This window comes from Lactuca virosa, chromosome 3 (assembly GCF_052849685.1).
Source record: "Lactuca virosa cultivar CGN04683 chromosome 3, Lactuca_virosa_CGN04683_v6, whole genome shotgun sequence".
NCBI lineage: Eukaryota > Viridiplantae > Streptophyta > Magnoliopsida > Asterales > Asteraceae > Lactuca > Lactuca virosa.
The window spans coordinates 349,220,536-349,292,624 of record NC_136428.1 but is presented as its reverse complement, the minus strand read 5'-3'; the positions used below and the strand labels follow the sequence as shown (position 1 = coordinate 349,292,624).

Genomic DNA, 72,089 nt, shown 5'->3' with positions numbered 1-72,089 from the left:
GTTAGACATCAGAGTATTCCCAGAATCAATCATGAAAATATGAGGAGGTGCACGATCACGCCTTCACCTTCCCGCAATCATCAGAAGTGCCTGAAACAAAATCAACAACTGTAAGCCCGAAGCTTAGTGAGTTTCCCCAAAATAACAACGCCATACAAACATAACCATATCATATAACCAATACAGAACCGCATGCATAATGAGTCATTAGCCTGACTGGACCGCCTCACATGCCTTCAGTCTATCTGGACTGCTCTTCGAGCCTTCGGCACCTCTGGACCGCCACGCAGGGCCTACAGCCTATCTGGACCGCTCGTCGGGTATGTTGGCCTACAGCACAAAGCAGGACTGCCTCAACCCAACCCCCAATCATACAAACATGTGCACATAAATATCATACGTTAGCTCATTTCATATAACAGTCAAACCGATCTAACAGATCACCAATCATAGCAACATCCCAATAACCGGGATACAGACCTAACCGGTCACTAACATAGCATCATCCTATAACCAGGACAATCATGTGCACATAGACATCATATAACACTAGCATGTATATATATAACAGTCAAACCAATCTAACAGATCTAAAAGCATAGCAACAATCCTATAACCAGGATATCGACCTAACAGGTCACTAACATAACATCATCCTATATGCCAGGTTACCGACCCAACCGGGTCACTAAAGCATAGCATATCACCATCCTAACTACCAGGATATAAATCAGTAAGCATAACATGCAATAATCCGAATACAATCCATAAAGGGCCGGCCTTGGTGCCTTAGACCCTATTGATATAGTGAGGAGAACTCACCTGACACTACTGAAGTCTCGCCGATAAAACTCCAGCTGCTGGTTGATAGATTCCCGAACTGTCAACATCAAACAACACCCAATTAATAATTGGGTTCCAAGCCCAAAGTCCAACTCACACACTAAAGGCTCAATAGTCAAGTAATGGGCCAAAGCCCAACATATGGCCCAATTTTCCAAATTGGGCCCACTCCCTCATATGGGCCTTACCCTAAGCCCATCAACATATTCTAGTCCATATGATTATTCTTGGATGACCCATTAATAATCCGATTACCAAAGCCCAAAGGAAAGGCCCAACACAAAGCGTAAGTGAAATTAGGGTTTCATATAAAATGACAATTAGGGTTAAGTGTTTCTCACTTAACCCATTAAGGACTTAATCCATTAAGTCTCTCACTTTACTAAATAAGTCATATGGTGTGATTGGGCTTAATACACAATTCCATTCCAATGACCCAAATGTGGGTCCCGATAAGTCCAAGCCCCTAATCCCAAAATTAGGGTTTCCACATGAAATGATGATTAGGGTTAAGTGTTTCTTACTTAACCCATTAAGGACTTAATCCATTAAGTCCATTATTGCCTTAAGCTAGTTTGTCAATGATTATTAATTATTATTTTAGGTTTAATAATTAATTTCTCGTGTGTGTCCCAAACGATTTCTGCAATTAGGGTTTTATGCCCTTAGGGTTTTCCAAACCCTAATTAGGGTTATCCAACCAATACTAGCCCATTAGTCCATTGGTTGGGCTTTTACGTCACATTGGGCCTTATTGGCCCATTAGGGTTTCTTTGGGCCCATTAGGGTTTCTTTGATCCCACATTGTCCAAACATCCATCAAACGAGGTCCGAACACAATCAAAGCACACCGCCACCCGACACGACGACCGGTGGTGGCAGGAGGCGGCAACCACCACCTAACGTTGGTGGTGACAGATTCTCTTTACTATTCCGATGGATTACACATTACAACACGATATTCCAATACACACACAAACACTAATAAACACACACAGCAACATACACACCCTCCATGGCGGTCTTGAGGCGGTTGCCACCATGGCCGGCGGACATGGTGGTTTTTCCTTGATTTTTCTCCGGCAGCAGCAACCCGAGACATCCAAGCTTGTGTGACATGCTGAAACTCACACACACACACACACACACCCATATTGCCTGGAAATAAACTCAACACCCACAACCATTTGCTCGGAAACACGCACATAACCACCCACCTTACGGTGGTGCACAGCGATAGCGAGATAGCGACCACCATGGCGGGCCACCATGGTGGTTCCCGTGATGTTTCTGGCCAGAAGAAGACATCCCCGTACAGTCAGCAACCCAAAACACACGCCATTGTGAAACACGGGCTGAGCATGCGCACAACAGCCACCCTTGAGGTGACGGATGTCGACTGAAGTAGAAGAAAGATCACACAGGCGGCAGCGATCGAGCTGGGACGTGCCACAGACGAAAACACAGCGAAACAGAAGGGGAATGGCAACATCGGTTTGGAGATTCCCGGCTTCCACAGCGGAGGGGCGGTGGTCCGGTGACTTCGCTGCAACAGAAGAACGGGGAGAAGAAAAGAGGGTTACGACCCCAACCGGCGAACTGCAACAATCACACCCGCAACCTTGCTTCAACCGACCAACTCCACCATCAAACGTTGGCTCTCGGTCCTCACTTGCGTCGGCAGCAGCGGCGGTGGTATCGACCTCGACGGAGGAGGTAGGGGGCTGGAACATGGCGGTGGCTGGAGAAGGAGGGTAGAGGGTGACGGCTGCATCTTCAGTGTGTAGGGTTAGGGTTTGACGGAAGACTGAAGACTATATACCCGGTTCTCCAAAATGCACCCCATAACAACAACATTAGCTCCTCCCCATCCTATTTCTTTCAAGGCAGGCCCAAATTTTACCATTTACACCCTAGCTTCAAGAATCTTTTTCAAATCCAATCCGTAATTTACACAAGAGCCCCTCACTCAACAAATCCTTTCAACACAGGTCCAAAATTTACTCTTTTAACCCCAGTCATTCAAGATCCTTTCAAATTAAGTCCAAGATCATTCTTTAACCCTCGAAACTAACATTCCAATAATTATTAATTGATCTTGGACTAAAATAGTATCAATAATCATAATAATTACTTCCCAGGGTTCCTACTTAAAATGGGATGTTACATCCGAAGGTACTTAGGAATACTCTTGACTGCGCTCCAATGTGCTTTGCCAGGGTTCCCTTGATATCTGTTGACCATGCTCAAAGCGAAGGCCACATCAGGGCGAGTACAAGTCATAGCATACATGATCGAGCCAACTGCGGAAGCGTAAGGTACTCGGTTCATCTTTACTATCTCGACTTCAGTACTCGGGCTTTGAGTCTTACTCAACTTGTCATTACTTTGGATTGGTAACTCCCCCTTCTTGGAATTCTCCATACTAAAACGTTTTAGTACCTTGTCCAAGTAAGTGTTCTGACTAAGTCCTATTAGTCTTTACTCCTGTTTCTCACTATCCTTATTCCCAGAATATAGGCAGCCTCTCCGAGGTCCTTCATAGTGAAACACTTCCCAAGCCAGGACTTAACTTCCTGCAGGTTCGGGATGTCGTTTCCTACGAGCAGTATGTCATCGACATACAATACGAGGAACCTAACTATACTCCCACTGGCTTTGACATATACACATGATTCATCCTCGCTTCGCAGGAAGCCAAACTCTTTGACTTTCTCGTCGAAACAACGATTCCATCTGCGAGACGCTTGTTTCAATCCATAAATGGATTTCTCAAGCTTACACACTCTATTAGGATGCTTTGCATTGACAAAACTCTCTGGCTGACTCATGTAAACATCCACAACCAACTTTCCATTAAGGAAAACGGTTTTGACGTCCATCTGCTATATTTCATAATCATGAAATGCAGTTATGGCTAGCATCACCCTAATAGACTTTATATTCGCAACTGGTGAGAAGGTCTCATCATAGTCAACTCCGGGAGTTTAAGTAAAGCCCTTCGCAACCAATCACGCCTTATAAGTGTGTACCTTCCCATCCATGTCGGTCTTCTTCTTGAAGATCCACTTGCACCCGACCGTCTTACGACCTGGCACATTGCCAACCAAATTCCAAACTTGGTTGTCATACATGGACTAAATCTCGCTGTCCATATCCTCTTTCCATTTTGCAGACTCTGGGCCTGCCATGGCTTGCTTGTAGCTATTAGGTTCATCCAAATTTATTAGTTTACTATCATTAATAAACGTATCACCCTCACTTGTTATATGAAAACCATACAACACAGGTGGAACACTAACTCTACTGGAACGTCTAAGAGGTAAGGACTCGTCAATCGGTTCAACAGGAGTTTCCTCCTCAAGTTGAGCGCCAATGTTAGAGGTTCCTTCATCGCTCGACTCCTGAATCTCTTTAAGATCGATTTGCCTCCCACTGTCTCCTTGGCTTATGAGTTCCCGCTCTCGGAAAACCCTTCTCCTCACAACGAAGACATCATTGTCACTCGGTCTATAGAAGAGATATCCAAAGGACTTCTGCGGGTAGCAGATGAAAATACACCGCTCACTACGAGGTTCGAGCTTGTCGTGAGTCTCTCGTCTTACGAAAGCCTCGCAACCCCAAACCTTGATGTTTGCTAACGATGGAACCTTCCCTCTCTACATATCGTGAGGTGTTTTGGCAACCTTTTTAGTTGGGACTAGATTAAGGATATGTGCGGCAGTCTATAAGGCATACCCCCAGAATGAGATAGGTAGCGAAGCACGACTCATCATGGAACGAACCATGTCTAGCAAGGTTCGATTACACCTATCAGCTACCCCATTCAACTGCAGTGTCCTAGACGGCGTCAATTGCGAAATGATTCCGCATTCCTTGAGGTAGTCGTGGAATTCAAGACTTAGGTACTCTCCTCCTCGATCGGATCGAAGCATCTTGATTTTGCTGCCCAACTGATTCTCCACTTCCTGCTTAAACTCTTTGAACTTTTCAAAGGTTTCTGACTTGTGCTTGATTAAGTAGATATACCCATATCTGCTATAATCGTCGGTGAAAGTCACATAGAAGCGACTCGCATCCCTAGTGGTGGATCTAAAGGGTCCACACACATCAGTGTGTATGAGATCCAATAAACCCTCACCCCTTTCATAAGTACCAGTGAAGGGTGACTTGGTCATCTTTCCAAGTAAACAAGACTCGCACACGTCATCGTCCCTAAGGTCGAATGACTCCAACACTCCATTATTTTGGAGTTGGACTATGCGTTTCTTGTTGACATGTCCAAGATGACAATGCCACAAGCATGCTTTATCCAAACTATTGGAAGAATCGATACACAACACATCATTTCCTAAATTGTCTACAACCATCACAGTTTCATATATTCCATTACAAGGAAATGCTTCAAAATAGAAAACACCATTAAGATAAGCATTAATAGAAGCATTTTCATTATCAAATGAATATCTAAATCCTTGTCTATACAAACAATGAAAGGAAATAATGTTTCTTGCCATTTCAGGCGAATAGCAACAATTATTCAAATCTAGTTCTAATCTTGTACTAAGCACTAAAGAGTAAACTCCAATCTTGGTGACAGGCGACGCTCTTCTATTCCCCATGATCAAGTTTATCTTTCCATGCTCCATAGGGGTGCAAACGAGCCGAGCCGAGCCCGATCCTGGTCAGGCTCGGCTCGGGCTCGTTTAAGTTATACGAGGCTCGAGCTCGAGCTCGGCTCGATTTGAGCTTTCTTTTACTGAGCTCGGATCGAGCTCGTAAAGAATTATACAAGCTCGGATCGGGCTCGGGCTCAGCTCGTTTTTCGTTTGATGTGCCTAAATAAGCTTAAGCTCGGCTCAAGCTCGTTAAGAAGCTCGTTTACTCTTACCCGAAATCCATAATTTCCCAATTATGTTTTTATTTTAATATATGAAAATAATAATAAATTATATTATATAAAGGCTTGTTTAGGCTCGCGAGCCTAATCGAGCTTAGTGACATAGGCTCGAGCTCGAGCTCGTTTAATAAACGAGCTTAATATTAAGCTCGAGCTCGGCTCGGGCTCGTTTAAAAACAGTTTCGAGTCGAGCTTTCCACATCCCTATTTCTTCTTAGGCCTTGCAAATCAGAACAAATGTGAAAACCACACCATATATCAAGAACCCAAGAAATAGCATGTGATGAATCATTAGATTGAATAGTGTAAATACTTGCGAAGGATGGCTTGATCTACCCATCCTTGATATCTTGCAGATACTTCGGGCAACTTCGTTTCCAATGCCCTATGTCGTGGTAGTGATAGCACTCTGCATCCTTGGGGCTCGAGGTGGGTGCAGCGGGAGCAGCCTTGGTTGTAACTCCCGTAGATCCGGGCTAGTCAATTTAGAGATAATAGGGGTCGAAAATGACATTTCGAAAAAAGATTGTTTAGAATAAATAATCTTAACCAAGTCGTAGAATATGTCTCAAGGGTTCCGTACATATAAAGAACGCCGAAATCCGAGTTATAACGAAGAAGTTATGACTCGTCGAAGTTTTACGGTAAAACCGGCACAACACCGGGAAGCGTAAATAGTGAATTTATGATAGAGCGACTTTTAGCCTTAGCGATCTAAACGAAAGTCGTAGAAAACGTTAAACCGAGAGCGTCCATAAAAAGAACGCCCAAATCTGACTTCGTATGAGGAAGTTATGATTTTTCGAAGTTTCGGCTTAGCAGTGTATAGCCCGAAGTTCGAATATTAGATCGAGCAATTTTTAGCCGACACAATTTAAATAAGAATCGAAGATCTCGTTAATAGTAGCATAACGATAAAAAGACAGACAAAAACGGACGTCGGATGAAGAAGTTATGAATTTTTAACGGACCAATCATGTCACGGCCTGTTAAAAATATAACTTTTAAAATAAAGTCAAAATTAGCCGACAGAGTCTAAACGAAAGTTGTAGAGTATGTTCCCGTCTACGCGCGGATATAAAGAACGTTGAAAACGGAGCTCGTATGCGAAAGTTATGAATTTTAGAAGTCGAAAAGGAAAATTGCGAGACTGATGCGAAATTGATGACGTGGCAGCATCTAGGCCGTCGCTTGCTGATCACGGCTCAGCCTTCGGATTCGGACACCTGGCTCGCAAACGCAGCGCATACAAGTAGAACGCCCAGTGTCCGAAGAACGCCTCGCGTCGGAAGGGAACAAGCCACGTCGACCCACCGAAGCCTCGACATCTGGCAGTCTTATCCGAGCTACGCTCCGCGTAGAGTTGCTGAACGCCCAACGTAAAGTCCAAACTTCGGCCTATAAAAGGGGGCCGAGGCTGCCATCTTTTTCACACCAAAATTCATTCTCTCTCTAACTTCTTTCTCTCTCTAGGGTTCCAAACCCCCTGTAACACCCATAAAATTTGAGCCAAATTAAAATATTTTAATCATTCAAAAACCATTACGTTCATACAACTCGTTTTCAAAATAGTTTAAACATCAGAGTATCCCCCAGAACCATATCATATAAATCATAAAACATGAGGAGCGGTACGATCACGCCTTCGCCTTGCCACGGTCTCCTGAAGTACCTGAAAGAATACACTGAAACTGTAAGCCCGGAAGCTTAGTGAGTTACCCCCACAATACCAACCACACATATCATACTCATAACATATCATAAATAGAACAGCCATGCACATCGGGTCTACTGTGTGACTGGTCCGCCCGCACCGGGCCTTCAGTCCACCTGGTCCACCCTCCGATTCTAGCCATGTACGTCGAGTCTACAGTGTGATTGGTCCGCCCGCACCGGGCCTTCAATCCACCTGGTCCACTCTCTGAGTCTACAGTATGACTGGTCCGCCCGCACCGGGCCTTCAGTCGGCCTGGTCCACTCTCCGAGCCTCGGCATGTCTGGTCCGCCCTCTTGGGGCCTTCAGCTTATCCGGACCGCTCGCTGGGCCTTCAGAACATCCGGTCTGCCCTGGGTATGTTGGCCTACAGCACAAAGCAAGACCCGCCTCAACCCAACCCCCGTCAAACAACCATGTGCACATACAACAATTAATCACATAAAAATCCTCAACCAGACAAACAGTCTAACAGATCACATAGCATATCAACATCCTAACCAGGATTCTGACCTAACCGGTCACTAGCATAACATTACCCTATATCCCGGGTACCGACCTTAACCATGTCACTAACATATCACCATCCTAAATACCAGGATGCAGATCTAGCAAAACAATAACATAACAAATAATACCCGGATTTCCATCCGATAAAGGGCCGGCCTTGGTGCCGTAGACCCTGTCGATATAGTGAGGATAACTCACCTTGCAACTACCGAAATCCTGCAAATCTCCGACCGCTGACTCACCGGGACTCCCAACTATCACATGATAATCACCAAGTTAGAGTCCAATCATGACTTTCTAGACCAAGGGCCCACAACACTCATTAAGTCCATCATCCTCTTATTGGGCCAAGACCCAAAACCAAATCCTCATGCAAAGCCCAATATTGGCCCAATTTACTAAATTGGGCCCACCTCACCAAATGGGCCTAGATCCAAGGTCCATAATAATTATTGGGTCTAAATTACTGCATCCATAATGTTCAGTCACGGCCCAAGCCTCACTAGCCCATAAACAACCCAATCACTTAAGGCCCAAAATAAAAAACCCAACAGAGGGAGTACGCTGGGCGTACCCCTCTTGGTACGCGGGGCGTACTCTCGCTGAACCAAAATTCCACATAAGTTCTTAATGGCTTAAGCTCTTAAGCCCAAACTTCAGATCCATCGACCAAACATGCCTAGGATTCATAAAGTCTCAAAATTTATTACTTGGGACGTCCATAAAGCTCTTAACTCAAGGTCTTAATCCATTAAGACCCACCTACATCACACATGAGACAATCAAAGCCTTTGGGACCTCATTTTTCTCACTCAAGATCTCTCCTAAGGTCTGAAAGGACAACTAATCTCAACCAACTCGCATCATGCATCACTTTGGGGTTTTTGGGACAAGAATTGGTGTCAAAACCTCATAACACCTAGATCTATACAAAATAGATGTCAAGCAAGAGACTTTATACCTCAAAAGGGCTCCAGAAGATGATGTTATTCCAGATCTATAAGCTCCAACTTCCCAAGTCCTTCTTTGACAACTTCCTCTTTTCCTCTTTCAAGCTTAAACCACCAAAATGAGCTTCCCAAGGTCAAGATCTCACAAAATGGAAGGATGAGTCGCTCTAGGGTATCTCTGAGGTTGGGGAGGCTGATAATGAGGCTAGGTTTTGAGCCATTATGTTCTTTATATAGTGGCTCACCCTCAAATTAGGGTTTAAGGACTCTGGGCGTACGCTGGGCGTACTGCCCTAGCACCCGCGATCATTTTGCCCTGCTACGCTGGGCGTACTCAGCTAAACATACGCGTGTATTACATGCATGCCAAGGGGCTGCCTTGCCAACTTTTCCATTAATGGACCATAAATGACAACAACTTCAAAATGTTATAACTCCTTCATCCTAAGTCCGTTTCCGACGAACTTTATATCCATGAAAAGGTGGCGAGAACCCCTATGCTTCTAACGACACACCCCGGTCCGAAACCTTCTCGAATGAAACCCATTGTCCACAAAAGACCGAAACGCCCTTACTCTTGATCTCAGATTTCATAAATAAGTACTTTTAGAACGAGGCGTTACAATTCTCCCCCACTTAAATTAGGCTTCGTCCTCGAAGCCTGCGGCAACACAAACTTCCAGATGATACTCCTACAATGCATCCACTGATCTCATACCGGCTCAGATTCCCTCAAACACAGGTATCGAATCTCTAAAATCCATCTCTTCCCTTGCAGGGTCCCGATCAACTGCTTCAAGCCGGCCACCGACTTCTTTTCTCTAATGACAACGCTTATCAACTGAGTGCCACCTGAAGACACTACCTTACTTCCGTCCCACACATTCATTCGCAACTTGCAAAAACTGGATACCCCAACACTCACCGAGCTCTTTCCAAGGCACTAATCCATCTTCTTTCTCCCAAAATTGGCGATAACCCTGATAACTTGCAACCTGGAACGAATCTTGTTCCATCCTCGGGTTCTATCCCTTACGCTCTGACAGGATACTACATCCCTCAGCACCGGTCCAGACTACTCTCGAGTCTGTTAACCTGCTGTCTCACCTTCCTCTGTCCCAATCTCCAATCGAGAATCCCTTTCCTTCTCCTCTTCCAAGGAGACCGAAGACATGCATGCGCATCATCCAACATTTCCACAACCTCAACGGGCATCCAACCCGTATGTGCTTCCATATATCTGGTACAATCCTAGTGCTTACTACCAATACCTGAAGCACTTTCGATCATCCATTTACTCCACTGCCTCTCCTTCAGAGGACCCATACTCCTTCCGGAGTTACATACCTTTCCTTTCCAGGAAGTCTACTCCACAACCATAACCGCACTTATAAGTGCCACTGAGCTAAACTCCACTCTACCGATCCACTAACACATACAGAGTCTTCAGCATGACTGGACCGCCCTTCTAGGCCTTCAGCCTATCTGGACCACTCTCAGAACCTTCAGCGTGTCTGGACCGCCCTCCTGGGCCTTCAACCTGTCTGGATCGTTCCCTGAACCTCTGACCGACTCCATCATCATGATCAATACTTGGGGCCAAGCCATATCGATTACTATTGCATGGTGACTTATTCACTCATTCTCCTCCTATCGATCCATGAACACATACAGAGTCTTCAGCATGACTGGACCGCCTTCCCAGGCTTTCAGCCTATCTGGACCACTCTCAGAACCTTCAGCATGTCTGGACCGCCCTCCTGGGCCTTCAGCCTCTCTGGACCGTTCCCCGAGCCTTCGGTGTAGCACCTGGTTCTTGGTACATATTTCTTTCTAAGTAATTTACATTTTTAGCCTTGGACTCGGCGAGTTGAGGGACCAACTCGCCGAGTAGAAGCGGGATGAGACGCGAGATTTAAGTGATGTACTCGGCGAGTCGGGTCCCGGACTCGGCGAGTAGACACTGTCTGGACAAAAACCCTAATCCAAGGGTTTGCACCCTATTTAAACGACCTTATGCAGCCTCCATCGCCCCTTTATGCTCCCAAACACCTCTCATTGAAACCCTAGCCGTTATTGAAGCAATCTAAGGCATTTGGTGTGATTTTCGTGCTTTTGTGATCCAAGGAAGGAAGGAAAAGCTTGAAGGATCAAGAGGAGGCTAGAAGGAACCGATCTTGAGCATCATTTGCAGCCTACAGAAGGTATAAAGTCTATACCTTGTTTGTTCTTTTGGTAGATCCCATTTTGTGGAGTTCGAGGGCTTTTCTAAGCCATTTTGGTCACCAACCATGATTGCAAGCATGGGTTGGGGTTGATGTTTCGGATCTAGGTCCTTAAAGGGGTTACAAGGCAGAAAGGAGTGGCTTTTGCACTCAACGAAGGCCCCATGCATTGTAAGAGCTTGTTTTAGGACCTTTTGAGCTCAAAGTCCCATGCAAGCACGTAAAGGTTGTAACTTTACGTGCTAGATCGATTGTAGAAGCATAGATCTACCTTTTGATCAAGGGTTGTACATCAGAAATCGAAGATGTAGTGAGAGAATGTGACCAACTCGACGAGTCCATTCTTGGACTCGGCAAGTCCAAGGCAATCTTCTTAGAACTCGACGAGTTGTTCATCAACTCGGCGAGTCGAGGATAGAACTTGTTCATCAGATGAAGGTAGACTCGACGAGTTGTTCATCAACTCGGCGAGTCGGATGAGTTTTAATGTGACGTTCATATGAGAGAAGAACTCGTCGAGTTGACGGCCCAACTCGATGAGTGGGGACATGGATGAGGACAAGTAAAGGGTGAGGGACTCGGCGAGTTGACGACCCAACTCGGCGAGTCCGGTCAACTAGAAGTTGACTTTGACTTGGACTTGGTTGGGGGTAAAATGGTCATTTTACCCTAAGAGTAGATATCAGTTTCTAACTGAGTGTTTTGTGGGGATTATAGCCGGAGGACTTCCGGAGCAGCAGCAGTAGCAGTCAGAGGATTCCCGCACAGATCAGCAGCTACTACGAGGTGAGTTACCTTCCAGTAGCGGTGGGTCTACGGCCACAATGCCGGCCCACCAGTAGGGATTGTATGATAGATGTTTGTCTTTGTGATATTCATCTGTGTTGCTACTACCTGATATGTTATATGCTAGCGTGGTATGATATGTGATAGTGATAGAGTTCGGTTGTTAGGACCGAAGGGTAGGTTAGGCACCCCAGATATGCCTAACAACATGTTATAATATGTTTAACTGCTAGCATAATACGTTATATGAGATAGAGGTAATAGGAAGGGGAAATAGTCCCTGCGATTCGGTTGTTAGGACCAAAGGGTAGGTCGGACACCCCAGATATGTCTGACAGTAAATTATGCTATAATGTATGTGATAGTAGTAGTAGGGGGTGAAATAGTCCCCGAGGTTCGGTTGTTAGGACCGAAGGGTAGTCAGCACCCCAGAATGGCTCGACATGGGTAGGTCAGCGCCCCAGAATGGCTTGACACGGGTAGGACGGCACCCCATAATGGCCGCATGGGTAGGTCGGCACCCCAGAATAGCCGTACGGGTAGGTCGGCACCCCAGAATGGCCGTACCGGGTAGGTCAGGCACCCCAGAAATGCCTGGCAGTATGTATGCTATATGATTGTATGGTATGTGGACGATGGGGGAACTCACTAAGCTTCGTGCTTACAGTTTATAGTTTTGGCTTCAGGTACCTCTTCAGCGAAGGGGAAGGAGCTGGCGCGGTAGCGGCACATCATACACACACTTGGTTTTCCGCACTATGAGTTATTCTGGGATTTGTACTCTGACATTATTATGTTTCTTACGATTCGGTTTTCAGACACTAGATATGTTTTTATGAAATGATATGATCGGTTGATATTATGTTACAAATGTTTTGCAAACCACTTAATCAAAAATGAAAATTTTGGATGTGAAAATTGGGTCGTTACAAGTTGGTATCAGAGCCCTGGTTTGAGGGATTCGGACGCACCTTCGAGAGTGTCTGGACTCAAATCGAGGGACTAAAGGATTTTTACAAAAGAAAATGATTTTCTAACGGTTAAGATAAAGAGTTTGAAAAAGAACGAAGTGTGTGATGTGCGCGACCGGCCGAGCTCAAGTAAGTATTCCCCAAAGTACCCATACAAGTTTATGTTATATTTACCAGTCTCAGTAGAACTGCATGCTAGTTTAGGGCTATGGATCTAGGAAGGATGCCTTATGTGCCTGTTATATGTGTACCAGCTTATTGAGAACTGCATGCTAGTATAGATTAGTCGGTATGATAGCCGGAGTAGTATATACTTGATTATGTGTACTCAATGCCCAAATGCTGCTTGCTATGTGCTTTAGGAGTTCTGGTTGTCTTTCACTAACTAGTAAACGAATATGTTAAGTTACATATTGCAAGGACTAAATAATTTCAGAAGGTTGGGTCTAGCTCTATTTCGCAGCTCATGTTTGAGTCCAACCGTTGTAGGGTAGGACCCCTCATTCGAAGAATTATCTAGTCTGAGTAATATGTAATAGTATTCTGCGAGCTAGTTAGGGGAAGAAAGTAGGGACTTCTTATGCAGCTGATGGCAGAGAGTGGGTTGACGATTAACTAGGGCAAGCCTAGGACGAGATTAGCATGAGATCAGCAGTAGTAATAGAAGGGACTTGGTGGAGTCAAGGCAGTTCTTGAGGAAGTACGGATAGATGTGGAAGGTAGTATGGGCCCGTACTACTGAAAGCAGAGGATCCGTACTTGAATCGAGGAAGGATGAGGCGAGACCAGGAACCTTGTAGTAGATGTGATCCCTCTAGATGTATCAGTACCACTGACGATTGTCGTTATGTATTGCAGAATGGCGGTACTACGTTCGAGGCCAGCAGTTGGCAGTTCGGGAGAGGGATCAGGTTCGGGTTCAGGTTCCGAACCAGTGGATGAGAGGCTATGCGAGTTCATCGCGTCAGTGATCACCAGAGGCATCCTTGAGTCAACCCCCATCATTTTCGGGTCGATCAAGGAAGGGATAGTTGAGCTGATGGAGGACCGCCTCAGGGCGTTAAGGAGTGACATGGCATCTGGCCAGTCAGGATCTCGCACACTGTCCTTTAAGGACTTCAGGAGCAGTGGTGCGACGGACTTCCACAGGGCGAAGGACCCCATTGTGGCCAGGCGATGGATTGCATACATTGAGTCTGCGCAGCTGACCAGCTTCTGCCCCGAGGGGTCGAATGTGATATATGCAGCAGGGTGTTTGAGAGACAGAGCTAGAGATTGGTGGGAGTCTGTAGGTGACTCATTGGGAGCCTCGGCTGTTGAGGCTATGACATGGCCGGACTTTGTGACCCGGTTCAAAGCAGAGTTTACGCCAGCTGTAGAGCTTCAACAGCTGGCCAGAGAGTTTTTGGACATGAGGCAGACTACGGAGACTGTGGCGGAGATCACCGCCAAGTTCCGGGAGAGGGCGTTGTTGGTGCCCCAGTACGCGGGTGATGAGGATATGAGGAGGACCCGCTATCATGACATGCTGTGAGCCGACATTCGGGAGCATGTTAGTTTTTCAGCTTGCCCTACCCTGGAGTCCATGATTTCCAGGGCAAGGGAGAGGGAGATCGATCTGGAGCATGTCCGGAAGAGGAAGGTAGAGGAGGGGCAGACGATTGGGGCTTCGGGGAAGAAGCCCAAGGGATCAGATGGTAGGCCGAAAGGCCAGACAGGACCGGGCCGCTGCAGGAAATGCGACAGGCCACATGAGGGGGCGTGTAGATTGGGATCGTCGGGCTGCTACAAGTGCGGCAAGACGGGGCACTTCAGCAGGGATTGTACCGCCCCTACACCGGTTATTCAGACATCTGAGTTGCTGTGTTTTCACTGCAACCAGAGGGGCCACAAGAAGGCCAGCTGCCCCCAGTTGACAGCAGCAGCAGCGCCAGTGAAGGCGCCAGCGCCAGCGACCCTGCGGATTACTGATGGCCGGAAGGGCAAGTCAGATAGTGGTGAGGAGTCGGGCCTTCCAGTTGACTACCGAGGAGGCACGCGCTGCACCCGACGTGGTGACAAGTATGACCTCTTGTTTATATATCTATGATATGCTGCTGTGATTTTGATATGATATGTATGTGCTCTGTTTAGGATCGTTCCATGTGAACGGTATCCCAGTTCAGGTATTGTTCGATTCGGGTGCTACCCGATCATTCGTCTCTCTTGCGCTTAGCAAGAAGTTTCCTGAGTCTTCGGGCAGGTTGGATTGCCCTCTAGAGGTCGAGATTGCGGACGACCGGTCAGTGCGAGCATCGGAGGTCTTCCGAGATTGTGTTTTGAGATTGTTCGAGGAGCGTTATCTGGTAGACCTGGTTCCTATTCCATTGAGAGGGAACAAGGTGATCATAGGCATGGATTGGCTGAGCCCCAATGGGGCAGTGATTGACTGTGCGCAACAGTTGGTGCGGATCAGGACCCCAAGTGGGGGAGAACTGGTGGTTCAGGGCGAGAGGCCACAACGAGGACCAGCTTTATGTTCAGCAGCGAGAGCTAGGCGTTACCTCCAGCAGGGTTGCGCATGTTATGTCGCTTATGTTATGGATACCCGGGAGGCGGGTAGAGCGACGGTGGGCGATGTGCCCGTAGTACGAGAGTTCGCGGACGTATTCCCCGAGGAGCTGCCTGGGATACCTCCGGAGCGACAGGTGGAGTTCAGGATCGACCTAGTCCTTGGTGCGGCTCCGATAGCCAAGGCACTGTATCGGTTGGCTCCTCCTGAGATGCAAGAGTTTTCTACACAACTACAGGAGCTGTTAGACAAGGGTTTTATTAGACCGAGCAGTTCACCCTGGGGAGCCCCGATTCTGTTCGTGAAGAAAAAGGACGGGTCGCATCGGATGTGTATAGACTATAGGGAGCTGAATAAGGTAACGATGAAGAACCGTTACCCACTCCCGAGGATTAACGACCTCTTTGACCAGCTACAGGGATCATCTTGGTTCTCCAAGATTGATTTGCGTTCAGGGTATCATCAGATGAGGGTCAGAGAGGAGGATGTGCAGAAAACGGCGTTTCGGACGCGTTATGGCCACTATGAGTTCGTGGTGATGCCTTTCAGGCTCACCAATGCTCCTGCCGCGTTCATGGACCTCATGAACCGCGTGTGCAGACCGACGTTAGACCGGTCTGTGATAGTGTTTATCGACGATATCTTGGCTTACTCCAAGACGCGAGAGCAGCATGAGGAGCACTTGCGAGAGGTTCTGGAGACTTTGAGGAGGGAGAACTTGTATGCCAAGTTCTCCAAGTGTGAGTTCTGGTTGCGCGAGGTGCAGTTTCTTTGGCACCTTGTCAACCAGAACGGGATTTTGGTAGATCCGGCCAAAGTGGAGGCCGTGATGAGATGGGAGGTTCCGAGGTCTCCATCTGAGATTCGGAGTTTCCTGGGATTAGCTGGCTACTATCGGAGATTCATCCAGGATTTCTCCAAGATAGCCTTACCCCTGACCAGGCTAACGAGGAAGGCCGTGGTCTTTCGTTGGGGGCCTGAGCAGCAGGCTGCATTCGAGACACTGAGGCAGAGATTGTGCGAGGCGCCAATCTTAGCCCTGCCAGAGGCATGGAGGATTTTGTTGTGTACTGCGATGCGTCTATCACAGGTTTGGGCGCAATGCTGATGCAGAGAGGGCATGTCATCGCCTACGCGTCAAGGCAGCTGAAGCCTCACGAGGCGAACTACCCGACGCATGATTTGGAGCTGGGGGCTGTTGTGTTCGCCCTCAAGATTTGGCGTCATTACCTCTATGGGGTTCGTTGTACAATTTACACGGACCACAAGAGCTTGAGGTACCTCATGGATCAGCCGAATCTAAACTTGAGGCAGCGTCAGTGGTTGGACGTGGTGAAGGATTACGATTGCGAGATCCTTTACCACCCGGGGAAGGCCAATGTTGTGGCCGATGCGTTTAGCCGCAAGGCAGCGCCGATCAGGGATATCTGTCTGAGGATGACAGTGGTGACTCCGCTTTTGGAGCAGATCCGAGAGGCTCAGCAGGAGGCTATGAAGGAGGAACACCGGAATATCGAGCGGATAGTGGGACAAGTTTCCTCCTTCGACTATGATAGCCGAGGGTTATTGACTCTTCACCGTAGGGTGTGGGTCCCATACCATGGAGGTGTGCGCCAAAACCTCATAACACCTAGATCTACACAAAATAGATGTCAAGCAAGAGACTTTATACCTCAAAAGGGCTCCAGAAGATGATGTTATTCCAGATCTATAAGCTCCAACTTCCCAAGTCCTTCTTTGACAACTTCCTATTTTCCTCTTTCAAGCTTAAACCACCAAAATGAGCTTCCCAAGGTCAAGATCTCACAAAATGGAAGGATGAGTCGCTCTAGGGTATCTCTGAGGTTGGGGAGGCTGATAATGAGGCTAGGGTTTGAGCCATTATGTTCTTTATATAGTGGCTCACCCTCAAATTAGGGTTTAAGGACTCTGGGCGTACGCTGGGCGTACTCCTCGTACGCTGGGCGTACTGCCCCAGCACCCGCGATCATTTTGCCCTGCTACGCTGGGCGTACCCCAGCCTTACGCTGGGCGTACTCAGCTAAACATACGCGTGCATTACATGCATGCCAAGGGGCTACCTTGCCAACTTTTCCATTAAGGGACCATAAATGACAACAACTTCAAAATGTTATAACTCCTTCATCCTAAGTCCGTTTCCGACGAACTTTATATCCATGAAAAGGTGGCGAGATGCCCTATGCTTCTAACGACACACCCCGGTCCGAAACCTTCTCGAATGAAACCCATTGTCCACAAAAGACCGAAACGCCCTTACTCTTGATCTCGGAAATTCATAAATAAGTACTTTTAGAACGGGGCGTTACACCCCCCCCCTAAACCCTAAGTAAAATAATTATTTGGGCTATTATTATGAGTTATATAGAGTGTTGTTTAACACTTATATAATAATAATAATAGCTAGACTATTAATTAGTCGCGGTTAACGTTGGACTAAACCCTAGTGGTATTGATACTAGGTTTTATCAAGGGAAAACTTATTTTGAGATAACGAAGCGTTGTCCGAGTTCCGAGTCACCACCTTAACAGGTGAGTGCATAGTCTCTTTCATCTTACACATAGATATGAAGTGTTTAATATAAATTACGTGCTATGTGTGCATATTGTCTGTATACTTGCCGTCTGTGCTGGGTGAAAGATTTTTATACATGTTTTAAATGATTTAAACTGTATATGTATTTTATATCTACGAAATGTGTTGGGTAAAACATGGGTAGATGAATGACGCGGGATGAAGGCTGAAATAGAGGAACATTAGTAGTGTGGACCTAGTGCCCTATAGGCGAACATTGGCAGCAATGTACCTAGTACCCTATAGATGAGCACTGGCAGCTGCGCCAAAATCTGTAGATGTTCTAGATCTACGATAAACATCCTAGCAGCTGCGCTCTAAGGATAGTATCGGTAGCTGTGCCTAATAGAGAACACTATAACTATGACAGTAGTGTTTAATGGTTAATACCGGCAGAAGCGCCTCATAGAGAATGTCACAATTCCGGCAGCTGTGCCTAAGCGATAATATTAGCAGCTGTGCTTGATAACTGTGTCATTGGAACGATGGACTTCGTGCCGTTTCCTTAGGATGATCCTTAGGAATGAATGAATGAGGAGTAGCTGATTCTTAGGGTAAATCCTTAAGAAGATAATGGGGATGGGTAATTGGGTTGATTGTTTGATGTTTAAATATAATAATTATATTATTGTGGGTTGAAAACCCTATGTACTCACCAGGTTTCCCAACCTGACCCACACATTTCATTTATATCACAGGTGTTGATATGAAGTCACATTACACTGAGGGAATAAGGAGATATAAATCACTAGTGATAATAAATGTAAGTTCTGTTTATGCTTATGTGTCTGTATTGACGATGACATCCCAAATGTTTTAAAATGAATAAAAATACTTTCTTCGGAAATGCTTTGATAACATATTTATCATGTTTTAATGGGAACAAATTCCGCAACATTTTTATTAAATGAGGTACTCTGATTTTTATAAAGCATAAACAAAATCGGTCTTTTCTGGCCGTGAAAATGGGGATGTCACAGTTGGTATCAGAGCATTAGTTTAAGCGAACTAGGAATATGGATTTATTTCTAGACTTAAACTTAGAATGCTAAGCGATGATCGTGAGGAGTGTGTCTAATATATTTTAGGTAGTACACCTGAATAGACACAAGCACTAGCTTATTTAGGGAAAATGTCTAACATGCTTTTATGTGCTAAATGATTTATGATATGCATTATATGATCGGATCTATGGTCTGTTGCCGACCGGATCTGGAAACTTTATGTGTTCAGGTTTCTAAACGTTTAAATACGGTATTAGAACTGACATATAACTTTTCAGGTTAATAGGGAGATTTATACGTCAAACGTCAATAAAATCTTTCCTATATTAATTCTCGTCATTACACACCAAATGTTTAAATAGGTGTATAGATCGAAATGGCAAGAACCCGCAGTGGAGCCGGGAACACGAATAGGAACAGGAATCAACCACCAGTGGTTGAGCAAATACCCGTGGTGGTAACCGCTCCCGAACCAATCACAATGGCCGGAGTACAAGCGATGATCTAGATGATGTTGGATCGTCAAATGGAGGAAACAAGGCGGTTACTGCTACAAGAGAGGGATGAACCTACGATGCCTGTTGAAGAGCCTGAATTGAATGATGGGCGGTCTGAGGAAGGAAACTACAGCAGGACCGTTGGTCAAGCTGATCCACCGATGATTAGAAGGAACAACCAAGATGATGGAGTCGAGAGGAATGGATGCAAGTATAAAGATTTTCTAACTTGCAAGCCATCGACTTTCACTGTGAAGGAAGATCCGATCGGAGTTATGGATTGGATCTTAGAGATGGAGTTGGCTTTTATGACGTGTGGTTGCAGAGGCAAACTACAAACCACGTTTGCGGTACGCCAGTTCAGAGGAGGCACAGTTCGTTAGTGGAACACTCTGGGGAAGACTCTAAGCCCCAATGAGCCCCTGCAACTGACGTGGGCAGAGTTTTTGGTGCAATTCAAACGCAAGTACTGCTCAGCCCAAAACCTGCTAGAGCTAGAAAACCAAATCTTGACCTTGAAGAAAGGAAGCATGTCGATTGATGAATACACCAACAACTTCACAGAGAAGGTGGAGTTCGCCTTGCGTCTTGTTCCGGACGAGCTGACGAAAATTGACAAGTACGCAAAGGGACTTCCATGGGAGTACGCGGTGCCAGTGCGTCAGGCACCTACTCTGGAAGCAGCTATCTGGGCTGCCAAATCTGTGGAGGATATGATTAAGGGAAGAGCTGCCAGCAAGGTTGAGGTTGGCGAAAAGAGGAAATTCGAAGGATCGGCAAGGCCCGATGAGAAGAAAAATTCCAATACAAGGAAGTTTAGAGGAGGAGGAAGTGAAGAAAGATGGTGCGAGAAGTGCAAAAAGAAACACTCTGGAAAATACGGTGAGGAGGTGAGTTGTTTCAAGTGTGGGAAGCATGGGCATTATGCCAACGAGTGTACATTCAACAAAAGGGTGTGTTACGGATGTAACGAGGAAGGGCACTTCAAGCAAGACTGCCCAAAGAGAGAGGGGGCTACAAAGCCAAATGTGCCGCCAAAGCCAAAGGCGAGAGCATTTCAAATGATCATTGACGAAGCAGATGACAATGCAAGGATTCAGGAGTGAAGGTTTGATATCCAAAGATCGAGTTATGAAGTAGTCGTGTAGATAGTACCACGTGGTGTAGCCTATTAGAGGCATAGTCTAGGGTGAACTTGAACACCTATGTAATCGTTTCAAGAAATAATATAAAACCTTCGTTTTGTTATCTGATGTGTTGAATGATTGTGTGATTTTCTTGCATGGTGACTTGGATAAACTGCGAGACAATACTTGGGACAAGTATGAGTAGGTGTGAATGGTAGTAGAGGCCTATACTACCGGAAGCACATGACTCACACTTGGATGAGGGAAAGTCACAAGGTTGCCAAGAAACTAGTAATTGACTTTGTTTTATTCGAGTACATCGTTACCATTGTTTCGGTAATGATTGAAAAGATGATTATTATTCCTACCCGAGAGGTCATATCATATCGAGACCGACTAAGATGAGTATGTTACGTGGTTCAGAGAACCAAGTTTGATGTAGCATCCGACTTAAGCCAGAAGATTGAAGATAGTCAAAGCGATTGTGATCGTTGTTAAAGTAAGAAACTTGTAGTTAGAAGTGCTACGTACTAGGATGTGATTAAATCACATAAAAACATGAAGGAAGGTATAGTCTGTTCTGGAAATTTGACTCTAAAACACCTGAGTCTAAGCATTGCAACATACGATGTTAGGTCATTACAATATGATACATCGGTCCATGGTAGTAATCCTAAGATTGTTAAGAGAAAGAATCAGTCTCCAGTAAGGATCGAGATTGTGACTTGAAGATCATAAATTGGAGTCCAACGTGAGATAGGCAGCAGGTCCAAGATCGGGCACCACCTGCAGTCAGGAGGTCTTAGAGTTAGATACTCGTTCGAAGAAACAAAGAAGTTACGATTATTACCTAGGATGAAGAGATAACGTATGGAGTCATCATGTGAGCCCTGTTTCGTTGATGATTACGGGACGTAATCATCCTAAGGGGGAGATAATTGTAACGCCCGTAGATCCGGACTAGTCAATTTAGAGATAATAGGGGTCGAAAACGACTTTTCGACAAAAGATGGTTTAGAATAAATAATCTTAACCAATTTGTAGAATATGTCTCAAGGGTTCCGTACATATAAAGAACGCCGAAATCCGAGTTATAACGAAGAAGTTATGACTCGTCGAAGTTTTACGGCAAAACCGGCACAACACCGGGAAGCGTAAATAGTGAATTTACGATAGAGCGAATTTTAGCCTTAGCGATCTAAACAAAAGTCGTAAAAAACGTTAAACCGAGAGCGTCCATAAAAAGAACACCCAAATCTGACTTCGTATGAGGAAGTTATGATTTTTCGAAGTTTCGGCTTAACAGTGTACAGCCCGAAGTTCGAATATTAGATCGAACAATTTTTAGCCAACACAACTTAAACGAGAATCGAAGATCTCATTAATAGTAGCATAATGATAAAAATACAGACAAAAACGGACGTCAGATGAAGAAGTTATGAATTTTTAACGGACCAATCATGTCCTGACCTGTTAAAAATATAACTTTTAAAATAAAGTCAAAATTAGCGGACAGAGTCTAAACGAAAGTTGTAAAGTATGTTCCCGCCTACGCGTGGATATAAATAACGTCGAAATCGGAGCTCGTATGCAAAAGTTATGAATTTTAGAAGTCGGAAAGGAAAATTGCGAGACTGATGCGAAATTGATGACGTGGCAGCATCTGGGGCGTCGCTTGCTGATCACGGCTCAGCCTTCAGATTCGGACACCTGGCTCATAAACGCAGTGCGTACAAGTAGAACGCCCAACGTCCGAAGAACGCCTCGCGTCGGAAGGGAACGCTACGCGTACTCGCATCTTTCATGCGGTCCGAGAACAAGCCACGTCGCCCCACCGAAGCTTCGACATCTGGCAGTCTTATCCGAGCTACGCCCCGCGTAGAGTTGCTGAACTCCCAGCGTAAAGTCCGAACTTCGGCCTATAAAAGGGGGCCGAGGCTGCCATCTTTTTCACACCAAAATTCATTCTCTCTCTAACTTCTTTCTCTCTCTAGGGTTCCAAACCCCCCCTAAACCCTAGGTAAACCCCCTAGCACCCGAAGGAAGCCCCGAGGCTCCCGGAGTCTCGAGAAAAAGGGTCTTTCGGTTCAGAAACGCTGCTCCAAGCGAAGCCCGGTTTTCTTTAAAATCCACTATAAGTGAGCTACGCCTATGAAAATTTTAATATAACTTTTAAATAATTATAGTAATGTTATTAGGTCCTTAAAATAATTATTTGGGCTATTATTATGAGTTATATAGAGTGTTGTTTAACACTTATATAATAATAATAATAGCTAGACTATTAATTAGTCGCGGTTAACGTTGGACTAAACCCTAGTGGTATTGATACTAGGTTTTGTCAAGGGAAAACTTATTTTGAGATAACGAAGCGCTGCCCGAGTTCCGAGTCACCACCTTAACAGGTGAGTGCATAGTCTCTTTCATCTTACACATAGATATGAAGTATTTAATATAAATTACGTGCTGTGTGTGCATATTGTCTGTATACTTGCCATCTGTGCTGGGTGAAAGATTTTTATACATGTTTTAAATGATTTAAACTGTATATGTATTTTATATCTACAAAATGTGTTGGGTAAAACATGGGTAGATGAATGATGAGGGATGAAGGCTGAAATAGAGGAACATTAGTAGTGTGGACCTAGTGCCCTATAGGCGAACATTGGCAGCAATGGACCTAGTACCCTATAGATGAGCACTGACAGCTGCGCCAAAATCTGTAGATGTTCTAGATCTACGATAAACATCGTAGCAACTGCGCTCTAAGGATAGTATCGGCAGCTGTGCCTAATAGAGAACATTATAACTATGACAGTAGTGTTTAATGGTTAATACCGGCAGAAGCGCCTCATAGAGAATGTCACAATTTTGGCAGCTGTGCCTAAGCGATAATATTAGCAGCTGTGATTGATAACTGTGTCATTGGAAACGATGGACTTCGTTCCGTTTCCTTAGGATGATCCTTAGGAATGAATGAACGAGGAGTAGCTGATTCTTAGGGTAAATCCTTAAGAAGATAATGGGGATGGGTAATTGGGTTGATTGTTTGATGTTTAAACATAATAATTATATTATTGTGGGTTGAAAACCCTATGTACTCACCAGGTTTCCCAACCTGACCCACTCAGTTCATTTATATCATAGGTGTTGATATGAAGTCACATTACACTAAGGGAATAAGGAGATATAAATCACTAGTGATAATAAATGTAAGTTCTGTTTATGCTTATGTTTCTGTATTGACGATGACATCCCAAATGTTTTAAAATGAATAAAAATACTTTCTTCGGAAATGCCTTGATAACATATTTATCATGTTTTAGTGGGAACAAATTCTGCAACATTTTTATTAAATGAGTTACTCTGATTTTTATAAAGCATAAACAAAATCGGTCTTTTCTGGCCGTGAAAATGGGGATGTCACATTGGTTCCACTAGAAGAGGTGCCATCACGCGACTTTCCCTTATGGTGGCTCTTTGAGGGAGCCTTCCTCTTCTTACCCTTTCCTTGCCCAATTGCCAAAATTGGGGCATCAGTAGGAGTAGGAGTTTGTGCAATGGACTTGTCCTTGAGGTTGCTCTCAGCAGTCCTCAACAGGCCTTGAAGTTTACTCAACGTGACCTCCTCTTTGTTCATGTGGTAGGTCATGCGAAACTGGTTGAAGCAGGGTGGTAGTGAATGAAGAATGATTTCAATCGCCATCTCTTCATCGAAGTTAACATTTAACTTCAGCAGGCGGTCAACATACCTCTGCATCTTCTGCAGATGAGCAGTGACAGACTCTCCGTCTCTCATCTTGGTCGTGATCATCGAAGTGATGATCTCGTACCTTTCCTGCCTCGCACTTTGGTGATACCTTTCAACCAAGTCCTCATGCATTTCGTTGGGATAGAAGTCCTCGTAGGACTTTTGGAGTTCAGCAGTCATGGTCGCTAGCATGATGCAATGGACTTTCGTGGCATCACGCTCATGGGCCTCAAAGGCAGCAATCTCCTTGGGAGTGGTCGTGTTCATGTCCACCTCTTTCAGCTCCTTGTCGAGGACATACTCATTGTCCTCGTAGCGGTGACCATCCTTACGTTGCAGATCCAATCGTTAAAATTGTTTCCGTCAAAGATCACCCTCCCACACAAATTCATGAGTGAGAATGAGCCGGAGGCGTTTGAGCTTGAAGCATTGTGGTTTGAGTTTGACATCTGAAAAAGAAAAGAGACAAAGTTTGATTAGATAAGAATCCCCAATTAAACACCCAAATGAGAAATTAGGGCTAGGATCCAACAACATTATTTGCAATTTAGAAGAGGGATGTTGTAATCTAAACAACAAATAATTTGAAGGTAAGTGAATGACGATTCACTAATTTCCACCATAAAAAACAAAAGAGAATTAAGTTTTAAATGTATCGAAAACTTCAAGATCTTTTGAGATTCATTGAACTTTTCAATGACATGTTTAAATCTCGATATGCCCCTCAAGTTTGTGACTGGGATACCATGGATCGTAAACAGGGTGTGAATAACCATGCAAATATACATGGTGCCCTCAATGTTACAGTCACCTAATCGATGTGCCGGTTAACCACACATGCTCCATCGATCTATGAAAAACATTGAGCCACCCTTTTCCACCTTTGCTTAGAGCCAAACTAGTGTGTCGGTTAACCACACACGCTCCACTAACGTCTTAGCAAGGGTACAAAGTGTAATTTCATGGAATAGCATCAAATTCACATTTTGCCTAAAGTAACTAAGATTAGGAATTTTGTAAAAACATTTAGTTACTTTATGAATCATTATACCTTTAATGAGGAAAGAGTTGCCCTATCCTACCCGTTCGGCTAACGACCCTCCACCAATCAAGGAAGCGGTGAGTGAGAGTGAACACCCATTAAACGGGCATTTTATAGGCCATAACCTTATACCCCCCTTATAGATCAGCTTTGTGAATGAGGCCTACTAACGGTAAGACTAGCATTTATGTTATACATATATAATGATTATTCTTATAATATTATAATAGTATAGGGTGAATTTTAAACTTGTAAAATTCTAGGGTTTGGAATTTAATAATTTGAAAATTAAACTTTTAATTCAAAATTTAAATCCCAAAACTTGAGGGCAAGTTTTGAAACATTTCAAAACTATCTAGATCAAAATTCAAATAAATAATTAAACAATTAATTTTGGTGATTATCTAATTTTGACCTAATTCAATTTCATGCAAGATAATTGACCAAATAATTCAAATAATTAACATTTATCATATAAGGAAATACTTATTCAATTAATTTGACATTATCTTTTATTTTGGAAAGGATAATCATACAATATCGATAATTCTCGTATTTTATTAATCAAAAACAATTTGGTAATTATCCCACAGCAAAATAGGCATGAAATCCCGAAATACCCTCTGTCTGACAGCCCGACTCGCCGAGTCCCCTTATGGACTCGTCGAGTTCATCTGACTCGGCGAGCCCACTTTGGGATTCAACGAGTCTGTCAGGAAGAAGAACAAAAAACTGATTTTTCAAGCATGAATGACAATCAAAACATCAAATACAATAGAAACCAATCAAGGCTCTGATACCACTGATGGGTTTTATACAAAAGAACAATCCTATGTGCTCATGAAAAACCCTAAACCTTGGATCTATGTTTCTCTATTGTATATGCAATTCATCCAAGACTTGAAAACCCTAATCTAGCATACATTGAAATCGAGATCTATAACAAAATAAGTTTAGATGATACCTTTCAATGGTTGCAAGAATCCTTGATCTTTAAGAAGCTTAGTGTTACAAGTGTAACACCTCTAATGGCTCACAAACACCACAAGCAAGAGGATGATCGAGAAGAGAGAAGGAGAGAGGGTGAATTTCGGCTATAGTAACCTTAGGGTTTCTTGGTGTGTCCGAAAATGAAGCCCTGGGGTCCTTTAAATAGCTGTGCAGCTAGGGTTTCAGTCAAAACCCTAATTGGATGACTTAGGCCCTAAGCAATTTAGGAACCTTCTGGAATAAGGCCTCCTAGGACGAAATTTGAGTGGGCTTGCACTCCAAATTTCGTCCCCCTTAATCCCATTAGGATTCATAGCCCAAAACCAACTATCACATAATTGACAGTTCCAGTCCCCTTTGTTTAATTAATCTCTTTCAGCCACAAAATTAATTCTTAATTAATTCTTGACTAATCTTAATTAAACTATATGATTTCTCCTTTAATATATTATTCATATAATATATTAATAAACCATAATAACCTCTCTCTCTCTCTCTCCATAAATCATCCTATCCAGTTGCTTTGGTGAAGGCAACCCAAAAGGACCATGCACAACCGGGTCAAGTACATACCAGATATAGTTACGGGCTTAGACACTAATCCAACAGAATTCACATATCAATGTGAAATCTAAGTACACTATCTGTTGTTTCTAATTGTTTCCAAGTTTCTAGTAGGCTATAACTTAACTTCTAATTACTAAGTCTAGTATGTGTCGTGCCTTTATGTGCAACTAAGTTTATTCAAATCTAGAACTGTCTCAAATTTGATGGTTGTCACAAACGTTAGGCATTCACGACTCAGACTCAAACCCTATTTTGGGGTCTTGGACCCTATTTAAAGGCCTTAAATAATTTCCAAACCTCCTTTCCTTCAGTATCCACCCTTTTAAGCTATTTTATCAAAACCCTAGCCTCATATGGAATATTATGGAGCTTTTGAGTGATTTTGGTGGGTTTTTGGTGCATTTAGAAGAAAAAGAACTCATTGGAGAAGAGTTAGATTGCTTAGAACTTGTATATCCTAACTTGGTTTTCCTTGATCTATCTTCTGAAGGTAAAAGGTCTCAAACTTGATGGTTCATTTGTTAGATCTTGCTTGTGAGTAGGTTTTGTACTTTTTGGTCCCATGAGTTGATTCTTGAGAATATATACTACCCTAGAAGTTTTCAGTTGTTTATTTTGATGTTTTAAAGGTCCCTTGTTCCTAAAGTTTTCATCTTGACAGTTGTGGACCAACCATGCATGGGTTTTTGATCTCTTGGTTAAGCTATTAGACTAGGTTTGGGTTTTGGGTTTCTTGGAGCCATGCAAAGGCATCAAGTTTATGACTTTATTGAGGAAGACACCTATTAGAATTACATTTGATCCTTGGGTGTAAAATCTTAAAGGATTAAGCACTTTTAAGAAAGACCTTGGTCATTTTTTATGTTAAGAAACTTAGGCTTGGTGTTGGGCTCTATTAAGTCATGATAGGTCATAAAGTCAGGAACTTTATGAATCTAGACATCCATTATGTTTGAACTTAAGGATTTGGTCTTAAAGGAATAAGACCTAAAAATGGAGTTAAGTTTTGATCACCGTACATCGGGCGTACTGAGGCGGTACACAGGGCGTATACACCGAGGTGCCTTCATGGGCCTTTTGGGGTTTTGGGCCATGAGTTGTTGGGTCAGATGCGGGAAGGGTAAAATAGCCTTTTACACATTGTTATGATAGAGTATAAATTGGACCTTGGACTTTGGAAATTTCCTTAATTATTGATTAGGAATAGTTCAGATGTGTTCAGTGTGAAGAGCCCGGTAGTAGCAGCACGTGTGGTTCGGTTATCTCTGGACTGAGGTGAGTCTCCTCACAGTACATGCAGGTCTAAGGCACCAAGGCTGACCCTTTGGATTATGTTGTAGTAGGTTCTTGTAGTCTTTGTGACTTCGGATGTATATGTTGTATGCATGTGTGTCTGGTTGTTATATGTATGTGGGGTGAAATAGACCCGGTACAGGCTTGTGCTGACATATGAGTTGAAATAGACTCAGGAGTGAAATAGACCTAGGGGTGAAATAGAACCAGTTCAACTTTGAGCTGACATATGAGTTGAAATAGACTCGTGGGTGAAATAGACACGGGGGTTAAATAGACCTGATACAACCTTGTGCTGACATATGACTTGAAATCGACTTGGGGGTAAAATAGACCTGACACAGCCTTGTGCTGGCGTATATGTATGGTATGGGGTATTTCGGGGAACTCACTAAGCTTCGTGCTTACAGTTTTCAGTTTATGTTTTAGGTACTTCTGGATCGAAGGGGAAGAGCTCAGGATGATCGCATCGCACACACCATGACTTTTCACTTATTAGACTCTGATGTGTTTTGGATAATTATGAATACATTATGATTTCCCTATGGTTTTGATAAACACTTTGGTTGATGTTTTATTTAATATAAAACAAAATAAAGTTGGTTTTGAGTTTTGGGACGTTACAAAAGGGCTTTACTCAAACCTAATGGATTGAATATGATGGGACCTTTTCACTAGTAGCAAAGATAAAGTCTATCAGGATTATGCTTGCTATAACTGCATTTCATGATTATGAAATATGGTAGCTGGATGTTAAAACCGCTTTCCTTAATGGGATGTTATCTGAAGACGTCTACATAAGTCAGCCAGAGGGTTTCATACATGCCAAGTTCCTGACAGAGTCTTTAAGATTGAGAAGTCCATTTATGGATTGAAACACGAATCTCACAACTGGAATCTTTTCTTCCATGAGAAAGTCAAAGAGTTTGGATTCTCTAGAAGTGAAGTTGTGTCTTTCATATATGTCAAAGGTAGTTAGAGTATAGTGACCTTCCTAGTCTTGTATGTTGATGACATACTCCTTATAGGAAACAATGTTCCAACCTTGTAGGAAGTTAAGTCTTGGCTTGGAAAGTATTTCGCTATGAAGGTTCTAGGGGAAGCGACCTATATTCTTGGAATGGCTAGTCAGTTTCAGGGAAATCTTGACAAAGCCCTTTGGCAGTAGTGATACGTTAAGAGAGAGTAGTTACATTGATGCCGAATTTCAAATAGATCGAGACAAATTATGTTCGTAGTCTGGCTGGGTATTTTTATTGAATGGGGGAGCGGTTACTTGGAAAAGTTCCAACCAAGACACTATGGCTGATTCTACCTGTGAGCCAGAGTACATTGCAACGAGTGAAGCATTGAAGGAAGCAATTTGGATGAAGAACTTTATGGGAGATCTCGGAGTAGTTCCAACTATTCAAGAACCAATGGAACTATTTTGTGATAATGAAGGCGCGGTTGCTTTGACAAAAGAACCAAATGATCATGGTATATCCAAGCATATCAGCATAAAGTACCATTACATTTGACATCAGGTAAAAAAAGGACACCTTCTGGTGAAGTGAGTATCATCAAAAGATAATGTTGCAGATCCTTTCATAAAGGCTCTAAGTAGAGTTAAACACTACCAGCATGCTACGAGCATAGGCTTAAGAGACGATATTAGGTTTAATAGTTAGGTGATAGTTTTGAAACTTGTAACAAATAAATATAATTGATTTTGGTGAGTGAATAATAGAGAATTATTTATGAGTATTGTACCATCTTATTCGATTATTTATTCTTGTGTTTCATTTTGCATGTTTTACTTCATGAGTAATTTGAATTATTCAAACTTCCATAGTCCTTCATACTTTTGGAAGTAAGTAGTGAATTAAGACTGTCATGAATCTATTGCAGATTGTCGATTAAGGTTAAGACATCGTACTTGGAATTGCTACAATATTCATGACTACTTTGAAAATAGAGATTTTAAGTATTGGATAAACCCACGCTTAAAGCTTAATTCATGGATCCTGTTACGAGTAATTCTAAGACAATAATATCTATTATTCTTCAAATGAAGATATATAACATGTAATTTACGAATCGGTTGTGTATTGGTATTACATAAACACATTATTCATTTCTTTTTCCCTAACAGGAAAAGCGATATCATTGGGCCCCCACGGTGATTTGATGTTGACATTATAGTGTTGTGCCTAGCCAAAACTAATTGATGTGTTCAATCTGAAGTCCAATAAAGTCTTTACATATCAGGAAATTGGGAAACATAATCTTGGACAATGGGATTGATTATGATCTATGTCTCGTGTCCATACAATATCATGAAGAACGAAGGAATAGCTGATCGCTTATCTTAGGGCCAACGACTGATTTGAATCAGAGTTCGGCAGTGGCTTTGGAAAACACACTTTGCTATTTAGTTGAAGGTCTATACATGCAATTCTAGTTACAGATTTATCCAAGTGGGAGATTGTCATATTAAGATGTCTAAGCCAATAACGAAATTGGTATATTCTTGAATTAGAAACAAAATCCTTTTTGGGTTACCCTCATAACTAGTAGCTGAATATAACGACTTTTGGAGAGAGAGACTGATTTGTTAATTTATTATATGATTAATAAATTAATTAGAAATTGAAATGAATTATTTATTAAAATATTATATGATTAATATATTATTCGAAATAGTAATTATTAATTAAGAATTAATAAAAAATTAATTAGAAATAATTTTGGGTTAATTAGAATTAATTAGAAGTGCAGGGGCTAAGTTGTAATTGTTCAATAGTTCAACAAAATAGGGTTTCTATAACCTACTAGGCATGGCCAGTTTTGGCTAGGGTTTTTAGGGTTTTCAGATTAATCTTATCCTATTAGATAATAAATTAATTGGATAATTACCAATTTGAAATATATTTTTATATTGTTCAAATTAGGGTTTCAAGGCTTCCTTGTCAGCTATAAATAGGACCCCTAGGGTCCTTAATTTCGTCCACTCCTTCATACTCTTCTAGAGCCGGACATTTGCTCTCCATCTCCTCTCTCCTCAAGTCTTCTAGTTGAAAGGGTTTTAGATATAAGCCATTAGAGGAACTCAAGCTTTTGGTGTTTGCTTTCCAAGGAACTTCAAGTGGATTTGATTTGGTTATTTTCTATAATAATCAAAAGGTATGTAACTCTAACCCTATGTAAATTTTGAATTTTGTAGCCTTGTCTCAGGGTTCTTGATATTTATGGTTTATTGCTATCAATAGAGAAAACATAGATCCAATATAGGTTTCATGTGAACTTAAGGGTTAAGTGTTTTTCCACTCATATGTAATTTTTATAACCTAGAAAACCCAACAATCAGTTCACGAGGACTGAAACTCCTCCTCCTTTATCCAAAAGACAAAACTTCAATAAAACTCTACTACCGGAAATAAAAAACACAAACCTATGGATTAAAACCCATTCAAATTTAGAAATCAAATGCACAAATCAAACTAGAAATCAAACTGAGATAATGGTTGGTGATAAAGAAAGAGAGAAATCGAGAAGGTGAAAGGAGGATGGTGCTAACGATATACCGTGGTGGTGTTTAGCAGCCCTGACAGTGGAGGAAGATTGGGGAAGAGGTGGTTTCCAGTGATGGGAGGAGGAGAGGCGGAGGAAGGTGTTTTTTGAAGTTCTTCCATCGACCTCCTTCTTCTCTTAAAGACCCATTTTCTTCTTCCTACAAATCAGTCCTGATGAATCGTGAAATCAAGTATTAATCAAAATCAGAGTAAAACGAATGCAGATTGAACAAACGATGTAAATAAGATCTGGTTTCTGCTCATTTATGCTTTCAATATTTACAGAGAAAAAGTAGACAGGTTCTGTAAAGGACTCTTATCTAACTCTAGTAAAGTTCCATATTTATAGGAACAGTGAAAGCATACAAAAAAATACTAAGGCATTGACACTTAAGCTTCGTACGAAATACACCTTAGTAAATAAACTTATCAAACATATGAAGGGAACAAAAGACTTCGACATATTACAACTAAATTCGACCCTTACAATCTCCTCCTTTGTAATAATGTCGACCTTCGTCAGTTCAAGAGTATCTGTATAACATACAACATAACCCTTCGAATCTCAGTGTACCACGAGATAATCTTCTTCAGCTCCTTCTTATCTCCTTCGTTATTCTTCTTGCAACTATTCATACGAACAATGAAATTCGTATATTGGGATGTTGTGTATCTTTCCACTTCAGAAGCTTGAAATAAGAATCTTTTAGCCTTCCCATTTTTATCCTTCCCAGCAAAGACTAAGCGAAATCGCTTCAAACAAATTTCCCCATCTGCATACTTCTTCAACTCAGGTTGAGTTAAAGGAAGTTCCATTGGCACTTTTACTGTCAATCCCTTTGCAGTAGCTAACTCAACATCGGTAAGTGCTAAACACTCATAATAATTGTCAATGAAAATCTTGATGTGAGCCAGCCCAAGTCGAAAAACTTCAGGATTAGTTTCTCGAAGATATGAAACATGTTTATCCTTTAACAACAATGCAACTTGTATCAGATCATACAAGTTCATCAAAGGAAAATCTGCCACTGAGAAATCACAAACTTGCCCATTTGCCCTCAAAACAATGAAGCGAAGATTCTGCATCATATTTTTGAATAACACATCCCTCTTTATACTTATCACCTTCTTTATCTTCACTAGTGACCAAATTTCCTCTGGAAGCTTTCCAAGTACAGCATGAAATCTGATCTTCATGTATGTGTACTCATCATCGTTGTCAAACTTCTCAGCTATTTTGTACTGAGCCATAATAAACATCATCTCATTAACAGGAAAATCCAATTGATTCATGTCTGTGTTGAGAACAACATAGCTCTGCTTTGGCTTCTTTTCGAAAGCATACATATGATTATATGCAACTTTCGACTCTATCGTTTCATAGTTGTAATGCTTTGAAGGATCACCCTTGTTCATTCCAGGTGGATCGCTAGCATGAAGTCGCATTATGCTTTGCACAATTCGAAGCTTTTCAACCTCAGCCTCTGCTTCAGCTTTCTTTTCCTCCTTTGACTTTTCAACCACAATCGTTTTGCCTTTGTCTTTAACTGAGGAATTATCAACAACTTCCTTAGGCTTCGAACTGCTGCCACCTTCCCCAATCACAATTCCTTTGGAAATTGGTCTTGAAATTGGCTTCGTTGAAATTGGCATTGTTGTCACAACTTTCGAAGTAACTGGCCCAGCTGTTGACATGATTGGTTTTGTTATTGGAATCTTCAAAGAAAACACCGTTCCAACAACCTTTACATCTGCATGCAAACCTTCGCCACCAGCCTTCGTACCACCAACAGTCTTCTCTCCTCCTTGCACCCCTATGGAAACAGGTGGGGCATTCATTGGAAGAAGGCTCGAAATGTGAGAAAGAGGAGCTAATTGTTTGTGTAAAATGGCTTCGAAATGGATGAACTTCTGAGACAAAAATTCCGGAGTAATCAACGAAGATGAAACTGGTTTAACAGTTAAATCTTTTAGCTCCTTCAGCAGCTTGAGCACTTCCATAAAATTGTGATTTTCCGTTGTAGAAAGTTGAGTAAGTTGAGGACTCAAATCTTCGTACAACTTGACATATTTGGTAACAACATCACAAATAATGTCAACTTTTTGATTGATCGAAGCATAATCCCTTTGCACAATTGTAATCTCCTTTTGCATATCCTGACGAAGCTCCTGAATTTGCAAATTCACATCCTCCCTGACTTTCTTGACATCCTGAACGAAACTTTTTCTTTCTCTCTCCCCTTCGTATGAAACTTCATCTTCCCCAATCAAACGAAAAATTCATAGCAACATACGAAATTTCATACAAACGTACGAAATTTCATCCCTTCATACCCAAATTTTTTCTCTCCTCTTCGTACGGAACTTTTTCTCTCTCCCTTTCAGCCCATTTTCTCTCTCCTCTTCGTATGAAACTTCATCCCCATGTTAACGGAAATTTTCTCTCTGATTAACGAAATCTTCATTCAGATTAACGAAATCGAAGCATGTCGAACGCTTAACGGTGAACAGTAACCTCTTGATCATTTAGATGCTTAATCGACATTTCGTTAACACTAGATTTTCTCAAAATCATCAACATCAATAGGCAAGTACAGACTTCGTTCATAACACCAAAACCTTTGTTATCAACACAGTACTCCAAAATCGAAGTTATCAAGAATCCCAAATAATTCCCTTTTCCATCCAATACACTCATTATTAAATCCTTCTTATCAAAATCGAAATTTTTTCAAACACAGTAACCAAAAACCTTCGAAAACATCATTTGTTCATTCATCGATATATCACTAAATCATTCGACCCATCTGTTTCTTTGCTCATCGATTCTTTTATCAAGCCTTCATCAGTTCATCAAATCGACTCCAAAAAAAATTTGAATATCAATCGAAATATCAAACTTTCGATTCTGCTTTGACCGACTCAATACAAATCAACTCCCATTCGATTCCAAAATCGACATCCATCATTCTTGACAATTCAAAATATCAAACTTTCGATTCTGCTTTGACCGACTCAATACAAATCATTCCCTTTTTCATCCAATGCACTCATTATTAAATCCTTCCTTAATGTCTCTGCGATCGACAATGTAGTGGAATGTATGTTTGGTGCTGCGTTTGGTAGCATGTATATATTTTTGTTTTTTTGTTGTTATTTGAATGGATATTTTTTGTGAAAATTGTTTTTTTTGTCTATATTAACTTGTAATGGAATCTGTTACATGCCTTATCACAACTAGATACCATTTATCACAACTGGATACCTCTGGATGGTTTCATAAATGGTCAGGGGTATATTCATGATTAATCGGGAAAAAACAAAAAATTGCAATTCTTTGGATTTTGTTTTATTTCTGATACTTTCAAGTTTCAACAAACTACAAAAGAATAAAATGAAAGGGTATCATGGTCCCCGTAATATTCTTTGGTACTTAATTAAGGATTAGAAAAGTACTAATGGGATTGTAATAAATCCTTTTTGGCTTCAACAAATGCTGGTTATCACCCATTTTTTCCTTTCCTTTTTTCTAATAATTTCATATCTTTATCTTTGTGTGTATTGGGTTCGATTTATAATGGCATGTTCTATGATTTCATGGTTAGTAATACTTTAAATACACATGTTCGATCTTGTGGAATCGTTAGTTGTAGGATGTATTCATTTGCAGATTTGTTTGAAATTCTTATTCTAATATTTAATTTTGATGTCATTTTTTTAGAAATTTATAGGAATTCGTGGTGAATTTGCAAATATTGGATGATCAAGGAACTCTACGCTTGAAAGCAACTCTGCTTAGATGGAAATGAACGGTTCAAATTGTATTTATCATTTATTAGAGTTTCTTAATTTAATGACCAGTTTATTTACAAACTCACTTAGACTAATAAATTTGCTCGACACAAAGATCATATTAATGAAGTTGGATTTGATTTTAAAGACAACTTAATAATGATGAGTTGCATTGCATTCTAGGTTTGAGATAACTTCAAGGCCTACTTTTAAATTTTCATCGTCCATTATGTTTTCCTAAGTGTTACATACATATATTTAGATAGTGATGTAAATTTGCCCTGAATAAGACGATTTTGCCCTTGACCAAGTTTTGGAGATGAAGACATTATACAGAGTTGCTGCTCGTTTGAGGTTGTTGATGGATCATTGTCACATATGTTATCTAGCTTTGGTATTTGTTTTCACTAATGTTAAATGTGGGTATTACATGGTTGTTCTATATAATATTTCATTTTTATTTCTAGTTATATATCAAAAATTAAAACAACTAGACGAAATTGATTTATTTTACTAAATCAGTTGTATTTTTAATGGTTTTCTCTTTTATAAATATAAGAAAAATTTATGTCATAAAGTATCAATATTAACATAAAAAAGACAAAAAATTTATTTTGATTTAATTGCGGAAATTATAGTTGCAAATGCATGAGATACATAAATACCATATGTTTATTACATGGTTGATCCCTTTGGTTTGCTGAAATTAACATATTTAGCCCGCAAGATTAATTTCATGATTGAAGGTCCAGAAAACTACACATTTGTGTATTACATGTTTGGTCCCTCTGGTTTGCTGAAATAAACACATTTAGCCAGCAAGATTAATTTCATCCTTGATGGTCCATAAAACTACACTTTTATAACACTTTTGGGCCCCTTATTCCATTGTCGTTAAAGGGAAACCTTCGTTTACCAAACATGTAATTTACTCTAAATAGTACTATGAATGTAACCTTTCAATCTCCATCTGAACAAAAAAAATCTAGACCTAAGCATTTAGGGTTCATTTGATAGTTAATAATCAGGATAATGACTTAAAAGGGTAATGTATTTTTTGATTTGTACACATTTAGTTACTGACTTTTTATTTTCGTCCATATTTACCCCTTCAACTTGTTAAACTGTACACATTTAGTCCTTATGACCGGCTACTCCAGGTTAGCCGGTAAAAATGACTTAATAGGGCAATATATTTCTCACTTTATGCACATTTAGTCGTTAATATTTTTGTACACATTGAGTCCTTAATATTTTTTTTTTGTTACAAAATAAGTCATGTTTGTTTTTGTACTCATTTAGTACTTATGAATGATTTCTTTAGGTTTTCTCACGACATCTTACGTGGGATAGCCATATGGTGGTGGGATAGGTTGAGGTGTCCTGCTGTATGTTGTAGGCCAAGATACCTGGTGCGGGCCGGCTGTAAGGTGTAGGCATGGAGGCTCGAGAAGAGCGGTTGGGTTAAGGCGGCATGCTGACAAAACATGGGTATTTCAGTCTGATGTCTGATGACCTGTTGCATGTTGGCATTCGAGTCTGATAACTGATTGGGACAAGGTATTCCAATCTGATGAGTGTGGGCTTAGTATGCATGATAATACGTTTGTTGTATTGAGTATTTTGGGGAAAATTCACTAAACTTTGTGCTTACCCAATTGTTTATGTTTTCGGGTTCTATCGTTGATCGTGGAAAGGCGAAGGCATGATTGTACACACTCATCAACAGTATTGAGGATTCCGTGTTTCTTATATTACTCTGATTTTTGATAAATGTATTTTGGAATAAACGTTTTTTCTTAATAATGGATTTATAATTAGGGACTTTTGCCTTATTTAAAAATGAAAATTTTTGGTTGTGAAAATGAGACGTTACACATAAACATCAACAGCCGCACACACGTCATCAATGATTGTCCCACGTAAGATGTCGTGAGAAAACCCTAAAGAAATCATTCATAAGTACTAAATGAGTACAAAAACAAAAATGACTTATTTTGAAAAAAAAATATTAAGGACTAAATGTGTACAAAAACATTAAGGACTAAATGTGTACAAAAACATTAAGGACTAAATGTGTACAAAATAAGAAATATATTACCCTATCAAGTCATTTTTCCCGGCTAACCTGGAGTAACCGGTCATAAGGACTGAATGTGTACAGTTTAACAAGTTGAAGGGGTAAATGTGGACGAAAAAAAAACTCAGTGACCAAATGTGTACAAATCGAAAATATATTACCCTTTTAAGTCATTATCCCTTAATAACCAGATTAGAAGTTTAGACTAAGTCAGAAGCAACAAAGGATACCAAACACTTGGACTCAGCCCAAAGTTTTTTTTTTGTCCGGATCAAAAGAAAAGTAGTGGAACCAAATCATAGAAATGGAAATGAAACTAATCATGGAAATGGAACTAAACCTAATCATGAAATGATTTTATCATTCATAAAAAAATAATGTACTTTTATTTTTAACCAAAAAAGCAATATAATTTTATTTCAAACACAATATATTTAGGAGAAAGAAAATTCATCATCCTTTTCCAAAAAACAGAACATGTATCGATATGTTTTTTTCATAATCATTTTATGAACCCCCACAAAATAATGGTAAAATAAAAACCGGAGCAATAGATAACATCAGATATGAAACTATTACATCCCCGCATGTACGTATCTAGTTAGAAACTATTCAACGAATGGAACTATCCAACTGAAAACAATCCGCCAAAAGGCTGAAATGAACTATTTAACACGAAAAAGATAGTAATCGCCGCATGAAAACTATCTACCGAAAGGAACTATGTGGCGCCGCAGCATCGCGCGGGTATGCTACTAGTATATATATATATATATATATATATATATATATATATATATATATATATATATATATATATATATATATATATATATATACCATTTGATTCAATTGTTAAGATATTGTGGAAATTCTGAATTTCTGGCAATAGCTCTTTCTCTCGAATATAGTGAAGATAAATGACCTCAAATTTAGTCAGATTTATACAATAAGATATTAGCACATCCTGAAATGTATAACTCAAAATTTAAAGATCTATTTTGAAATTAATATAAAGAGATGAATATGAATAATATAATAACAATTATCAAGGATTTATATTATATCAACTATAATGTCGTGAAATATAATCTAAAAGCATTTAAATAATATAAATAAGATGGTTATAAATGTAAGATTTGAACATATCATTCCATTTGATCAAGAAGTTAGATTTATCTATTTCATGACTAAATATGGAAGATCAAAAAGACAATAATTAAGAAGAAAATTGTCATTCTCATATCTTAAAAAAATATTACATTTTATCTATTATTAATATACGATATATTAGTTTTATAACTATAAATATGTAATTTATATTAATAATAATATGTAAAATAAAGATCATATGTAATATTATTTATTTTAAGTAAAATAATATGTAAAATATAGGACTATATATGTAAATTTTGTTAACAAATTTATATTTAAAAATAGTTATCATATATTTAATATTATTTATATTAAATATAATAAAGAATTAAAATATAAAATTATATGTAAAAGAAGGGACGGTAAATGTAAAATTTGCTAATATACTAGAAAAGATTCCCCCGCATTGCGGGGGTTTTGAAGGGGTTAGAGGGTATTCGTTCCGCATCTGGATGTGCTCCAGATAAACAATGTAGCAGTTGGATGCGTCGAATGGATTTACCATTGTGGCAGTCTAAAGTCCACTGCATTTTTGATGCATTAGGATCAGGCAACAACACAGTAAAATGGTCGATACTTGTCAATGGTGTCCTAAGATCAGAAGAAATAGCCTGCATTCAAATTATAAGAGTAAAATTTCTAATTTTCCGTATAAAATCTGTTATAGTAAGACTTCGTAGTGACAAAAGGTCAAAACCATACCTTCAAAATAACACTACATTGCACTTGATCTCCAATAATGTTATACATATCAAAGAAGGCAGACTTTTGTGTGATAAACTGGTATGCAGACCTTGAAGTGGGTTCCTTTTTTAGGTAATCTCATAGAGTGTACAAATGGACTTTCCATATATTTTAAACAGTAAAATCTGCAATGATTTTTTATTTAGGCTATTTTTAAAACATAAACAAAATAATATTTCAATAATCATTCATAATACTATTATATATTATCCCTTAATAATCCCTAAATAATAATGCAACTTCAAGATCTTTTTATCTCTTATACTTTTAATGAAAAAAAATATATAGTTAATTATTTTTCTGTTCTTATTAATTTTCAGTTATACAAGAAAACATTGGGTAATTTTTTTTTTCTTTTTTGGTTAATATTATACACTTTTAACCAAATTAACTTAGCCATTGGCAGTTTAAAGAAGAAAAAATATTAACAAATTTGAAATTAACATAAAAATTAAAAAAATAAAATTATGTGATTGGGATCAAATCTACAAAACAAAACAAACCATATTCCTATTAATAACACGCCTAATGTAAAAGCCTAGCAAAAAAGTAGTAAATAAAAGCAAAATCTGACCATTGTACTTTGAATGATTTTGTAATATTTATGTTATATCATCGTTTGACTGTTAGGTAGAAATTTCATGTATTGTGCAATTTACATCCAAATTAAAATTATAATAAAACTCTTAAGAAAATTGAGTAATACAATTAAAATAAAGTTATAGCACTATACATTTTTAAGTATAATGGTATAAAAATTATTTTTAATTCTTTTTATTTCTATAACTTTATTTTGATTTCTATCTCTATAACTTATACAAAAAAGAAAGTCAATTTCTTGCGTATTACATTTTTACCAATATAATGATATTATTGAGCTGTCCCAAATCGACAACATTAAGATTAATATTTTGTCCATTTTAAAAGAAATGAAAGTATGATGCTAAAAATTTCAAAGGGACAAAAGTACAATGCTATTTCAAGCTATGATGTATGTGATTGGTGTGCTGGAACATGTAACAGGGACCAAAAAACACAGATCCTTCCTTTGACATAATGTAGGATATAACTATGTATTTCTTATGTGAAGATTATTAATCTAAGAGCAATAACTGTACCACATATCACATGAATCACAAGCAATTGATGTATGAAGATTTAGATCTTCTTCAAGATTTGCCGAATGGGCTCAAATTTTGCAGCTGTCTCCTTCCAAGAAGCTGACTGCGTACATGATGATAGCAATCTACATAACATAACACATGTTTGTTAAAATTTTAGAAGAATTAAAGAAAACGGTAATGTAAATATGAGAGATCATAATTTATGATGAAATCATTTGAAGAATCTTTTTTATGCTCCTGACATTAATAAATTACATAAAACTGTTTGACAATTTGTTATGTCGGAGCACCATTTTCAGATCCTGCAAAGCTTCACCCGGGTATTGCTTTCTTCTTTATTTATGCTTTTTCTTCTATTTCACTCCTTCCAAGTGTAACTTTAGATGAAATTGTGTAAGCATCCCCTTAAGTAGTTCTTGTGCCTACTAACCTAAGTCATTACAATCACACACCATGCTAATTAAATGTTGGTAAGGCGATAAACCAAGAAGATGAAACACAGACACAATGACAAAAATACACACAGATTCGAAGTAAGAAACCACCTTGGTCTATCTCCATTGTTAGCTACTTCAACAATTATGGCTTCCCTGCCAGAAATATATCTGCAATCTCAAAAAACTAAGCAAAAAACTTGACAAAATAAAAATCTACTAATAAATTTACCTAACCTGGGATCCCAAGAAGATGATACATGTAATTTGATGTCGGTACACCCCAATTATTTCATAGCGAACACCTTCTGTTACTCCCAAGAAGATGAAGACATTATCTGCTTATTTGAAATATGGTGCTGAGAGAACAAACAAACACCGTTTGAGTAATGTACATAAATAAACAATCTTAAGAGTAAAAGAGGAATGAATACCTTCGAAAGAGTGTTCCAATTCCATAGATGTTGATGAAGGAAAAACACAAGTCATATTGTGGTTTTCCTTGGGAAGTCGAAGCCAAGGGTCGATGTAGGTGAAACGCAGGAGGCGACGACTTCTAACCGGAGGTTATAATAGAAAACCGATGACTGGAGAATACCACAATAACACACCCATCAAGAATTATAGATGAACTCCCTTAGATATCTATAGTTAATCAAAGAAAACCATGGAGATATACACCAAATGTTGATTTCAGTTGGAAAAAAGAACATATGACCTGGCAAAAAAAAACCCCAAAGCAAGTGAGATAGAGAAACTGTATAAAGAAAAGCAAAAATATAAATTGCATCAAAATACAATGATAAGAGAGGAGGCCCAAATCTCTGAACAAAAGCAAAAACACAGATTGCATAACATTAGAACAGAGAAAAAAGGTAGAGCAAATGACACAAAGGGGTATATGGACAACATGCAAAATAGACAAATCTATAACAAAAATAACACATAGAATCTTTGTCACATATTATGATTTGTGTTGATCAACTCAGTCGAAAACACAACAGAGGACACCCAAATCTCAGAACAAAACGAAAAACACAGACTACATAACAACAACGTGTACAAAAGATGCAGAAAAAACAACATAGATAACAATGTAAAAACACAGACTACATAAAAACAGAGGAAGAATAGTTTTGTATTTTCTTATGTTTTTTCTTATACCAAATTGGCCTGGAAGAAAAATAGTGACATTGTACGTACTGTGGAAGACACAGATTATAGAGTTCATACCTTATATCTAAAAATATAAATGATTGATTATTTATATTTAAAAATATAAAAGATTAAAACAAAGTTGTTATACAACACGAGGGACCATAAATGTAAAATCTATTATACCCTAATGTTTGTTCCTAATGATAAGTTCCAGATTAGTCAAAACGGTTTTGACTTTCAAAAATGGTTTTGATCCTACTTTTAGGTGTGAATAACAACACCCCCGCCATTGTCGCTTGGGTGTTTCTGTTGAGCTGCAAACGTGTCCCTAAACTTCTCAATGTCTTCTTCAACTTTTCTCTCTCTCTCTCTCTCTCTCTCTCTCTCTCTCTCTCTCTCTCTCTCTCTCTCTCTCTCTCTCTCTCCAAATTTCACACAATTACGCAGAACTTTATACACATTTATCGACATTATTTGGTCTTCTCTAATGTGTCATCGTTAATTAGGTTTATCGTAAATTCAAGTAGTGATACCTTTTATTCTGGATGAAAGAGGTCGTAATCTTCTGAAGATCTCGAGAAATTGAGGAAGAATTTAAGTTTATGATAAGTGAAAGAAGAAAAAGATTATTTGGATTGATTTATTTATGAAAACCTACGCGGAAAGTTACAAAGATAGGGTTTCTGATGGAATGGCAGATCCTGACCGTGATATTCTACAGGTTTCTCTCCCTATCTCATTATAGATGCAACACATAAAATAGGTTAGTGAGATAAATCTCCCAAAATGTGTTCAAATTCTTGATTTTTCAGCTCTTTTCATTTTTACGATCATGATTGTGTTTACTTAACCTATAAATTAAATACTTTTGTAATTATTTGAGTGTGAGTTGTCATATATGAAACCTTGAAGTTTATAAGACTTAGGATTGAATTACACCTTGTTACCACCAATTGAAACACTCAGGTTGGAAGTTCAAAGAAAATTTCTATATATAAGGAGTTTTCCATAGTAAATAAGATATTTAGTCTCATGCCCCTTATATGCTTTCCATGGTAATTAGCCTTTTGTGAATGATCTAGTAATTGAAAAGATTTCCTAAATGATCGATGTATACTGGTATGCTTGATAATTGTTGTAGGCCATGTATTTAGAGATTCACTCTAGCTATCAGCTTTGTATTGTGTATGAGGGCACAGTGAAAGGACACAGATTGAAGCTTTGCACAGTTTTTCAGTCATACCATGTTTATGTTTGCTTTAAAAAAAGGTTTTTAACCTCATTGCTATCATCTTGTGTTAGTTTCTTGAAGAACGTTTTTAAGATGCTCTATTTCCCCTTTGCAGCATGCGTAATTCATTTTATCCTCTCTTTGAAAGAACTCATTGTATTAGAAGAAGGTGCGTGGTTAATCAAGTACAACAGGATGGGAAAGCCTAATGTATGATGCTTCTTCATACACTAATATATATGCTCACTTATTACACAAGATTTATCATGGTATATGCTCACACGAGAAACCATATGTGAATTTGTCACTGTGCTTGAATGATTCTCCAATTGCATTTTGCCAATGATATGAAACTTCTTATCGTTAAAGTGTTGAAAATGAAAAGAAATCACTCTGTAATTTGCTACATAGCTCTTTTATTGTGATTTGTTGGGTTAGAGGTGCTTATCTGCTTCTTGATGGTTATGCCTTTTAGATTAGTTATATTCTTTGAAAGTTTAAAGCAAAAAGTTTTATGACTTCTAGTTAATCAATACATTCAAACCGAATCCTAATTTTTTTGGGAACCAATGCAATAATTGTTTGTCCATCTAATAAATGAATCAGAGGTGTTCCCTCTTTCCCAAAATAATAATAATAATAGTTGTTTGTCTAGATTTACAAGATGAAATAACTTTGATCGGCTACTCATTGTCGAAAAGAAAGAAATTTAAAATTAACTTTAGTTTCTAACCCGCACTTGTGTTTGTCATCAATGTTGCAAATTGAAATGGAATAAAACTTTAACTGTGTAACTTATGTATTTGCAGCTGTTTTTCAAAAGATATCAGTGGCCGGAGGAGTACTTATTTTTTTCATTTATTTATAAAAACAGTGAAAGATCCCTTGTTCAGGTGAGATTACTTATACTCCTGATGGTTACTTATTAATGTTATTATTTTTAAATACAGTTGAGATATTTAAGAATAGTAGATTCAGCTCATTAAAAATTACCCAAAGTTGTTCAAATGTAGATCTGTGAAGTTACTGTTGTGGCAGATGTCTTGCAGTGTTGAGGTATCTTAATTTCTTTTGGGAAAAGTCATTCACTTCAGTTTACTCTTCACTTTGATCGAATGTTGCTATGCTATACACTCACACCTTTCGTTCCCCATGAATAGGTTTTGTCATGCTTCACAATTGCTAATCGTTTTGAACTAGTTTAAGTATTATAATGGGAGTAATAATAACCCCTAGTGAAAATGTCCTGCAAGGCAATTTAATTTAAAAACAGCGAGAAACACATGAGAAAAAGTTTTAAGAAATATCCGGTACAAGCAATCTCGAAAAAGGAAAAAAGGATGCTTCACTATATATATATATATATATATATATATATATATATATATATATATAGACACACACACACACAAACTTGTAACACATAAGTCAAGCTCAACCTCTTGTTTTAAGCAAGTATTTTCTGGCTTATAAAAGTTTTATGTCTTGGGAAAAAAAGCTTATAATGTCATATATAGCGTACACACAATGACATCAATTTCAAATGTAATAAAACTTATTTGTAGGTGGATTAGATTGATTATACCACTTGATGAAGCCCGTTATGATTAGGAATAATATTCCGATTGTTTCTTGACCTTACTACAACTACTGAGACTTAGCAATTGAGTCCCGGACTATATGCAATTTTAGGGTTGAAATTAAATACCTATCAGTTTTAAGATCAAAATCATATACCTTGCTCTCTATCTATATATTGGCTCTATATATTTGGATCTCGGTGTAATTGTAAACCATTATTAAGAAGTCAATAAACCTCTCTAGTTTTCTTGTTGATGTAGCACGTTTAACTGAACTGTGTGAACCACGTTAATTATCATGTTCTTTATTTTTCGTTGCATCTTCTGTATATTTGTCATTGATCAAAACCCTAACAACTAGTATCAAGCAACTATGACCGAAGAAGAGAAAGTTAAGATTGAGATGTTTGATAACCACAATTTTTTTCATTTTGAAGATTTACATTGAAGATTATCTCTACAAAAAATAGTTAAACGAACCCTTGTCTGAGCCGAAACCTAAGATGATGAAACAAGTGGATTGGAACCCGTTAAATGGATAGACCTTAGGGGTGGTTAGGTTATCATTGGCGAATAATATCACACACAATATTGTCAACGAGGAAACAACATTTGGACTAATCAAGATGTTGTCTAAAAGGTACGAGAAACCCTCGTTTGCAAATCAGGTTTTTCTTGATTTGGAAGTTGAACAGTACAAATTTGAAGGAAATCATGTTAGTGACAAAAGATGTAAATGAATTTTATTCACCACTTTTGGTTGGTATCTATTGATACTAAATTAGACAATTAAGTTTAGGCTTTGCTATTTTTATGTTTATTGTGAAAAAGTTGGTCTGGAACATTTATGATAGTTGATATTTATCTGAAACTATTAAGCTTACATTCGAAGGGATTTTTGATTTAATCTTAGGACAATATATTCGTAGGAAGAACACAAGTGAGTGTTCCAATTCCTTGTTGATCACGAAGGAATGGGGTAGAAAATCTGAGGCGATACCTGTTAGAATTGAAAAGAAAGTGAATACTTCAAAAATCATTGTCCGGACTTGCAGTAAATAAATGCAAGAAAGACGTTATATGGCAACAAATTCTTATTACACATTGACTTGTTGCATAGAGTGCTCGACTGAATGTTCAACTGGAATATGGATTATGGTGCTTCGTTCCATGCTAGTCCTTGCCAAAATGTGATGTAGAATTTTAAGCATTACGTTGGCAAAATGTGATTGACAGAAGACAAAGTCTTGATATTATTAGAGTTGGGGATGTTGCTATCAAGGCGGATATCAAGGCGGATATGATATTATTAGAGTTGGGGATGTTACTACGAATGATATCATTTTGATTTCGGTAGTCACCAATGGAAGGTGATTAAGAGAAAATTAGTAGCTGCTTGTAGAAAAAACTGGTCTAAAATAGACCAAACATTGTTGTAGTAGATTTGAGTACACCTAGTGTATGATACTAAAGACTTGGACACAAGATTGAAAAAGGTCTGAAGTTGAGAGCTTCTAAACATATAATTTCAATTTTGAAGATTTTGATGAGCTATGATTTAAAAAAAACAAACAGAAGAAGTTACTATGTTACCTTTATTGACAATTCCATTAGAAAGGTGTGGATTTATTTTCTTAACAATAAATCTGAGTAGAAAGGTTATCAGAAAAAGGGATGTCACATTTAGTGACAATATACTTTGTAAAGACTAAAGACAAACTTGCAACAAATCTTAAAAGGAAGAGGAAACTACATAGGAAAGATCAAGTTTTGTTTAAGGGGGGTTACAAAGAATGTCATTGCAAGACCTATATATACTTTAGAGGTAGGAGAAAGCTCATAAAGCAGTAGTAGCTTTGAAGTGAGTAGGATTTTTGAACCTAGTAGGAGCATTTGAGGATATTCTTTATCAACAAACTACTTGTGAAGCAGATGAAGTAGTTTCAGAAAGCCTAATTGTTAGAAGATCTGGTGAAGAAACCAGAACTCCAGCTAGATGCTCTCCGTTAACAAACCACTTGTTCGTGACCAAAAATGGAGAACCAGAGTGAGTCTTATCCAAAGGCTATAAGAATAAAATATTCCATACAATGAAAGAAAGGCATCCGGTCACTTTTTTATTTTTATTTATTATTATTATTATTATTATTATTATTATTATTATTATTTTAAAACGGCGACCCGCACATACTCTAAAACTACTCCTAAATTCCACCGCTATCCCATATGGGAATTGAAATCTCAGCCTTATGGAGGTTAGGCATCTATCATACCGCTAGGCTAAAGGCATGTTAGCTGTTTTGTGCTCAAGTTACCGCTAGGTAAAAAATCATTGCATAACAAGGGGGTGTCCAGGGTTACCAGTCGAACAAAGCCTAAGGCCGTGGTGCTCTACACCAGAGCTTGATGTATTAGTTCATAATTTGTTACCCATTTATATGGAAGAAACTCGAGTACCTTTTCTTTCGATAAATGTCTTGGAACATATGTGTAAGTTGGTGTTGCATTTGAGTCAACATCAAGAAACAGGATAGCTCTTGAATTTTTTTCTCATGGAACTATAATGCCCAAGGAATGGTTATGTTCTCGACATGCCCTGTGGTAATGGAATGTTGTCCCAAATGTTTTAACTTGGGGAACCTTGTGATATTGAACCGTGCTTAGATGATTTTCGCAATAAATTTTACATTGTAGTAAATCTCTCGTCCATCTTGCTAGAAAAACCGAACATGGTCATCTTCACTTCCCTACTATTACCTCCACAATTTTTTAGTTTGTCTACTTTCTTAGTCACCATTGGTTCCCGATACCAATTTGATACGAGAGTGGAGAATAAGAATGTCTAACATGCTTTGATATTTGACACACTTCACAGTTGTAATCATTTGGATTTTTTTATTCACTAAACAAGGAAACAATTTCTTAGTAATGAACGTTTGGATGAGCCAACTTATGATACCATAACATCACATTATTTTGACTAAATACATGAAACAATGATGTAACTGGATGTTTTCATGTCTTCACAAATTCAATGTGGTAGAGTTCATCACAAACTTTATCACTGCGATTCTCATCCCTAAAATCAAGTCCTGAAACACACATACATATGGGGTTACGATAATAATGCAGTTTAGATCCCTCATCGGCTTAATAGGGGCCACCAAATTGAAATCAGTAATTTTTTGGATATGACAATTGTACTAATGCCTCCTACTTTTGCGTCTTCTCCAGTAGCAAAACGTATGGTTCTTCCATTAGGTACCGGTTGGAATTCAGTGAATACACTTTGTTCCCCGGTCATGTGATCAGTAGCACCACAATCAACCACCCAAGTTTTTTCTCCACCTGACAAGTGCACTTGTTAGGAATATAGATGAGACCCCACCTTGTTGGGAAACAATTGTGACCTCTGTCCTCATGGGGTGTGATTTGCAATGTCTTCCTAAGAGCTTTAGGTTAATTCTTGCTAATGACCTGGTTGTCACTAGTTGCTACGTTTTCACAAGCATTAGGTTTTCACCCAGATGGTTTCCCATGAATTTTTTAGCAGGTTTCGTTGGTGTGACCATGCCATTTACAATGATCACATAAGGGTCGATCATTCCTTTTTGAGACCTTTCAGGAGTTACTGAAGATTTCATACCAGATGAAACACGTGTTGCAAGAGCTGAGATAGCATTGTGATGTTGCTAGCATTTCCCAACCTAACCCTTCATCGACTTTCTTTTTTCTTGATTTCTAAGAACACTTCTCTGAGCCTGGACATTAGTGTAACATCCAGAAAATCCAAGCCAAATTTTTTTTCATTTTTAATAATGTTACATTCAAATAAATCATTTGTTCAAAAACCATTATTCAGAAATCAGAGTTATATTGAAGACAACACATAATCTCGAATCATAAAGTTGCAGATGTATGTGTATAGTCCCGCCTTCGCAAACCAAATGAGTACCTGCAAAAATATTTAATCCACAACTGTAAGAACAAAGCTTAGCGAGTTCCCTAAATATCTCATAATGCACAACATATAACAACAGCCGTGGAACTATCAAAAATTCTGTTTATCACATACAACACACAATATAACATCTATGGGTTCTCAGTAACCCTGGGAATTATCAACAGTCACAGTGGACTAATAGCACGCCATGTGGGTTAACAGCACACTTCACAGGTTATCAGCAACCTTAAGGACTACCAGCAGTCCCGTGGACTTACAACAGTCCAGGAGTTATCAGCAACTCAATTCATATACAACAATAATCAACAGATAAGATCCAGCTGGCCAACAAGCATATACTACCACACATACAAGTATAGTGAGAGGACTCACCTTGCAAGTAGCAGCTAAATTCCACAGATCTTACTCAAAGACTGATCCTACATGGCACCTAACAACAATAAAGATTACCCTCTCAGTCTGAAATCCAAAACCCTTAGTTTGACCAAAAGTCAACCATGGTCAAAAAGTCAATATCAGCTAATGGTTACGTCGTGACCATCCGTAGGGCACGTCGTGACTGGAAAGGACAAAATAGTCGCGAACACCACATCTCACGATGCGACCGGCTATTGCTCACGTCGTGAGATCTGCTCTGGCCAACATTGAGCATTAAGCTCTTAGTCCCTTAAGCCATTCCTTGAGACTTTCCAGAGGGTCTCTCCCAACCCTAAGGACCATAAAAATCGAAGCTTTACATTCATGTATGTCTAATGCATGACTTGAACACCAATTAGGTCATTAAGAGGGAAAATGAGATTAAGACTCATGCTTGGAGTCTAAATCAATACCAAAACTCAGATCTGAACTCATACTACAAGGAAATGCCTCAATGACCCATAAAGTTGCTAACTTTATGGATTCCATGCATGCTATCAAACTCATCCATAAAAAGGAAAGCATAAACCTTAGATCTAGCATGAATTAGAGATAAAGGTAGAAGGTTTATGACATACAAGGGTCCAAAAGCACTGCAAGATGATGAGGTATGAGCTTAATTGCCAAAAGGATGCACCCAAGGAGTCTTCTTATTTTTCTTCTTCAAAGAGTCAAAAATCACTAAATGAGCACCAAAAACCACCATGAAGAACTAGGGTTAGCATTTATGAGGTTTAGAGAGATGGAGGCTTGGAAGTGAACCCTAAAACTGAGTTTATAGTGCTTAAATACAAAGAAAACCCTAAAAGATCATTGGCTTGGGCTGCAGCCCTCCTCACGTCGTGACCAACTAATTTTTCACTTCGTGACCACCTATGGTCACGTTGTGACCCATGGCTTTTCCCAAAACCATGCCTTAAACTTCTAAATGCCCCACACTGACAGAAAACGGGTGTTACAATATGTATAGTACCCAAGATTACATGTTGATGATTCAATCAACGAGTTATTCATTTGCATTCTAATATCATACATCAATGTGATTATAAATCAGCATATAACAAAACCCTGCTACGAATACCACAGTGTTGAATCATTCAACACAAACTTAAATCATGATCATTGTGTTATCATGCCATACATATGTCGGATCATATCAGTTAGATGACCTATAGAACCTGTAGCAAGATTGGATTTAGTTATCACGCTTGATGAAGTCATTATGCTGATGATTAGCAGGAGACGGTCAATTCCACTTATGCCTCTAGATTGATTAATAATCAAAAGTTACGCTCTTGAGTGATTTGTTTTATTCTTGATGAGATCAAATTTAGTCGACAAGGCATACTGGAACGTGAAATAATCCCACCCCTTTTAAAAATTAGAACAAATCTTCATGATATGAACCTAACCCGATACTAGGTCCGTATCAAGCCATAAACTCAAGTGTAGAACTCACTCCCAAAGCCAGCTTGTAGGAAGAGAGGACACCTAGACTTATAAGCCACCAACTTAATTTACTTTCGGCTGATGTACGATCGTAACACTCTACTTGTTTTGTCTAACCACTATTTGCTTTTTTCAAAAATATTGCCACATTATTTTTATTTTCCATTTCCTAGTTAAAAGAAAAAAAAAATGATTTTTTGAAGTAAGAAGTGCTTTATTGATATCGTTAATTTATTCAAGCCCATAGCCTACACATATTGTATATTCATTTCCTACTTGAAACGCATATGAGTTATAATCAATTCATAAATTATACTAATTTCCATAGAAAAATATTTATCATCTATACATGTTCCAAGCAACGTCCGAAAGTTATTATTGCTATAACACACAAAATTCTATGCTACGAGTTGTAGTGATCTTATAGATAGAGATGGTGCAAATTCTTCTCTATATTTGAATGTTTAGCAAAGTGTTCTTCTTTTCTAGAACAGATGGAGTATATAATAATAGTAACATAAGTCTTCAATCACCTAGTGGAACAAATCCTTGTTTTATCTATAAGCATGGCTCTAATACTGTTTGCTCTAAAATATAAAATTTATTCCATACAATAAAAAAGAAAAAAATGATAAAAGAGGAATAATTTAATAATTTCATGTTTTCATATCTTTACATTTTGTGTAATGTGTGCAACCTCTAAATTAGTTTTCTACTTTTTCGTACTACAGTTTCACGACGCTATAGTAGCGACTCAAGTCAAAGTTGGCATCCTAGTTGTTCACTTTCTTAGATGTGGCATCTGAACACACAAACATGCAACTAAGAACAAGCTGTGCAGATGGTTATAACAGGATTAGTGTTTCAAGCACTCCTAGTTGTTCAAATCCTACTTCTGGACCTGATGACATAGAATCATTAGGAGATGTTTACCTTTGGGGAAAGGTTTGTTGTGATGGAACTTGTAACAATCAATCTGCAAATGGTAAAAATGATGTCCTAACTCCTAAACCATTGGAGTCAAATGTAGTCATAGACGTACAAAAAATTGCTTGTGGTGTTCAACACATTTCACTTCTAACAAAACAAGGTGAGATTTTCACTTGTGGAGAGGAATCCGGAGGTAGGCTTGGTCATGGAACAGACCGACATCATGGTCGCCCTCGCCTTGTAGAATTCCTTTCGGTCTCCAACATTGACTCAGTTGCATGTGGTGAGTTTCACACATGTGCTGTATCTAATTCTGGAGATCTATACACGTGGGGAGATGGGTCCCACAATGCTGGACTTCTTGGTCATGGAACTGATGTCAGCCACTGGATTCCAAAACGAGTTTCTGGACCTTTAGAAGGAACTCAAGTCACATCGGTTGCTTGTGGAAATTTTCATTCAGCCTTATCAACCATCGATGGAAAGCTATTCACATTCGGTGATGGGACCTTTGGTGCTTTGGGACATGGAGATCGCGAGAGTGTACATTTCCCAAAAGAGGTTGCATCTTTAAGTGGACTCAAGACTATAAAAGTTGCATGTGGTGTATGGCATACTGCAGCAATTGTGGAGATTATAAACAATCAAACTGGACACTCTACGTCTAAAAAGCTATTCACATGGGGCGATGGTGATAAATATCGATTAGGTCACGAAAGCAAAGAATCTTATACAGAACCAACATGTATAGCAGCTTTAATTGATTATAACTTCCATCAATTAGCATGTGGACATACTATGACTGTAGGCCTTACAACATCAGGTCATGTCTTCACTATGGGTAGTCCTGCACATGGTCAACTCGGTAACCCACAAGCTAATGGAAAATCTCCTTGCATGGTGCAAGATAAATTAGTAGGTGAATTTGTTGAAGAAATTGCATGTGGAGCATACCATGTTGCTGTGTTGACATCAAGAAGTGAAGTATTCACATGGGGAAAAGGTGAAAATGGAAGACTAGGACATGGGGACATTGAAGATCGAAACACACCAACTTTGGTTGAATCATTTAAAGATAGGATTGTGAAAAGTGTGGCATGTGGTGCGAGTTATACTGCGAGTATATGCGTTCATAAGTGGGCTGTATCTGGAGCAGACCAATCAGTTTGTTCTGGATGTAGACAAGCATTTGGTTTTACAAGAATGAGACGTAATTGTTTCAATTGTGGGCTTGTGTATTGTCATGGTTGTAGCTCCCGAAAGGCTTTGAGAGCAGCATTGGCTCCGATTCCAGGAAAGCCTCATCGTGTTTGTGATTCTTGTTATGCAAAGCTTGCAAAAGCCGCTGAATGTGGTAATAATAATAATAATAGTAATAATAATAATGTCGCTAATTTCAACAAGAGACTTAGCACTCGAAACCACATGGATGGGAGTAGGTTGAGGACTTCAAGGGTTCTGATTTCCCCCACTATGGAACCGGTTAAATACCATGAAGTGAAATCAGGGAAATATGGATCAAAATCTGATTCTTATTCTATTGTAAGAACTTCTCAAGTTCCAGCGTTTCAGAGTTTAAAGGATGTTGCATTTCCAAGTTCACTAAGTGCTCATCAGAATGCTTTGAGATCTGGTTCACAGTTTCCACCACGTCCAAGAAGATCTAATTCTCCACAATCTGGTGCTCCTATGTTCTCGAGGGGTGTGATCGATGGTTTTAAGAAGTCAAATGATGTTTTAAGCCAAGAAGTGTCGAAATTGCAAAACCATGTACTGGATCTTCTTTTACTAACATTTTCTTATGTGTGTTTGCATGCATAATTGAATTAAATTATATTGAGATTTATGCATGGTAGGTGAAACATTTGAAGCAAAAAAGTGAAAAGCAAGATGCAGATATTAGAAAGTTGCGGAATGATACTAAACATGCTGAGTCATTAACTGCAGCAAAAGCTGCCAAACGCACCATCGCTGTGGATGTCTTCAAATGCATCACAACTCAGGTACTGCAAATATCATATCTATTTCCAATTTTTTGCCTCTCCCTCTGTGCACCAACTTCTGTACTTCTTTACGCATCATTGGGGAGGAAAAGAGGATTTAATTTTACTTTGAAGGCCATATAAACTACTGAATTAAGAAATTTATCTATTAAATGCATATAATATATATACTGTTTAAAAGTTTTAAAAAACCATATTGTTTTTCGATCTAGCAAAAGAGTTCGAAGACAAATAGTACTGAATTTTGGTAATCAACAAAGATGAACAATTGTGATAATGAGCTTGTAACTATTTTACTGTATTCTATCAGTTAAACGAACTGACAGAAAAACTGCCACCTGAAATCTCCGATGATGAAACCTTCAAAGCCTTGACAGATAAAGTCAATAACTACATCAAAACCCATGGAAGTGATACATCCTCCTCAAGTTGTTCTTGCTCGCAATCAGATCAGCCTGAAGCAAGTCGTACTACCAGTAAAGTCACAAGAAAAAAATATCATAAAATCGATGAAAACGAAGATCTTCAGGATCCCAATCAGTCGACACAGAATGTTGATGGATCCCAAGATACATCACAAAATGCTGACATTCCGTCACAAGAAAACGATGAAGCTTCAATTAGTAATAACACAGCAAGTCAGAAAAGCATAGAAGGTAGTTCAAGAGTACATAAGCATGTAAAGAGTGAGGGAGTCAATGAAGTTATTGAACAATTTGAATCTGGTGTTTATGTAACCCTACTCCAACTTCCAGATGGTACCAAAATATTCAAGCGAGTTAGATTCAGGTACTTGAACAGAAAGATCCAGTCAGTTGTACGCATATATAAATAGAGGATCTAACCTAGTCCATAATATGAACTTAATCCAAATTTTCTCCAATATTTGTGTAGTAAAAGGAGGTTTGCAGAGCAGCAGGCAGTAGAATGGTGGAAGGAAAACAAGGTCAGGCTGCTTAAAAGGTATAGTCCGGCGAAGCCACGCAACTTTTCAAGTGCACCAAGTGCACCACCACCTCCTCCGGAAAATAATGAGGAACCACCACCATCTACTTAACTCGGTTTGGTTTCTGTATGGGACTTGATAATTATGTGAAACTTCAATCTTTACTGTGAATGCTAGATCTCAAAAGAGAATAGACAAATTTGTTCTTTGAACAGACTAGTGATTTACTTTTTTTGACATGTTGGTTGTAAAGATAGACTTTGATAGGATTTAAATGATGTAATTAAATCAAAATACTGAAAATATAAACCAAATAAGTTGTTTGTTACAAATTGGAATAAAAGAGAAGAGAACCAGTGAAGAACCAAATGGTTCTCCTTGCCCTAATCAGTTAAGAAAATCAAAAAGGTACTCCAAAGAGAAAAACCCCCTGCCCAAGCTATTGTCGATGACTAAAACTATGCAAAATACTCGATGAATACCCACTATTCCTACGACTCTTGTTATTTATAGTTAGTTAAGGAGGACTCTATAATGAGATCGATGTAAAACATAAAATGAAAAATATTCCATTTAGGTCCGTCCCTGTTTGTCTGTATATTTATATAAGTCTCACTCTATATCAATATTACCTCTATCAAGATTGCCGAATTGAAGTAGAGGCTTCTCCTCACTACAAAAAAAATTCCTTTTTACTGACCAATTTTTTTGTGACGACCGCGAATCTGGTCACTAACTGCATCCTTTAGTCACCATGCATAAAGTCGTCACTGAATTTTGGTAGTGGTACAAATTCAGTGACCAAATCTACGATGGTTGTCACTAAGCGGTCACTATTCGTTTTTCAAACCCACACAGTGACTGACATAATAGGGGTCACTGAATTATAACATGTAAATTATTTAGTGACAAAAAATAGTGGTCAATATATATATATATATATATATATATATATATATATATATATATATATATATATATATATATATATATATATATATATATATATAATTTGGTAAACGTCTTTAACTTATATATAAATATTCCATTTAATAAAATCCAAAACCTATGCATATTATTGGTTGTTAAAAATAAACAGATGAACATTTAATTATTTTCGTTTTAATTTTTATATATAAATTGACTAGTAGGTTTAAGTCAAACTTTTAATCTTTTTTAAAAGTAAAGGTTATTTATAAAAAAAATCATATGTATGAAATATGTATGTGTACTTAATGGAATTATATAATTGTTAAATGGTAAGTACACCCCTAAATCGACGTTAAGTTACGCAACAATAGTTCTCGCCAACGTTGACACACACAGCCTTCAATCGACGGATACACACATGTCTCTGGCAGTTCAGCACCTCTCTCTCCGGTTCACCAACGCGCTCCACCCCCTCCTGTTGAATCACCTAGGTATGTCTCCGGTCTCACACCCCCCTTTCTATGTATCTACTCTTGCTCTGTTTTTAAAAGCGTGAAAGGTTATTGTCGATTGATTGATTAACTAAGATAGCGATTTCAAACTTGTGAAATTACATTTTCGTTCTACCGTTATTACAAATTATGATTCTTCTTCCAATATTCAAGTCAGTAGGCTTTTCTATAAGCTACTTTTTTGGTGTAAACGATGCACGCAAGATGTTCGATGAAAATCCCCACACAAAATTCACTATCATAATATTCGATCTGTTTGATTCAGGGGCTTTGGAATAACAGTGCTAGTCATACAATGGGTGATTACACTGGACACACTAAGGCAAATGGTAGAAATGCACGAAATGTTTTCAGGAAAAATATTTGAATGGTACCATGAGCTCGGCCAACATACTTTTGGTGAAAAACTTATTGTTTTCCTTTGCCTTTATGATAAAATGCCTTGTGCTTTCTTTTTTTACTCTTTTCCTTTATTTTCCATACAATTCCTATTTTCTTTCGAAGTTATCAGGTTATATTTTATGAAACCTGATGCATTCTTTTTCTTATAGGTGATTCTGAACCTCCAAAGATGTTTGACAGAACAGCTAATCTATCAAACAATCAGATAATCAACTACAGATGTGATCCATTTAAGAAATGGCTGGTGTTAATTGGAATTGCCCCTAGCTCACCATAGGTTTCTATTTGACTATTTGATAGTATAACATATTAGCATATAGCAGCACATATGGTAAATTCCTGAGTTTTAATAATACCCTCATACCATTCTGATTTGAGTAGCTTTTTCATTTGATCAGCAGTGAAGTAAAGCTCTTGAAGCACATGCAACATATTTGCTCTTTCAAAGTACAAAAGATAAGTTATAATGGGTTCTTTTTTGTTTCCTTTATCAAAGTACATTGGTAACAATCACATATTTATATGCCTTCAACATTTTACTCACAATGAGACTCCTTTGATTCTTATTTATTTTGCAACAAAAGCTCTAATCCTGGACAAGTTACTTCAAAGCTTCATGTCACTGAACCAGGTTTATTCTCTTAACATATTGTTTTCGTTTTCATCAATTTGGGGTTTCTTATTTATGAAAGCTAATGCTTCCTGTTTCTTTACATGAAGGAAAACCCTCATTCACTTGAAGCAAGCAGACTTTTTCTTTCCTCCCCACTTTCAAGATGATTTTCCAGTTGCCATGTAGGTAATTTGTGTTTTGAAATTGGGAGTTGCATACTTGCATCATCAACTCACATATTAATTTTTGATGTAGCACTTGTTATTTTAGTGGGAAAACTCACTTGAGAACTATTAAGAAAGTTGCGATTTTTTGGCCCACAACAGTCTTTTTTACACTTAACATATAATACTCCTTCCTATCTATCATGGTTTACTTTTAACTGTCATCTCATCTGATCAGGAGACTACATTTTAAGATACAACTATTATTGTTCTCAGGTTTAAAATGAAGGGTATGGTGGTCAACCCAAACAGGTAATTATCATTTATCAATCAGTTTTTGTATTTGTATTAAATGAACGATATGATATTTGGTTACATTTTATCTTTCAGACAATAAGCTATATGGCAGAGCACGTGGTTGGCCAAGATTCATTTGGAATTATGTTTCAGGTAATACTTTGAGTCTTTAAGCAACAACTCTGGAAACAGAGATGTAGTGGAATTATTGTTTTACCCTCTTGTGCAGGCCAAATGCTTAAAAACTGGAGAAGTTGTTACAGTTAAAAAAGTAATTAAATATAAACGATACAAGAATCATTTATATTGTTGGTTAGCACTAAAACCTCTTGATGGATATGATTATGGAAGTATTTGTTCTAATTTATGTCTTTTGATAATGTCTTTTGGCCCTCCACATCCATCCGAGCAGCTTATCTAAGTAAGACTGGAAAATACTAGTTTGCTTGAAATTTTTGAAATTGTAATATAATCATTTCAATATGGTCTCAAAATGTGTCTTATTTTCAAGATAATGGATTTTGGTGAAGGTGGCTGATCGCGGAAGCCTGTAACTTTTGTGGCGAGTTTATATCTCTTGATTTCCGTACATAACGATATTGCATAAATGTATAAATATATCTTATAATGGTAATATGAGTTATGCAAATATGCCTTACATGTTGCTCTTTACATGCTTCACATATGAAACTCCTCATGATTATCAATGTAATCTTGGTCCAGATGGCAGGCGAAGAGATGTTGATGAAATGCTTGAGTTTTGTGAGGACCAATAAAATTTGTTTCCATAAGGGAATTTCTTGTTAGCATTAATTTGTTACCCAATGAATATATTAAGTTAAATATAAACAAAAATTATAGTAGTGTATTATTATTTGTAGATTCAATGGCAGTTGTATTCTTCTTCCTAATTGACAAATCAATTTGGAAATGGATTAAATACAAGAAATAGCAATAAAAATCAATGACCGAGTTTTTTTGGTAAATAATTGGATAAATTAGTGACGATTTTTTATGGTCACTAATTGGAAAAATTAGTGACGACTTTTTATGTTCATTAATTGAATAAACCAGTGACAACTTTCTATGGTCACTAATCGGATAAATCAGTGACGACTTTCATTGTTTAGTGACAACATTTAGTGACGAATTGGGTCGTCATAGATTTAGTGACCATTATGTTTTAGTCACTATTTAGTGACTACTTTGACATTTTGGTCACTAATAGATTTTTGTGACGGACCTATAGTGACGAAAAGTGACGACCAAAATTTTGGTCACTAAATCGTTTAGTGACGAGTCCTTCTATTGTTAGTGACCATTTCGTTTTCGTCACTAATTAACATTTTTCTTGTAGTGTCAAGCTGAAAGTTAGCTACCAAGTTTACGTTTGCAAGGTGTCAGCCCATGTTGCTTCTTTGATTGGACCTTGATATCGTGGAATTAGCCATTGTTTCATTTTTCCTTCGTCATGAGCGCTTTTGTCATTTTGACAAAAATAATTATCTAGTTCAACTTCGTTAGAGTGGAAGGAGCATGCTTCCATTGAGTCTACTACCCTTATAGCTGCAGTATTGACCAAGGTCTCTACATTAGGCTCATCGAATTGTTTATAGGTATTAGGCTACTCGGTATGGGCACCATTTCACATGTAGAAGGTGATGTGGAGGGGTCCACTGGTGAACACCGTCCCAAGATCTAATGGTTCTCTTGTGGAGTGGGGGTTTCCACCAGCCTTCATGGATGGCTTTGCTCTCTCTCTCACCACTCTTTTTTTCTCTTTCTTTCTCTTCTTTACTAGTGAACACCATCAGGGCCGGCCCAAGGGCTGGGCGAGCTGGGCCATAGGCCAGGGCATCATTTCATATGAGGGCGACAAATTTTATTAAGTTGTTATAGATATATTTTTTTTGGGCCAAACGTTCTAATACAGTAACAGAAATCCAGTCCACCTAGGTGGGATTTAAGGGAAGCGCGAACAAAAAGGGATGAAAACTTGAAAAGTGAAGGCGACAATTAATGACGAAGAGATGGGGAGAAGCCGAGGAGACGGGGAAACTGTATAAAATCTAGTCGCATAGGAAGTGCTTCTAAGCACACACTTTTTCTTATATACTCAATTTTTCTCTAATTCTTTTTTCTTCCGTTCGACAGCCTTCATCCGCAAGATTTAGAGTCGAAGGCTTAAAGTCGACTCTTCAATCTTCCACTTCTTATTCTCTATCTATCTCAGAAGGAAGGATTGAAGGAAAAATATCACTAATTTTTGAGGATTTATTTCGTTTGTCCGGATCAATGTCGATTACAAATTGGTTTCTTTTATTGAACTCGATTTCTATTCTCCAATCGAATTTATGTTGATAAAAACTGCCCGGATATATTTCCTTTATCTTGATTAATGTCAATTTCTCTTGATCCCTTTATTTCTTTACTTGAGTTCTCTTTAAGCACATGTATGTATGTGAAGTCTAGAATTGGCATATCATAGAATGATGAATTTGTGTATGTGAAGTCTAAAACCTAGTAAAAGTTGGGTTAATGTTCATCTTGTACTTGAAACATGAAAAATATTCAATCAGCCTTCCCCAAGTTATGACAGGTGTTAATTATTGATTTTATTTTGTCAACAGTAATTTGATGTATACAATCACTAGCTTTTGTTTGAAAAATATTCAATCAGCCTTCCCCAAGTTATAGCTTTTGTTTGGGCTTCCAATTGAGAAACTTGATTGTTGTTTTTGCAGATTTTTAGTAGCATAAGACAAAGTTGTTGATTGTTGAACATTCAGGGGAATCTTTTACTGATACAAATTGCTGAAAGAATGATTGCTTATGTTCAAGTCAAGCAATTGTGAAATCCACAACTGTTGTTTATTGACAAAACAGTTGCAAACGGAAAATTTACAAACAAAGGTGAAGATAGAAGAACCCAATGTAAAATGATGGTAATTCAGTGAAATACAAAATTATTGTTTTTATTTAAGTTTCTTAAATAAATGAGATTGTGGTGATTGAAGATCCATATTCTTTATATGGACATCTAGGAAAGTATTGATGAATGGTTCTAGGCTAGAACTAGAAAAAGGGAACTCTTAAATTATACCAAATATCCTGTCCAATAATCATATTTGTGGACTATTGTTTGTGACTTTAATCTAACTTCTTAATAATTGTTTTTTATAAACATAAATTTATATAGGATTGGTACAAATAAACGGGCATAATTAAGCATCTTCGCCCAGGGTAGCCTTGTGAAATGGTTATGGAATGATTAGATGATGATGTGACTTGCTTTTCAACCGTGAGGATACAAGGTAGCCTTACCGACTTCCGAACACCTTTTGACCTTTGTATTTCATGTTGCAATTTCAAACGCTCACAGTGTGTTTCTTGCATGTAGTCACTATTGCTTCCATAATCAGAAATTATTCCATAAAGTTCCAAATTATTCTTATTTTCCTTTCCGGTTGACATCTTCCCCACCCTTTACCTATAAACACCTGACTCTTTGAAGTTCTTTTTGAATTGTAAGTTGATCTTTTGCGCTATAATATCATCCTTACACTCTTCATGTTTCACTTAATTTCTTTCTATTCTTTTCATCAGATGCATTTATCTCATTGTCATCTTCACTATCTGCATTTTCGAGATTGGTAAAATCGGTATTGACCAAGAAGAACTCGTGTTGACTTCCTCGTGTTTTGGTTTGACCATGGAATCAAGATTTTTTTCACTCGTGTTGTAAGGCATAGTAGGATAAGTGAGTATGCCAAGAAGGTTGAGTTGACATTTGTGGTGTTCATGTCGGTTAAATCTTGAAGAGCAGTGGGTATGCCAAGAAGGATGAGTTGATATTTGCTCAAATTAAGCACTTTTCAGCAAGAATTTGGATTCTTGTGTACTGATGCTAAAGCAGTCATACCAGCTTGCATGAGTGGAGTTTGTGCAAGTTTAAACTTATGAACACCACAAATCTAAGAAGCATTAGTCTCGAGTTTGATGGCATTATCCGATGTCAGCAAACAACATGATAAATCAAGCTTCACCAGTTATTGATTCTCATTATTCCATGAATCCGTCCACTCTATTTCCCTCTCAGTTCCAATACTTATATCTCTGATAATCAATTCAAACAAGCATGATGTTACTTATATCTCTGATAATCAATTCAAACAAGCATGATGTTCTAACAAGCTTACAAAGGCTATCCACTACATTATTGTTTAGCTTCAATTTTATGCCATTTAAATTTAGCTAAGAGAGGCTATTTAGAATGGCAAGTTTGTCCAACAGAATTACTATGGCATTTCCAGATGTGGAGGTATTGTATCTTATGAATAGTTTTAAAAGAATTAAACTGGAAACAAGGGAATTAGTAACCTTTTGAGTTGTTTGTCATGTGGTATAACGATGATGTATATTTAAGATGTAAATAGCCTAACAATTCTGTAAGATTGTAGAAAGGTAAGAAACACATCCACCAGTTAAAAGATTCCCAAATATATAATATATTAAGTAATTCTAGGACATACAGTAGCACATGGCATTCTCAAATCTGGAATAGGGTAGTTGGACCCTAGCGATTGCAAGGCAAATCCAAAACCAAACCACCATACTTTTAATGTGATGACATAAAGACTTTTTTAGTTTCTCCGGTTTGAGCAAGCACTTACGTAGCCAACATGTATCGTCATAATCTATTTTTTTAAGCAGCTTGGAACTAGTGTGAAGTAATCTGAGCAAAGAGTAAGATTCTCAACCGCCCTTTCACTCCTTCAGCACACTTGATTTTGTGGGGGAATTGTAACATCCCAAAAATATTAGTAAAATTTTCATTTTCAAACCACCAAAAATGAGACAATCATCTGTTCAAACGCCAACCAATGTTTAAATGTATTCTAAATATCAGAGTAAATCAAAACATATAATACGAAAATAAACTCCAGGGGATGCATTGTGATCACATAGGACCCTTCCCTTTGGAACCAGAAGTACCTGAAATGTTTAAACCATGAAATGTTTAAACCACAAAACTATAAGCACAAAACTTAGTGAGTTCCCCAAAATACCACATACCATATATATCAGTGGGCCCAACCCTAGGGTGCATTTAAACACTATGTGAATGCTATGATTCAACCATAGTCTTACAATCACTCGAACTAGGAGCCATCTATTAAGAAAAAGAAACATGATTAGTTTGAACAAGAAATCCTTTTAAGATAATTACCAAATATTAAATTATTTATTAAAAGGCTAGAATCTATATCTGGATTCACGATGTAAAGTGGATTAGCCGAAAATTACACAATGAAGTTATTTAGGTGGAATCTCAATCTCTATGAGATTCTTAGAAAACGAGATTTATTGAGTTATCTCAACAGCATGTTAATAATCTCTTCTAATGCTCATTTAACATTCATGATTGGATTAGCCGAGGATCATGAATCAAAATGGTGAATCGACCATGCAAAGTTACAATGATATTCGGCTCAAGTAAGGATTGAGAATCGCGATTATCATATACCTTTCTTCGACTATATTCTCGTTTGACGTGACAGTAAACTACACACGCATACGCCAAAAAGAATATACAACAAGACGTAGTTTCCATGGGAAGCATAAGATTCACATTCTTATAAAATGAGATTTTGTTTTATTACTTATTAAGTTAATATTTTTAACTTTGCACTATTGTCCTATCAAACCATTTCGGTAACTCTACTTAGGATGAGAGAAGTCAATGAGGGTGGTGAGCACTAAATGCTACTTAAAATTCAACATTATTAGGGATCGAAGAGACCGCCTAGAACCTTCCTTATAACATTAAAGTAGGTGAGTGTAACATCCCAAAATTTCAGGGTAAAAATTTCATTTTTAATTTAACTAAAACACTATCGTAACTTTGTTCACACATTGAAAAGCATTTTAAATAAAACATTTATCAGAGTTCATTCCTAGAAATCACATATTGCGGAAAACATAGGCGTATGCGTTGTGATCGTCCCGAGCTCCTTTATTTGAAAACTGGAGGTACCTGAAACCAAAACTGAAAACCGTAAGCACGAAGCTTAGTGAGTTCCCCAAATACCACATACCATACAATAAACATACTGCCTAGCATATCCGGGTGCTGGCCTACCCCTTCGGTTTTTTTCGACCGGATACTACCATACATAACCGTGATCCATACATATCATTCATATATCATAATCAAATAAGATGTTGTGTGCTGATACATAATCTTGCTATTATGCCACGGGCCGCCACGTGGTCTTTCTTGCCAAGCCGGCGGCCACCCCCTGGGTCTTACAGACAAGTGCCAAGAGCCACCTCCTGGTCTTCCATGCAAGCACCACAAAGGCAACTAGCATACATACTAATCTACTTAGCTAATTAGCATACAGTGTGCCAGGAGCCACCTCCTGGTCTTTCGTACATAATGCCTAGGGCTAACCCCCGGGTCTTCCTACAATACATAATAGTATACAATATGTCAGGAGCCGCCTCCTGGTCTTTTATACATAATGCCTAGGGCTAACCCCCGGGTCTTCCTATAGTACATAAATCAAATTGGCCGGCATTGGTGCTTTCGACCCATACAAACAGTGAGGAGACTCACCTCACACTGCTGAAGTCTCACGGATAAAACTACGGTTGTTGGCTGACAAATCCCCAAGTTGTCAATCATAAAAACAACACCCAATTAATAATTGGGTTCCAATGCATAACCATAACTCCCTACTTGGGGTAAAGAGACTATTTTACCCCTAACCTAGCTTGGACCAAAATCAAGGCCGAAACTCAAACTATGGAGGCCTAAAAGTCAAATAATAAATCAAGGCCCAATATATGGCCCAATTTTCCAAATTGGGCCCAAACCGCTACATGGCCTTACCTTAAGGCCCAACCATTTATTCTAGTCCAAACACTTGGCATTCCGATGCTCCAATATCTCATAATCATCAAGGCCTAATTATGGCCCATCTATGGCCTAATTTTCCAAATTGGGCCCAAGCCTTTCTAATGGGCCTTATCCTAAAGCCCAATAATTTCCTTAGTCCATAAACATGTTCCTAATTGGCCCACGAAGGCCCACAACAACTTAGTCCAAGAAATGACACAACAAGAACCCAAACCTAATTAGGGTTTTTCACATAAAATGACGATTAGGGTTAAGTTTTCTTACTTAACCCATTAAGGACTTCATCCATTAAGTCCATCACTCCACTGGACTAAACATACAATGGGATCGATATAAGTCATAACTTCAATCCACTGGTCCAAACGCGGGTCCCGGCAATCCAAAACTAACATCTCCAAAATTAGGGTTTTCTAAACCCTAATTAGGGTTTCAAACCCAAGCACATGCCAATTAGTCAAACGGTTAGGCTTTTAGATCAATTCGGGTTTCATTAGGTCAACTAGGGTTTCATTAGGCCGGGCACCACCCACTACCACCTCGGGTAGTGGTGGTCAATGGTGGCTTACGGCGGCAACCACCATCTCGTGGTGGTGGTTATGATTCTAGACCAAAACATGTCCAAGCATCTCAAATAGCAATCCATTCACACACAAGTGCACACCGCCACCCAACACGGCGGCTAGTGGCGGCAGAAGGCGGAAACACGGTGGTAGCCACCACCTCACGATGGTTGGTGGTGGGTTTTCCGGCCAAAAATGGCACATACAACATCATACCCATAAAGACCCATAAAATACACTCTCACACACAAAAACACACACACAGCCACCCCTCACGGTGGCTGGTGGCGACAGAAAAGAAAATAGTGGCGGCAGCCACCATGGTTGGCAGCCATGGTGGTTTTCCATGCTTTACGGCCAACGAGAACACATACGCACACACACACATATCCAAGGACCACCGCGACACACCACCGGAACAACTAAAAGGTGGGTTGTACTAGCAGTAGCGGCGGCTAGCTGCTGTGGAACAAGCTCAGAAGCGAGGGGTGGTCGGACAGCACCGACAACTGCCGTGCGTGGCTGAGGATGACGACAAAAAGAAAGAAGGAGAAGAAAGGTAGCAGAAAGACGACAACAGGCACACCCGACTCCTATGTCAACGACTTGCTCTCGTCGGAGGAGATGGCAGTTGGGACGCACGGCGGCGAAAACAACCAAAAGGGATGGCAACGTCGGAGGTGGTTGATGTGAGGGTGGCGCCTGAATAGTGATGTTCTAGGGTTAGGGTTTGAGAAGGTGACGGGTTTATACCCGCTCATATGAGATCTTTTCCCATAATACACTTTCAGCCCCTCCATGTCAATTCTTTTCAACTTAAGTACATAATTTACCATTCAGCCCTCAGCATTCCAAAATCCCTTCAATTTAAGTACAATATTTTACCAAACACCCCCTGACTTCTGAAAATCTTTACAAAATAAATCTTGGAATTACACTTTAACCCCTGAAAATCAAAATTATATCATTTGGCTCTCCGAAACCAACACCCCGCTAATTATTATGGATTTTAGGGCTACTATAAAATAATATAAAATATAAATTTACATCTTGGGGTTCAGGATTTATTATATATTTACTCAATTTCAAACGGAATGTTACAACTCTCCCCCACTTAAATTAGATTTCGTCCTCGAAATCACTCCTTACTACTCCTGACATGCCAAATAACTTGAGCAACACAACCACAACCACAAACATACCCTAGCCTTTCCAAGGCAACGAAACCACCCTCGCAGGGTTCTAAAACCCGAAGATGAACGAATTCCTTGCAACATGGTCATATTTACTTAATCTGGAATGAAGTATCGAGATGGTCTGTCTCCCTGACAGACCGCCCACACTGAATCATTGTCGAATTCATTACACTTATCTCCCAACTGGCTACTCAACCTCTGATAACTTGAGGTTCCCACTTGAAAATAGAGTTGCAGACCAAATTCCTCTGCAGTACACTTATACTTGACAGAAAGCTCAGATAATCCTTCGAGTAGGAGACTTATCCCTACAACGATTAAGACTCAGACAAGAGCTGCGCAAAAAGGTTAAACCAATTACTCTGAGATTATTTAATCCAACTGCAAGTGACTTAGCACTTCTGATCCACAAGCTACTCCACACATATAAATCCCCAGAAGACTACTACTTCCTGAAACATCATGCTGCCTCCTATTTGCTTTCCAAAGGTAACCGAGACCTCCCTGGTCCCAACTTACCTGCCAACTATCTGAAATACCGGATTCCTGCTCGGTTGCTGAGCCAAAGAACAACCTCACAGTCGCCCCATGCGACTTCCGAAAGAGGGCTTCCACCGAAAATAATTATCCAAACCATCTCGATACTAAACCCGATGCTAAACCGAATGCTATAGGACCAACTTTAGTCTTACCTCGTACCCGGTTTCCTACGACCTACCATTTCCCGAATCTGATCATAATGTGGCCTACTCACCTTCGTGCGGTTGTCCCACCTTGGCCTATGAAGGAATCCGTGAGTGAATCACCAATCTGTCACATTTTCACTATCAAATAGGGACCGTTGAATGCTACGGGCCACCCCTGCAGTCTTACAACACTCCCATACTAACTGACCACTAGTGAATGCTACGGGTGTGACAACCCGAAATTTCAACTTGTAAGTCAAGTCAATCAATCGAGAGTCAGACTTGTTTCTGTTACCTTTTAGCCTTGTTAAGGGTCATTTTATGAGTTCTAAGCCTAGTACACTCAAGGATTGTATGTTGGGAATTGAACCACATAAGAACCAAGAGCCTAGAACAACATTTGAGCCATAAAACCACAAGTGAGGGTCACGGCCAAGGTCCATGTTCACGGCCGTGAACCCTTGTTAGGCCGTGAACCCCTCCTATATGGATGTATTTTTGTCACTTTTCCTTCACTTCTTCTTACCTTGGCCGCAAACACTCCATTCTCTCTCAAGTATCATCCAAGAAAGGCTCTCATTTCACTCCAAAAACGTAAGGGTCTCATCTCTTCTTGATTGTTCCTTGAAAGCCCTTACCTTTCCATATTGATTCATCACTTTTCTCCAAGATGTTCAAGTGTTCTTCATCAAGTTGGGCCATGAATCCTTCATAGGATCATCATTGGGCCGTGAACCACTCAAGTGGGTCGTGAACCACTCATCAAGTTGGGCCGTTAACCAACTTGGGCCATGAACCATTCATCCATTTGGGCCGTGAACTCCATTAGGCCATGAACTATCCTTCATTTGGGCCGTGAACACTCCTTCAACCTCCTATCTTGCTTCTATCTCTCTTTTGGTGAGTTATCCTTGCATCCTAGGTTGTTTCCCAATCACCTTTTTAGTTAGATTTGCTAATTACATGCCTATATGTATCAATATATGTCATTTAGGACTCGTTTATGTCTCGGGACTTCATTCGTGGAACTTCTCATCCTTACTCGAATCTTCAATTGAATCACCCACATAAGGTGAGTTCATACCCCTATAATCAATCTTTTAAATGTTTTAAATGCTTTTAAGGGGGGGGGGGGGAATACAACTTGAACACAATGATAATTGTGTAAATGTTATCTGTGATAAACATCATTTTAAAGGATTTTTTATGCTTTTATAAGTGATCAACTCATTTCAAAAAATCTTTTAAAAGTTATGTTACTTTGTTGTTTATAATACTCTGTTTTTCAAGTACAATCATAACTCGGTAGATAATTGAGTCTTTTCTACAAATCAGATACTATTCAAGTAAACATACTAGTAAACTATAATAGGTATAGTTTAGGGGTTCAGTTCATACTATCACTAGTACAGGGAGGAACATACTATAACTAGAACAGGGAGGAACATACTATAACAAGTTCAGGGAGGAACATACTATAAGAAGAACAAGATAACACTAATGTGAACCCACTACTTAACAGCTTAGCAATATACTTGTTATGTCGTGTTTTGTAACCAGAGTCTCCTGGAGGGAGAGCATGAGTTTGTGTATAGATCTATACGGGATTGACACCCCACACCTTGCTGCTAGCTACAGTGGGACTTGCGAGTCTAAGGGTGACAAATGGCACATCATTTTCTAGTACAAAAACATACTTTTTCAGATAGAACATGTAGTAGGCTAAACTAGAAACTTATCAGTAAAGGGTTTAATCGATTTTATTGAACCAATATAACTTAAAGGACCTTTGGTGGTTAATTCTATAATACCTCAGTTTATACATCAGGGTTATATATAATTAATATCCGATAGGCAGTTGGATGTATGCTTTCCGCCTTACTTCATGTTCCTTGTTTGGTTGTGGGCTTAGGGTAGATTCACACAATTAACTATCCGTTCGATATTAGATTATATATAGCTAGTATAAACTAAGTGATTATAGAAGGAACTATTGTGGTTACCATTTTTACTAAAGGAAATAAGGGTTTTTCTTAAAGAATGTTTTTATCAAATATAAAGGAACTATTACAGTTAACTCCGTAAGTACCAAATAAATATGCCAGGGTTATATACAACGAAGATCTAACAAACAATGGGATGTGTGACTTCCGCCTCATTTCATGTTCCTTGTTTGGTTGTGGGCTTAGGGAAGATTCACACAATCGATTGTCTGTTTACTCTGGGTTTATATATAACTTGTATCCATTTAGTACTCATAGAAGGGATTGTAGAGCCATTTTTACTTATCTTCCATCATATCAGAAGATATAGGATCTTCTGGAGGAACAGGAGAACTTTTCTAAAAGAACTTACAACTTACTTGACATCACTAAAATACTTATGAAATCACCAGATTAAATGTTTATCTACTCTTTCAAAATAACTTGTATTCTCAAGAAACTAGTAGACAGGTACACGCACTGGGATTCAGAAGATGGAGCATAGTAGCTTCATGTCTTATTTTGTTATTTACTTTTGGAGTCTAACTTTTGTGAATCACATACTTTGTAAACACTTTAATATTAATGCAATGGTTGTGTGTTACTTTGATTAATATGATACATGTGTTGTGATACTAAACATGACGTCCTCTGCCCCCGAACGTTTCCGCCATTCCGGTTTGGGGGTGTGACAGATTGGTATCAGAGCATTGTTTATAGTGAACTAAGTATATCAACCTATAAAAGATATACAACTATAAATGTAATGGGGCCGAAGTGCTCTGAATAAAAAGTATATTTTAAAACTATAACAATACTTTATAAAAGTATACATACATGCTTATACATATATACATACTAGAACAAGTATCACAAGAAGAACAGAACATAAGTATTTAAAGGTTGAACACTGCGGTCAAACCTGGACAGTTATGTAATCATATCTGGGATCAATATAGCCTGATCAACTATATTCATTTGAGATATGACCGACATGTGTTTAGGAGTGATGTGGTGTTGCAACAGTCTTAAAACTTACCTAACTCTATTCAAGGGATTTCTAGATTAGAACATAAAGTTAAAATACTATAGGAGTACTTTATGATACTATAAGACAACAAGTTTAAAACATACCAAGTTCATTACATTAAAATACTATAGGAGTATTTTAGGAACTATAAACAAAACTTATGTAAAAATTTAAAAGACCCTTACGGGTAGGTCTATAGTTTTGGAATGTATACTCCCAAGGTTTTATATAATTGAGATTTTATAGACTTAGAATTTGTGATCTATACTCTACTTATTGTTCCTTGTTTGGTTGTGGTTTTAGAGTAGGATCACTTATTCGAAGGTCTATTTAATCTTAAATTATATACAACTTGTGTACACTGCGCAATTATAGGAGGACCCCGTAAGGATCACCCCATAATGTTTCACTTAATCTCATAGATTCTTTAGACAATTCCATTCTTGCACGACAAACCCAGATAGATGTAACCACTCCATCATAGCAGTCAGCAGAGAAGTCAAGAAAAGATTCAAAAGAGTTTTCCAAGAAGTGATCAGTCGGAGAAACTAAAACGTCCTATGCGTCACATTAATAAATAATGACCTTGATTGACTTAGTGAGCTAGTAGATACACTGATCACATTATGTCTTAGGATTATTTCTTTTCATGCAGCTAGTAACGGTTATTCAATTCCCAGATATTCATTCGAAGACAACAACTTCTGATTCATAAAGTTTATTTTGTATAGACTCTCTTTATGAATTGTTTCCAGAACCCTATGAAAGTCAGAACCAGATACACTCAGAAGTAGGATAACTCTGTCATTCAGCTTTCGGCTTATAACCACTGCTATAGACTTATCTCTGTCTCATCTTTGTATTCTTTTTAGAAAGATGCCTCCTCGTAGATCAAATAGGCACACTACTCCGATCACTCCAGCTCAAACTCCACTACCTTTTCCACAATTCGATCCTGCTGCTCTCCAAGCAACGATATCAGCCGTAATAGCAACTGCTTTAACTCACATCAGCGAAAATGGTACCAACAAAACTGGTAGCGGTACCCACTTAACCAACCCCGGAGTTACCCACGGACACCCACGGGAGTGTTCATATAAAGACTTCATGAACTGCAAACCCAAATCCTTTAATGGAAATGGGGGAGTCATTGCTCTGATGCAATGGTTCGAGAAAACAGATTCGGTCTTCGAAATCTGTTTGTGCCCAGAAGGGAGCAAGGTGAAGTTTGTTACCTGCACTTTCTCCGACAGAGCCCTAACATGGTGAAATAGCCATGTTAAGTCACTGACCCTATCAGTGGCGAACTCAATAGGTTGGGAGAACCTAATAGAGATGATGTTGGAAGAATACTGCCCGAGGGGCGAAGTCCAAAAGCTGGAACAAGAACTATGAGAGCACACCATGGTCGACTCAGACATAGCGACCTACACTGACAGGTTTAGCGACCTGGCAACACTATGCCCCAGGATGGTTACCCCGGAGAGTAAGAAGATATAAAGGTACATATGGGGTTTATCTACCCCGATTAAAGGAGATGTAATGTCTTCTAACCCAACTACATTCGATAGCGCCAAACGCCTGGCCCAGCGACTCATTGACCATGCAGTCCGCCATGGCGTGGAGGTCCATGTTCCCGAGCCATCAAAGGGAGGGGACTATAAAAGAAAGTCGGGGAACAAGAGGAAGGAGCGAACAACACAGGAAACCCCGCAGGAGCAACAAATGGGTACTATATACGCCGCCACAATACCTGCTACTCCAGCACCTACCATTCGATATGCTGGAACCCTCCCGAAGTGTGATGATTGTAACTAGCACCATACCGGAGTATGTCGGGAAATGCAATGCCTGAATTGCCATAGGAAGGGGCACACTGCCCGGTTCTGTAGGGCACCAGCACAACCGATCTCCCAA

The 72,089-nt window shown here is 38.9% G+C and overlaps 1 protein-coding gene and 1 long non-coding RNA gene across 13 annotated transcripts; both read left to right on the top strand.

Annotated features, from left to right (window-relative positions):
* The first annotated feature begins 42,962 nt into the window (after positions 1 to 42,962).
* LOC145167546 (PH, RCC1 and FYVE domains-containing protein 1-like) lies at positions 42,963 to 55,112 on the top strand. The gene is made up of 7 exons (XM_079086769.1): positions 42,963 to 43,076; positions 43,702 to 43,796; positions 44,396 to 44,479; positions 51,728 to 53,696; positions 53,783 to 53,929; positions 54,240 to 54,718; positions 54,824 to 55,112. Exons 4-7 carry the CDS (start codon positions 51,813 to 51,815, stop codon positions 54,984 to 54,986), a joined length of 2,673 nt encoding a protein of 890 aa, XP_078942895.1. The 5' UTR covers positions 42,963 to 43,076; positions 43,702 to 43,796; positions 44,396 to 44,479; positions 51,728 to 51,812; the 3' UTR covers positions 54,987 to 55,112.
* A 1,012-nt stretch (positions 55,113 to 56,124) lies between these two features.
* LOC145163121 (uncharacterized) lies at positions 56,125 to 58,661 on the top strand. Of its 12 annotated transcripts, none has more exons than XR_013739579.1 (10): positions 56,126 to 56,296; positions 56,583 to 56,716; positions 56,869 to 56,996; positions 57,118 to 57,350; positions 57,440 to 57,514; positions 57,773 to 57,808; positions 57,887 to 57,946; positions 58,023 to 58,214; positions 58,324 to 58,423; positions 58,517 to 58,661. It is a non-coding gene; the product is annotated as an uncharacterized LOC145163121 (long non-coding RNA). The 12 variants fall into 12 exon arrangements; XR_013739578.1 differs by having other exon boundaries at positions 58,305 to 58,423; XR_013739582.1 differs by having other exon boundaries at positions 56,125 to 56,296; positions 57,121 to 57,350; positions 58,023 to 58,423.
* The last annotated feature ends 13,428 nt before the right edge of the window (positions 58,662 to 72,089 follow it).

What these genes read in the sequence shown, in the direction of transcription:
- LOC145167546 (XM_079086769.1), top strand. Translation starts at nt 51,813, where the DNA reads ATGCAACTAAGAACAAGCTGTGCAGATGGTTATAACAGGATTAGTGTT. An exon ending in TGTCGAAATTGCAAAACCAT is followed by an intron (nt 53,697 to 53,782) that starts GTACTGGATCTT and finishes TATGCATGGTAG; the next exon opens with GTGAAACATTTGAAGCAAAA. An exon ending in TTCAAGCGAGTTAGATTCAG is followed by an intron (nt 54,719 to 54,823) that starts GTACTTGAACAG and finishes ATATTTGTGTAG; the next exon opens with TAAAAGGAGGTTTGCAGAGC.